General features: G+C 42.1%; 1 protein-coding gene across 2 annotated transcripts; it reads right to left on the bottom strand.

Moving 5' to 3' along the window:
- Positions 1-17,347: 17,347 nt before the first annotated feature.
- Positions 17,348-44,866, bottom strand: SERTM1 (serine rich and transmembrane domain containing 1). Of its 2 annotated transcripts, XM_088842725.1 has the most exons (3): positions 44,744-44,865; positions 42,863-42,928; positions 17,348-20,234 (listed from the first exon to the last, which is right to left on the bottom strand). In XM_088842725.1, exon 3 carries the CDS (start codon positions 20,062-20,064, stop codon positions 19,741-19,743), a length of 324 nt encoding a protein of 107 aa, XP_088698851.1. In that variant the 5' UTR covers positions 20,065-20,234; positions 42,863-42,928; positions 44,744-44,865; the 3' UTR covers positions 17,348-19,740. The 2 variants fall into 2 exon arrangements, with proteins under 2 accessions (XP_088698851.1, XP_088698852.1); XM_088842726.1 differs by lacking the exon at positions 42,863-42,928 and having other exon boundaries at positions 44,744-44,866.
- Between the last annotated feature and the right edge of the window lie 27,223 nt (positions 44,867-72,089).

The raw sequence follows: 72,089 nt of genomic DNA, 5'->3' as shown, positions 1-72,089 counted from the left end.
TGTGTGAAATAAGTACATAATACTGCTCACCCTCGTGCAGGACAACCGAGAGGAGACTGACCGACAGACTCCAGGGTGTGCATTATGGCAAGAGCACAAAGGGCTGAGTAATGGAAAGTAGGCACTCAATAAATATTTGGAAACTGAAGAAGAGAGGCCCAGCTCTTTCTGGGGAAGCTAGAGGAGACTTCACGGAAAGACATTTGAACTGGGTCTTGAAGGAGGCATATACAGTTTCCCGGGTGCACAAGGCTAGCATTTAATAAAGACAGACTGGTAATGACCATGGAGACAATCATGATCAGCTGTGAGATCTTTTTTCTGTTTTGAAATCTCGCTTAGGTCCACAGCCATAGTCAGTTACCTAAATTCAGCCTTCTAATGAGGCAGGAAGGAAATGATTTCATTCTGAAGGCAGAGACATAAATAATCACAGAAAACCAAAAATATAAATGCTATTTATCTCTGGTTCTTCTGTTAATGTATCATTAACATTTAGAATAAAAATCCAGGGGGAAGCTAATTCTAATATTTGAAGTGATTGAAGAAACAGACTGAGGAGAAGCTACAAAAGGCCTGGATCTTCTGTAAGCGTCTGAGGAAGGAAGGTATGTAACGTGAAAGTTAAACCAAGAGTCCGGTGTCCCAGTTCTTTCCACGTCAGTTCTGTCTCTCCTAAATGAGTCCGAAGTGTTAAACAGGCACTAAAAGAAGTCATAGAAACACTTTGAGGCAACGAGGACATGCATTTGGCTCAAGTAGCAGATGACAGAAAGGAGCTGGGGATGACCAAAGCTTAACGTTTCCACAGCCTTAACTCCCCCATCGTTACTCCTCATTAGCTTTTTATCACGTTTAGGAAACTCTACTCTGTATACTGAAATAACCCATATGGAAAAAAGAACCTTACAAAGAATGGATATATCCCCTTTCTGTATACCTGAAACACATTATAATCAACTATACTCCAACATAAAATTTAAAAATTAAATTAAAAAAAAAGAAAAAAAAATAGAGCACAGATTCCACCCCAGCTGCACCAATCTGAGAAAACAGCGATAACTGTCAGAGGCAAACATTAAATTTTAGTTAGCACTGAATGAAGTTATAGAAGTTTATCTGACTCAACCAGTCATAGATCTGCATTTGCTAAAGATGTAATGTGACAGCTGGGTTTGTAATAAAAATGTAGCAACTGGTTCTCCAGCTGCTGACGTTCAAAGCACCATGGCCTCGAACTGAAGGACAGGTGCACACTGTGCAATGAAGAGCTGAGTAAGTGTGTACGTTGACCACCTGCCTTGCTCTTCCCTCAATTATGTAGGAAACGTAGAAAGGAACTTAAGACATATTTCCAAGCAAAGCACAGTTAAGTACCTACCCCCTTCCCAGGATTACCTATTTTGACTTTGTCTGCTCCTGGCAGGAAGACTGCCCATCAGTCTTCCTGGAAGACTGGAAGAGTTGGACAACCCTGCAAGACACAGAGCTTAACTTGGTCCTGAGGGGGATGGAGAAAGAGTTGGGGGGTTGGAGAGGGAAGGATCCTCTGTCATCCCCTCTGTCGTCCCCTCTGTCGTATCAACTGGTACGGTGTCAGGAAGCGTAACAGGAGGCTTCCTGTGTGCTGTTTTGGATCTGTCAGGAATTCTCTGTTCCTTATTAATTCCTGAATATTCAGGAGGAGAGGCAAGCCTCTCCCAAGGAATCCAGGCATTTCCTTCATTAGTTTTTCTATACGGTGATAAGTACCCTCTTCCTTTTTATGAACTATATGGTAGAAGCGACTATTTACAACTCTCTCTCTTTCATATGGATGACCTCATGTTTCCTTGATAACTTGTAAGTTTTGATTTTATCTCTGCTGAAAGTAGCTATCTTGTAAGACAGTATAAATACCTACACAATGTTGAATGAAACGCCTTTGCTCCATCAGAGCTTTGGTCCCGTGTCTTGCTTTCTCTCTCTCTCTGTCTTTTTCAGGCTAATTCCTGGAGCATAGAGGCTCTCTGTGTTCACTTTCCTGCCCGGGCTTCTAAGACCCTCTCCAGAAGGCGCTCTGTGCCTTCACCCCATCGAGAGGGCGCCTGAGGCCTTCGTGAACAGAGCAGGCCCCGTGCAGGGGCTTTATCGGCTTCCTGCGTAAACCAAGGAAGATCAGCTTCTTTCTCTCTCCTTTACTTTCTCATTGGTCGACTCTGGACCACCGGGTTCCAGTCCATTAAAGGACCAACAGTAGGGGAGTGGAGATAGGATAGGCTAGGCTTCCAACAGCAGAGAGGAAAATGGTTCTGTCCTTGAGGAGGGGGCCCTGGGAGGATAGAAGTATAAACAAGTATCAAGCACAAGCTGGAATCAAGATTGCCTGGAGAGGTATCAATAACCTCAGTTATGCAGATGACACCACCCTTATGGCAGAAAGTGAAGAAGAACTAAAGAGCCTCTTGATGAAAGTGAAAGAAGAGAGTGAAAAAATTGGCTTAAAGCTCAACATTCAGAAAACTAAGATCATGGCATCCAGTTCCATCACTTCATGGCAAATAGATGGGGAAACAGTGGAAGCAGTGGCTGACTTTATTTTTCTGGGCTCCAAAATCACTGCAGATTGCAGCCATGAAATTAAAAGACACTTACTCCTTGGAAGGAAAGTTATGATCAACCTGGACAGCATGTTAAAAAGCAGAGACATTGTCAACAAAGGCCTGTCTAGTCAAGGCTATGGTTTTTCCAGTGGTCTTATATGGATGTGAGAGTTGGACTATAAAGAAAGCTGAGCGCTGAAGAATTGATGCTTTTGAACTGTGGTGTTGGAGAAGACTCTTGAGAGTCCCTTGGACTGCAAGGAGATCCAACCAGTCCATCCTACAGGAGATCAGTCCTGGGTGTCCATTGCAAGGACTGATGTTGAAGCTGAAACTCCAATACTTTGGCCACCTGATGCAAAGAACTGACTCATTGGAAAAGACCCTGATGCTGGGAAAGATTGAGGGCAGGAGGAGAAAGGGACGACAAGGATAAGATGGTTGGATGGCATTACCAACTCAATGGACATGGGTTTGGGTAGACTCCGGCAGTTAGTGATGGACAAAGAGGCCTGGCATGCTGCGGTTCGTGGGGTCATAAAGAGTCAGACACAACTGAGAGACTGAACTGGAATTGGAATGGAGCCAACCTCTTAGGGTTTCAAAGGTGCACAAAGGAATTAAGACTTGATACAGAAGGCAGCAGGAGCCCTTGTAGATTCTTGAGCAGGGCTTCAAAGTGATAAATAAAATATATATTTGGGAGATTTATCTGGCAGTGTAACACAGACTGGATCAGACATGGAAGAAAATAGTAGTTTTCTAAGTTATTGCAATTATCAAATTCTGGTTGATCACATAGGAACAACGGGAATGGAAGGACAGGAGATTCTTTTTTCATCTCTTCTTATCCAAGTTGGGCTTCCCCAGTATCTCAGCGGTAACGAATTCTCCTGCAATGCAGAAGACACAGGAGATGCTGGTTCACTCCCTGGGTCAGGAAGATCCCCTGGAGGAGGGCATGGCAACCCACTCCAGTATTGTTACCTGGTGAATCCCACAGACAGAGGAGCGTGGTGGGCTATAGTCCATAAGCTCACAAAGAGTTGGACACTACTGAAGCGACCAAGCACGCACACGCACATTTTCCAAATGTTGGTTGGGATTGGAGTGGGGTGGGAGAAAATGGGTGCTTAACTAGGAAACTGGAAACAGAGCAAAACAAGTTTATTCACTGAATGATCTGGGACCATGTGAAAATTCTCCGGTGTTCTGTAACCTGTGGGAACAGACACATCATTTGAAAATGGCTGGCTTTGCATTCCTGTCAGTGGAATCCGGGCCAAGGAAGAGAAATGCTATTTCATGTAGAATAGCCAGTGTGGAAATGCAGTGTGTGTGGAAATGCAGTGTGTGTGGAAATAGCCAGTGTGTGTGGAAATGCAGACTTCCCAAGTCAGAGAGGAGTAGTAGTGAAAGTCGCCTCAGTCGTGTCCGACTCTTTGTGACCTCATGGACTTGTGACCTCATGGACTTTGTGACCTCCATGGAATTCTCCAGGCCAGACTACTGGAGTGGGTAGCCTTTCCCTTCTCCAGGGGATCTTCCCAACCCAGGAATCGAACCCAGGTCCCCCACATTGCAGGCAAATTCTTTACCAGCTGAACCACAAGGGAAGCCCAAGAACACTGAAATGGGTAGCCCATCCCTTCTCCAGCAGAAGAGAACTCAAATCCAGAGGGAACTGTGAGGGCTGGTGTTTCTGTGACAGAGAGCTGTGTGGTGCAGCATGTGCTCTTATCTGGGGGAGGGACAGCGTTTCCTGGTTGCCTTGGATGGCACTGGGAGGACACAAATGGAAAAGGTAAGTCTTCCAAAGAAATTTCTGAATTCACTACATGTTTATATTCCTTTTGACATAGTTACGGGATTCTAGGCCTGTATGATTATATTTTAAAAAGAATTTCTTAACATTCTCTCTCTTTTCTTCCTGTGGCCTCTATCCTCATCCTTTGGATTAACACCAAGTTAGAAGAGCGGATTTCCACATTTCATTCTTATTTTTAAGCATCTCATCTTTAATGTATCCATAAATGCAGACTATGTTACAGCAGCACGAGAATCTTCTTTATATTTGAAGATAATTTCTACAATGTTCAATCATCCGTTTCCTCTTTCAAGCATAATGTTAAACCATCAACTGAGGAAGGCTTCTTCCATTTTTGGTGAAAAATCAAGAGAAGGTCCTTTTATTAATGGCATGAATATAAAAGTGAAAGTTGCTCAGCCATGTTTGACTCTTTGCAACCCTGTGGACAGTCCATGGAATTCTCCAGGCCAGAATACTGAAATGGGAATACTTTCCCTTCTCCAGGGGATTTTCCCAACCCAGGGATCGAACGCAGGTCTCCCGCATTGCAGGCAGATTCTTTACCAGCTGAGCCACAAGGGAAGCCCAAGAATACTGGAGTGGGTAGCCTATCCCTTCTCCAGTGGATCTTCCTGAACCAGGAATTGAACCAGAGTCTCCTGCCATGCAGGCAGATTGTTTACCAGCTGAGCTATCAGGGAAGCCCCATTAATGGCATGTCTACTACAAAATCATTGTTGATGATCAAAGTTCAATTTAGTTTAGTAGACTTATTTTTAATGGAATTTTCTAACTGTGAAATTAAGGAACTCTGATAAGCTATGTTTTGATAGCACACTTAATATAATTCTTTTCATTTCATCCACAGACGTTTGAGCATCTCTTGATTCCAGCAACATACCCAGTGCTAGGGATTCCAGTTTGAAAGGAAGAGGTGACCCTCCTCTTGACCAGGGTTGATCCCTACCATCTGCACTCTGCATTTCATTTCCTCCCATCTTCTCTAGGATCTTTTAAGTATTAATTATTTAAATCATTCATTCAGCCATTCAACAAACATTTCTGAGACACTTTACACAGCCTGTTGCTGAGTCTGGAGGTGAAGGGATGAAAAGACAAACCATGTTAGATAAACCATATGGCCAATCAGTGTGTGAAGACTGTCCCCTTTCCGGTCCATCTTCTGCCTCTCCACTCCATCTGACTCTTGCTGTCCCTATAACACAGCCAAGCTCTTTCATCCTGAAAGTCAAAGTTGAGGCAGCTCTCTTTGGACACCTGCTTCTTCTCTACAGTTTTCATTCCACAACACCATGTTCCTTGTGTTTCTCACAACTCCAGCTTCATCTTCTTGGTGGATTCATCTCCTTTTATTTGCCTTTTAACCCCAAAGTTCAGTCGTTAGCCTCCTCTCTTCTCAATTTGTACAGCACCCCTAGGGATCTCATTCACACCTTCAGCCTGGTCCCGTCAACTCCAGACCCGTATTTTCAACTGTCTCAAGGATCTCGTCTACAGAGACATCAAAATCGGGATCTTCTAGATTCATTATATCCAACCTTGCAAACCTTCTTCCCACCTTCTGTTTTCTTATCTCACTTGACGATATCATCACCACTCAGATACCTGGGCCCGCCTCCTTCTCTGACTCCTATAGCTCTTATCACCTTGCTCTGCAGCCAGCCACCACCAGGATGGTAATCTTAAGGCACAGATCTCTCTGAGCCTCTCTTTCTTTCTCTGACAGACAGAGCTAGGTGTCGAAACCACATGGAGTTACTGTGACGATGGAGTGAAACTATATATGACATCTAACAGTGCCTGACCCACAGCAGACACTCAGCTTGTGTTTGTTTCTTCTTTATCCTTTTTCCTTCCCCTCATGCCCACCCCCATCAGACTGTGAGCCACCTGAGGACAGGGTCTGCATCTTCTTTACTTTCTATGAGGAAGAATTGTTTAATGAGTCACAGAACCTATGTAACAGGGACCTAAAATATGCAGAACTTCTAAGTCTGTATTTAAAAATCATCAGTGCTACCAATATTTCAGATTTCTGTGTTCCTACTTTGAGGAAGTGCAAAGAGGTCCAACTTTAGTATAAACTCTATACCGTGACTGCAGTAAACAATAAGGGGGTTTACATAGGGTGTGTTTTTTCACACCTATTAGGAACAGACCAACTACAAAACCTATCGCCATGCATTCAGAACATAATCTGAAGCCCACATTTCTAAAATCCACCAAAGTTCTCAGTCTGCATATTGTGTGAACCAGAGGCTTTCATGTCCTTATTTTTAATGGAGTCTTATATTTTCATCAATTTGCATTGTTCCAGATGCCAAGGTATACATTATTTTTGGTAAAATAGTATCTTTATCCTGTGAGAAAGAAATCAGAGCAGCACACTTCCTTTATGAGGAATTCTTTGTTGTAGTTTGGCATTCACTATGACAACATGACCAACTGTAGCTGAATTGCCATCTCACTCTGAAAAAAAAATTTAATTCTAGCTATGTGTGAATTATAAGCAGCTATTTTCTGATTATACAGAGATCTGTTCAGTGTTTTTCTAACTTAATTGTTGTGTGGTAGGTAGTGGTTAATCGTGTTTGCTTTGAGCAAAAAGGACTAGTTGTTTAAGAAGGCAGATTGTAAACTGCTGAGTCACCGAGTTTCCTTTGACAAAGAGAAAGTGGACCCTAAAGAGAATCAGTGAAGCTGGGGGCATACAGGACAAGGCGAGGGCATGGAGTGGAGTGTGTACTACTCCTCCTCTGGCCTCAAAAGAAGCTAGAACGAACAGATCCAAAGCCTTGGGGAGCCTGCAGATTGAGAAATGCAGAAACTGGAAAGAGGTTAACCTGGGCTTTATGCAGTTAAGTGACTGGGAAAACCATTTAGGGTTTTTCCCCCCTGTTTTCACTTATTTTATGAGTTGTGTAGCTCATAAACAAACACTTTAAAATTAGCTTTATTTGGTTTGTTACTTTAAATGAATTCTGTATGAAAATACTGATGACCATGAGGGAAATTGAATTCTATTTTTCTTAGATGACACTTAGTCATTTGTGGACTCTTTACGGAGGGAACCTCATCTGCCGCTGTGGGCCATGAGGATAACTTGCAAACTCAGAGTATCTTGTGTGAGGGAAGACAGATGAATTAATACAGTGATGTGTGCTATGTATTTACTAACAGGGCACAGTATGAAACCCACAAGAGATACCGAACCTGGCCTGGGAGGGTCACAGAAGACCACAGAGGAGCTGACATCTAAGTGAAAAGCTAAAAGATGTATATGATCTTTTACATCAAGGGCTTGACAACCTTCCTATTTTCTCTCTTCCTCCTAACTTGTTAGTACCAGAAAATAAAAGAATGTATTTTAAGGAAAAGTTCAGTTGCTAAGTCGTGTCTGACTCTTCAAGACCCCATGGACTGCAGCATGCCAGGCTTCCCTGTCCTTCACTATGTCCTGGAGTTTGCTCAAACTTATGTCCACTGAGTCGATGATGCCATCCAACCATCTCATCCTCTATTGTCCCCTTTTCCTGCCCTCAATCTTTCCCAGCATCAGGGTCTTTTCCAATGAGTTGGCTCTTCACATCAGGTGGCCAAAGTATTGGAGCTTCAGCTTCAGCATCAGTCCTTCCAATGAATAGGACAGCCTTAAAAAATCCTACTCCTAATACATGATGACATTCCTTGGCTAAATTATTGTGTCAAATTTTATGTACTGATCATGACATTAATGTAGAAGGAAAGAGTGGTATCAAGATTAGAGGTAACTATTTCTACATATATTTCCCAGGTGGCGCTGGTGGTAAAGAACCTGCCTGCCAATGCAGGAGATGTAAGAGACCTGGATTCAATTCCTGGGTCGGGACGATCCCCTGGAGAAGGAAATGGCAACCCACTCCAGTATTCTTGTCTGGAGAATCCCACGAACAGAAGTGCCTGGCGGGCTACAGTCCATGGGGTCACAAAGTGTCAGACATGACTGAAAAGACTTAGCATGCACATATATTTTAGTCATATTTTGGAACAGAAGTAGTTCCAAGAGTAAGAAAAAGCCATTCCACCACCAAAGCAAAGCTGATCATTCTAAATGTTTTTCATATATCAGGTAGTGAGCTCTATCACAAAGGACTGGAACATGCATATTGATGTCATAAATAAATTTTCTCCTTCAATACGTTCTCATGGCAGTATAATTGAAAGTCAGAGCCTAGGGAGAAACTTTCATCGACTAGAGTATGAATGTCTCTTCATACTGTTCATGGGGTTCTCAAAGCAAGAATACTGAAGTGATTTGCCATTTTTTTCTCTAGGACTGAACTGAACTGAACTGATGAATGTCTCTAGGACACTGGCTTTGCTGGGATTATAGTCAGGCAATCTGAAGTAGTCCAGACTGCAGAAGAACAAGCCAGAAGGTGTTGCTGATTCTGAGTACATGGCAGACACATCCCTGAGTGAGAGTCTGCTTGTTCCTGAGAGAAGCTGAAGAAGCCAGTGGAATCGCTGGAGAAGAGGAACCTTTGTGGTTAATGAAGGACAGCATCCAAAGGAAGGGGGAGAAAGGATTCAGTTTAGTTCAGTTCAGTCTCTCAGTCACGTCCGACTCTTTGCGACCCCATGGACTGCAGAACACCAGGCTTCCCTGTCCATCACCAACTCCCAGAGCTTGCTCAGACTCATGTCGATCGAGTCAGTGATGCCATCCAACCAACTCATCCTCTGTCATTCCCTTCTTCTGCCTTCAGTCTTGCCCAGCATCAGGGTCTTTTCCAGTGAGTCAGTTCTTTGCATCAGGTGGCCAAAGTATTGGAGTTTCAGCTTCAGCATCAGTCCTTCCAATGAATATTCAGGACTGATTTCCTTTAGGATTGACTGGTTTGATCTCCTTGCAGTCCAAGGGACTCTCAAGAATGCAGTGGAATACACTATTCTCACAAGTTGGAGGCAACCCAAACCAGGAGGCGGTAAAATCTCTAGAGGGTGAAAAGAATTCAGGCAGAACTGGGGATTTCACTTAGCCTTATAACAGTGTAGGATAAATTGTCTGCAGGATCACTGAAGCAAAGATTACAAATAAGCTTGAAAGACCCTGATATTTATATGGAACAGCTGATTGAAAACTGCCCTAGCACAAGCAGAAGAGAAGTTTAAAGTCTCAAAGATGCCAGATTTACTGAACCGAATAAGATGCTTTTTCCTGTTCAGCAGTTTATTGGGTTCTTTGGCTTATTGCTTCTTTCCTCACATCCTCATGAACATTTTCACGGCATATGGTATGCCCTGCTTTATTAAACTTCTCAATTCAAAAACTCAGTGAGCTGAACTGTGGTTACGTATCTCCCAGTCTGATTTCTTTCTGCTGGCTTTTCTAAGCAAAAAATTATTTGTTAGAGTTTCCAGGATGAAATAGACACACAGAAAGATGCTTAGAGAGTCTCTGATTCAGGTCGTTGCCATTGATTTTTTGGATGGTGCCCATGAAACCATTGTGGTCAGTTCTTCTCATGGGTTTCAGAGTTCTCATTCTGCCCTTCTGGGAGTGCAGGGAATTTATTCCTGCTTGGTTGGTCTGTCTTTCATCCCCTTGTTCATTCTGCAAACATTACTAAGCCATCTATGGCTGGGGGATTAAACAAGACTTTAAGGTTTGCAAAGCAGTTTCATATATGTTATTATTCCAACTTTCAAAAAACTAGGGAAGGGTATGGTCATGTCATTCCCCTGCTTGTGCTTATGAGGGATCTGCGGCAGGCCTCCAGCCACTGGGGTATGACCCAGCCTCCCGTGGCAGATGAGGCCTAATGATGGTTTCCGTCCTGACTGGCAGGGACCATCTCTCACCACTGCCCCATAGAGCCGAAACTAGCGATTTTTTTGTCATGTGGTCCAGAGGGAAGCCCACCCTCAAATCCTCAGAGGTGGAGGTGTACAGGGGAAGGTGACAGGGAAATGGCCTCCTCATGCATGGCCATTTATCCTTGATCTTCTATTTCAGGTTCCCTCTCTCCACCCATGAAGCTCCCCTGGTGGCTCAGACGATGAAGAAACTACCTGCAATGTGGGAGATCTGGGTTCGGATCTCCCCTGGGTCGGGAAGATCCTGAGAAGGAAATGGCAACCCACTCCAGTATTCTTGCCTGGAGAATTCCACAAAGGGTCAGACACGACTGAGCGACTAACATTTTCACACTATCACTTCCTCTCCACCCTGTAGAAGTGCTGCAGAAGGTGTTGAGCTCCAGGTGCTACTCAGTCACAGAACACAAGGAATTAAGATGCTGCACCAGCAGGAAAGTCACTCAGTCTTGTCCGACTCTTTGCAACCCCATGGGCTATACAGTCCATGGGGGAGGACCTAAACACCTTGGAAGCTGGTCCTGTGCCGATCTGCCTTTTCGCGGGTATGGTGTCGGCCAGCAGCAAGGAAGGCTCATATATACTAAACCCTCTTGATTACCGGGCCTTTGATCTTGTTGCTGCTGCAGGAATGCCATCTTCAGTGCCCATCCACATGGCCAAGAGCTGGCTCAGGCGTCCTCAACTTGCAACAGGCTTCTTCCTCTGTGTCTGCTGTACGTTATACTTAATTCCAGTAGAGCTTTGTAAATTCTAAAAGCAATTTGTTCCTGCCCCCAACCATTTAACTGAGGCTGGGTTGGCATGACACCCAGGTGTGCATGACACCAAAGTGTGCATAGACACCAAAGTCTATGAAGTGAAAAAAAAAATCATCAAGCCTTTGGAACTGGAAAGCGAAAGCAAATGGTTAATGTCATTTCTAATGTTCCAACCAGTCATCTTGATTTGTGTATCCTGTGGGTGAATAAGCAGAGCATATAGACCCAATCAATAGATGGAAGACAGAGGAAAACAAGGTCAACTCAATGTGTGAGGGATTATTTTTTTCGGTTTCTTTTCTTTCCCAGGTAAATCTGTGAAAACTCTGTTTTGATTTGTGGTTTTATGTTTGCTGACTCTGAATGACTGAAATGATAGAGATTCAATAACTGCTTTTACACAGTAATTTTCAGATGATCATCCTTTGGGATACAATTTCATTTTAGGGCAAAGAGAGCCCAAAAAGATGCTCTGCTGCTGCTAAGTCACTTCAGTCGTGTCCGACTCTGTGTGACCCCATAGATGGCAGCCCACCAGGCTCCCCCGTCCCTGGGATTCTCCAGGCAAGAACACTGGAGTGGGTTGCCATTTCCTTCTCCAATGTGTGAAAGTGAAAAGTGAACGTGAAATCGCTCAGTCATGTCAGACTTGTAGCGACCCCATGGACTGCAGCCTACCAGGCTCCTCCGTCCATGGGATTTTCCAGGCAAGAGTACTGGAGTGGGTTGCCATTGTCACATCTTACAAAGGTCTCCCTTTCCACCTTTCAATTACTTTCAGTTATACTCAGTTCTTTCTATCTGAGTTTCCTGCTTTATTTTTTCTCCTGTGCACTTAAATTATCTGGCCTACAGTGTATTTTACTAATTTATTATGCTATTGTGTGTCTTCTCTACTAGAATATAAACTCCTTGAAGAGTTTTGGTCTATTTTGATTACTGTTGAGAGTCCCTTGGACTGCAAGGAGATCCAACCAGTCCATTCTAGAGGAGATCAATCCTGGGTGTTGATTGGAAGGACTGATGCTAAAACTGAAATTCCAATACTTTGGCCACCTCATGCAACGAGTTGACTCACTGGAAAAGACTCTGATGCTGGGAGGGATTGAGGGCGGGAGGAGACGGGGACGACAGAGAATGAGATGGCTGGATGGCATCACCGACTCAATGGACATGAGTTTGAGTGAACTCCAGGAGCTGGTGATGGACAGGGAGGCCTGGAGTGCTGTGATTCATGGGGTCGCAAAGAGTCGGCCACGACTGAGCGACTGAACTGAACTGAAACCCTAAGAGCAAAGAACAATCCTGGCATATAGTAGGTAGGCAATAAATATTTACTGAAGGCATGAACACTTCTTCTTTTCATCAGAAATGAGTCTGCCCCATGGAGGGGCTCTGTGTGTGTCGTGTGTGTGTGTTCCCCACTCCCAGCTGCTGTGGAGCTGAGACATCTTTGTGTCCACACTCTGTAGCAGGGCCCTTGCTCAGTGTTCCTGGCTCCAACTCGGGCACATCCATGAGAAAGGAGCCTGTGTGGGACCTATGTTTATAGTTAGATAAGAGAGTAATAGCCTGTGATCTTCTCTCCATTTTCAGCAGGTTCACATTTATACTGGCCTGTGGCATATTGTGAAGTTTAATATTTGGATATATAGTTATTCCTTAGCCACCTTTGTGAGTAAATGTTTTCCCAAATATATCTATTAAAAATGACAATTTCCGAATGAAAGGACGAGAGAAGTAATGAGCAGTAGTTGCAGAACTTAGAGACTGATTTTTGGGGGTTGAAGTCCTGATTCTGCACTCACTAGCTTTGTGACCTCTGTCAGTTTCCTCATCTGTAGAATAGGAATAATAGTCTACTCCAAGACTGTTTGGAGTGAATACATAAGATGCTTTAAAAAGTGACATATATAACAATAGTGACTGTGTTGGCAATTAACGCTATTTGTCATTATTATTATTCCTGCTTGAATAATGGTCTTGAGCTAAATAAATTTACTTTTACTCAGTAGTAAGCATATTTAGATACTCTTAATATTATTACAATGATATTGTAGTAAGCAAATGAATCTGGCATTTTATTAACCAGAACTGCCCTAGACTGGCATTTATACCTACAGAGCAAAAAAAATAATGTTCGTGATGATCATTCTGCTCACTGGGAGATCTTGAATTCGCTTCTGAATTATTGAAGTTACTATAGCTTTGGGGTTGAGTGGATTTTGTTATAAAGAAACTGTAAACTACTTTTTTTGAAATATGATAATTCAGAAATCACAATATGCAAAAACTCTTCAGTAAGTTTATATTCTTGAATGCCAGGGAGAAGTAGTGCAAAGACTCCTCAAAATATAAGGATAGTCTGGGAACCAGTGATACACTGTGCAGCTAAACAGAGCATATTGGGAATCCCAATCCCTGGATGATCTGGGCAAATATGCAGGGGCCTCCAGGTTGAGTGACATTTCCAGGTAACATCTCATCCCACCCTGACATTCCTAGGATGACTGCAAGTTTGATTGTAACCCCAAATTCCTGATCACCAGCAGACTTCATCCTCGACTTGTCTCTCCACCATTATCACTCACATTCTGATACAGGACCCCAGAGCCCGCAGACCTTGAGAAGGGGACAGGCTGGAGTAAGTCAACAGGGCTGTTCAGGGAAACAGCGGCACAAGTTCTCCCCCTCACGTGTCTTCGCTGAGGCCGTGGGAGCTTAGAGAGGGAGTTGGGGAAGCAAGATGACAGCAGCACAGTAAGGGACAAATAAATGAAAAAATAGGAAGTGGAAGTGGAATTAAATTCATGAAGGTAGGGAGAGCAGACAGTAGGCAGCAACAAATGTAAAAATTTGAACTTTAGGAGCCAAAAGTTCTACACAATATTTGCCTGATATTTGCATGTATAGTATTAATCACCACATATTAAGCAATGTGATGTTAAATGGTTTATATACCATTTCTACTTAATTTTTACATCCTGTAAGTGTGATATAAGTGTTAGTTGTTCAGTCATGTCCAACTCTGCAACCCCATGGACTGTTCCCTACCAGGCTCCCCTGTCCATGAAATTTTCCAGGCTGAAATACTGGAGTAGGTTGCCATTCCCTTCTCCAGGGGATCTTCCTGACCCAGGGATTGAACCCAGGTCTCCTGCATTGCAGGCAGATTCTTTACTGTCTGAGCCACCAGTGAAGTTGCTATTCTCTTTGTGTCATTAAGGTCTTGGAGGCTCAGAGAGGTTGCTTTAGGTCACAGAGGTAATATTTAAGGCTCAGGAATTTGAACCACCTCTACCTGAATCTACATGTGCCTGTGTTCCATGACACATAGAGTGATTTAAACAGGGCAGGTAGATAACTGAGGATAAACTATCCAAAAATGTCAACTATTCACCAGAGGCTAGACTCATAAGGAATAAGCCATATAGCAGATAAAGCATGACAACTTTTTCATCAATAGAATTTTAAAAGGAGCAAAATTTTACACACTTCAGCTTTACTATGGTATTAGTTTTATTGGAACATTAGTCACACATGATGTTAAAAATATTGAAGTAAGAGGTACATGGACTGAAAATGATTGAAAGACTTTAGACAAGGGTCAAATGGAGACAAAAGAGGAGAGGATTGGAGGGAAAGGGCGGGGAGGAGGGTAATCTGAGAAAGTGGGGAAGTAGAGGGAGAAGGAGTGGGAAAGGAGGGAGGGAGGGAGGTGAGAGTGTGGAGGAGGAAGGGAGTTGTGTGGTAACACTCATTCTAAGCTAAGACCGTTTCCATGGCTAGAAGATGAACAGATATTTGTAGCATGAAGAACTGCTCTCCACCCACTCCCATACCCTACTCAGGGAGGATCTGAATAGAACTTTTTGTCCATCTTTGGTCTGTTTTCCACAAAGCAGCTAGAGTAATCTTTCTTAAACATAAATTCAATGATTTAACTTTTCAGCTTAAAACCTTCAATGGATTCCCCCTGCTCTCTGAATAAAACCCAAATTTCTACTATAATCTTCTGTGCGTGCTTGCTAAGTCACTTCAGTCGTATCCAAATCTTTGAGACCCCATGGACTGTAGCCTGCCAGACTCCTCTGTCCTTGGGATTCTCCAGGCAAGAATACTGGAGTGGGTTGCTATCTCCTCCAGGGGATCTTCCCGACCCAGGAATCAAACCCATGGCTCTTAGTCTCCTTCACTGAGAGTCCAGTTCTTTACCAGTAGTGCCTCCTGAGAAGCCCCTATAACCTTCTAGGCCTGCATAATCTGCCTCTGCCCATAACTCCAGCTTCATAGGAGCTGAGACTTTTCCTGCCACAGGGCCTTTGCACACACTGCTCCCTTTGAAAAAATACTCTTCCCAGCATGCTTCAGTGCTCATGTGTGATCTCATCACAAAGGCTCTCCCTCACCACTATATCTTAAGTGAGTTTCCCTTCTTGTCTATCATTTCACCATTTCATTCCCTTCATAGTGCTAATAGTAATTGCGATTATACATATTTTTAAAATTTGTTTCTGTATTGTCTTCACTAAATTATAAGCCTCCTGAAGGAAGGAACTGTATCTCTTTGCTATACCTGCTACCAATGGTCTTATTTGTTTATTTAATAAATACCTGATGATAATGATGTCTCCCTACAGTGGTCAGGGTGGCATAGACCATCCCTCAGAATGCATCAGATCTAAGCCCTAGTGGTAAAGAATTTGCCTGCCATTGCAGGAGTCACAGGTTCAATCCCTGAGTCAGAAAGATTCCCTGGAGGAGAAAGTGGCAACCCACTCCGGTATTCTTGCCTGGAAAGTTTCATGGACAGAGGAGCCTGGGGAGGCTACTGTCCATGGGGTCGTGAAGAGTCAGACACAACTGAGCACACACACACAAGATAAAGAAAAGCAGTCAGTACTTGAAGTGGTTTGATGAGGTCCCTGAATAGTCAGATGTGGAGTGAATTCAGGGGTCAGGGAGCTCCGTTGTAATAAAAGGAGTGGTACTAGAAATTGTCTCTTACAAAACAGAGATGTTAAGACACGGCTTTGAAGTCAAAGAACGAATAAGGAAGATCTAGTGTGCGCTGCTAGCCGTTGAGGGCAGGGTTGTAGTGAAGTCAGCGGACTGTGAAAAATGATGTGTAGACTTTGAACACTGAGAATTGTTGTTTGTTCCTGGGAGATGTGTGTGCAAGTGTATGCTACACACACACACACACACACACACACACACAGGGGATTCTAAGAGCGGCCCGCTGGTGACCAGGAAGAAAGAGCACAGTTGTCCTCTCAGGGGACAGCCTGAAGAGAGCCCTGGGAACCCCAGAGCTTTTCCCCTTCAGTCTCCCCCAACCACTCACTGGAACCACTCCCCACCCTCTCCATGCACCCTGTTCTGTCCTGAGTTATTCGGGCCCTGGGAAATGCAGTGCTGAAGTGTGAGTTCTGTGTGCTCTGCCAGGTAGGAGGGATCCTAGAGGGCTTCCTGAAGGACAGGGGACCTGTGTTGGTTTGAAGTGGGAGCCTTGGGTGGGGAACGGCAGACCTTAGGCAGCAAGTCTAGACTCACATTCCTCTTCCCGGGAGCCCAATGTGATGACAGCGGTTTTCCACTGAGGAGGGTGGCCTGGAGTTCAGCCGCTCCCTCATGCGTGGGGCTGTGAGCTGTGTGTGGGGGAAGGGGCCACTTCGCTCAGAGAAACAGCCGTTACTTAGGCAGTAGTCCAGAGGGAAGACCTCCCTGGTCTCCACAAATACGCTCAGGCAATATATGTGACCCTGAGCATCCGTGGTGGCTCAGATGGTAAAGAATTCACCTGCAATGCAGAAGACCCATGTTCAATCCCTGGGTCAGGAAGATCCCCTGGAGAAGAGCATGGCTACACACTCCAGGATTCTTGCCTGGAGAATCCCATGGACAGAGGAGCCTGGCAGGCTATAGTCCATGGGGTCTCAAAGAGTTGGACACGGCTGAGCGACTAACACTTTGACTTTCCTCTGCCACAGTGTGTCTCACTGACCATGAGCATCACCCAGGGTCCTTGTTAAAAAATACCGGTTCTCTGGCTCCCTCCTGAGGTCTGGACTGTGGCCTGGGAATATTTCCTGAATATTTCCCAAGCATCCAGGTGAATCTTCTGATCAGGGACTTTCGGAACTCACTGCCCCAGAGGGAGGGGACCCTTCAGGGGTGGGGGGAGGCTGGCGTTTTGACCACTCTTTATTGATCCTGCTTCAGCGAGGATTTGAAGGAAAAGCCTTCCCAGGTGAGAAGCCTGTGGACTGCCTCACTGAGAACAAACAATAAGAGAAGAGCCAGGCTTCCAGTGATTGATTTCTTTATTTACAAACCAGTCTTCCAACCTTCCTGAACTTCTTAACACGAATTCATCTCAAGTTGTAGAGTCTGTTATCCTTACAAGCTGGGAGTGACAAACCCTATTTTATGTCTTTGAGTGTTGCTCCCAATCACTAACCTTGAGAGCTGGAACCATCGTGGAGGGGGGTTGTGGGGGGGGAAGGGAGGGGTTTGCCTGAAAATTTAAAAAAAAAAAAAAATTAGTTTTAGTCCTAGAAGCCTTTCGATCTCTCCCAGAAGGAAAGAGTGTAAAGTTATACCCCCTTAGAACAGATCATCCTCAGATTATACTGTCATGTGGCAAATTTGCTCCTTTATTTTTTAAAATCAGTTCATCCGAGTCCTTTTTTCCTTGGTAACCAAAATAGCACAAGATTAATCAAAGAGCAAAAGTGATAATATAGATGCCTCTGTAATCCTGTGCAGCTTTCACACAACTCTTAATTGGGAAGCATGTGAATATATACATATATTATATATTCTATGTTGTGTACGGACACACACACACACACACACACACACACACTGAGAATGCTAATAATGGCCTAAAATAGCAGAGTTTCTCCAGTCCAGCATTTATACTACATAATAACATTGTAACACACTGCTGTGCTTTAAATGACAGCAGAGGGGAAATTTTCACTGCATTTTAGGGCTGCAACTCTGTGCAGGTCTTATAGTGTTTGAGGAGATTTTTGATATATAAACCTTCCAATATGGTCAGATTTCAGTGAGGCTTATGGATTAAAAAAAAAAAAAAACCTGATCCTCACTGTAAATTCGCATCTCTCTCAGCATTTTAGAATGACAAAGGTATGCCCTGTAAAAATGGTGCATTCTTTACCCCACTCCAGTTCTGGATGGAGACGCCACGCAACCAAACCAAAGGGTGGCTTGAAGGCCCCACCACTTCAGATTATGATTCTGGATAAGAAGTGTCCAGTTGCCCTGGGCAGATGGGGCCATGCTGATGCAGGGGCTTTGCAGAATGAATACGTTCAGTGTTTACACCATGGACCACTGATTTCAAAAATTATATTAAAATTCTTACTCTTAAGAAGCTTCAAAGTAGCAAAGCTACTCTTTGCTTGCTTTGTTAGTTTTTTGGGGGGCAACTTGAGTCCCTCTGTATTACATGTCTATGCTCTCGCGAGTGCCTCCTTTCATGCACAAAGCCCTCGAGTTCAAGTATGCTTGGCTGACCACAGTATAGCGACCCCCTACCCAATGTGAGTGTTTACAATTTTAAACATAAATCCACATCCTGGAATCCTAATGTAGAGTATTATGCTAACACACAACAATGAATTATCAGACATGTAACATTCACAGAGTATATAACAACATAAATATTTAGCAATGGAGTCTTCTAAGTTTTGCAACCTAATGAGTGAACAGACATCTGACATCTTGGAGTCAATATAATTCTGCACTGAGTTTATGAAGACTGTGAAACTGAATAAAGGAACATACTTTCACAACCACGAGGAGTTATTACTGTGCAAAATACAACTGAATGAGTATTTTCCGTATGCATGATTCCCACTGATGGAAATTATAGATACAAAATAAAAATTTCCAGTGTCTGTTCTGGTGCTTGTTTCAGGATTAGCAACAGCAATTATCACAAAGAATTCCACAAACATAGAGTCATTAAGACTATAACATAAGTAGGAAAAAAAAAACCCAAAGCAGAAATATGTTACAAATGGCATCATAACCCATATTTGTCTTGCTATTAAAAGTTAAAGTCTTCCAGAACTTCTCCATATATGACTTAATTCATCAATAAATGTGATTTTCATTGGTTAAAGTGAAATGAAATAAAACACTTAGCATATTTTTGCCTCTGGCTGTAGAGATGTTATACATGAAATCCAAACTGATTTTTTTTTAAACTTGGTGTTTTCCACTTTATCTTTTAAATATGTAAAATATCTTCTACATAGATCAGATTTCACTTTGCCAGTTTCTGCTGCCTCCATTGGTTTCATGGTTTTGTAAGAGAAACAAAAGTGCAGAGCCCTGATCCAGCTTCCTCTGCAAGGCCGCCTCAGGTGAGTTCAGCCTCAGGTGTCCAACAGGGTGGCCTGCCCCAGCGAGAAGCCAGCTCCAGGTTCATCAAGCGGTTTGGGTGAAATTCCTCACCATGCAAGCATTTCTGTCAGCATCAACTCCTACATTCACAACAAAAAGCATCATAAACAGAAAAAGAAGTCAGGGCTGAAGGAGGAGAAGAACAAGGTCTAATTGGTGAAAAAGAACAAAATGGGTGTTTCTTTCCTGAGGTGCCTGCTTCCTGTGATACTTCCCCTGAGGGAAAACTTCAGTGGCCCGGCACTGAAAGATTCTTCCATTTTCTTCAGGAGGAAAGGTTCGAAAAAGTGGACCTTTGCGAGGAAATACTGCAGACTTCTAAGTTGGTGAAAGAACTCCCAGCGTCGCTTGGATACTCCGGGTAGGAGGAACTGGAGGAGATGATATTTTTGAGCCTCTGGAGGGCGATGATTAAAAGCAGGAGCAGAAAGGCTAACAGGCTGAGGAATATGGACACATAGATGTAGACATTTGACAGGTGGCCCGAGGACGGGTCCACCGACGTGGACAGGGATGTGGGAAACAGCTGAAGGAAAGTTCCGTTCTCCACACTCCCCGAGAACGCAGAGGAAGAGTCAGGTTCAGACATCTTTACGGAAGGTCACAGAATGCACAGTGTATGAAAAGTCAGTTTCACACAGGGGTTAAAAGGGACAGAATCAGCATTCCTTCTGTTGTGATGGCATCAGCAAACACTGCAGCACAACAAAACTTCTCAGTTTCCAAGCAAAGGCGGCAGGGACCAGGTGTCCATTGACACTGCAAAAACAAAGACAAAAAAAACCCCAAACAACTGAGTGCATTATTCAGAAAGAAGTCACATTGACTCTCATTTCCAGTTTTCATTTCAGCAAGGCTTAATTATAAAATCCATCGGGGAGGGAAAAAAATGAAGTCACTTTCCCAGGAACAAGTAATGTTCCTGACTTTATGTTACAAATGATGATATAAAAATGCACTTTTATTTGATCTCATAGTACCCTAGGTGCCAGGTTTCTCCAAAATAAAAGGAAAGTACATTTCTGGTGTGTTCCATCTGCTGAGATTTCAACAGATGCTCCAAGCCTGCTCTGAGAATAGGACCCCAAAACTTAGCTGCAAACCTTCCTCCTCCAGAAAATGAATTCCTGCACTGTCCAGCCCACTAGCACAACTTTTTTTGACCAGTATTTCCTTCTAGCATGCTTTGGAGAATCACTGCACGTGTAAACTTGCTTTTCATAATTTGCTGGCTTGTTTATAAAAACATATCTCTTTGGAATCGGGGGCCATTCCTACATATTTGTTTCCTTTTAGGTCTACCTCTGTACTCTGTTCTGCATATTTTAGGTACTGAATAATAAAAAACCTTTAGACTGATAAAAGTTGGATTTCTTCTTACTAGTAGAAAGAGTACTAGGTTTGCTATCAAGAGCCTTAAGTTTGAGGCCTGAATTCTCCTTTATCTTTGTGAAGCTAGGCAAATTGCTAGCTTCATTTTTCTCATCTGTAAAACAGTATAGTACTGCCCCAACTACACACTGTGTTATGCAGGGATCAAGATAATAGACAGGGAAGCACTCTGTGAATTGTTAAAATTGGGCCAAAATGAGCTCAGTGTGTGTGTGTGTGTGTCGGGAGTTTCATCTGTGTGTGGGGTGTACGTGCACGTGGTGTGTGTGGGGTGTGTGGGGTATGTGTGTGGGGTATATGTGGTGTGTGTGTGGGGGTATGTGTGGTGTGTGTGTGGGTGTGTGTGGTGTGTGTGTGGGGGGTATGTGTGGTATGTGTTGGGGGCATGTGTGGTATGTGTGTGTGGGGTATGTGTGGTGCGTGTGTGTGGGGTATGTGTGGTGTGTAGGGTATGTGTGGTGTGTGGGGTATGTGTGGTGTGTGGGAGGGGTATGTGTGGTGTGTTGGGGGGATATGTGTGGTATGTGTGGGGTATGTGTGGTGTGTGTGTGGGAGGGTATGTGTGGTACGTGTGTGGGGTATATGTGGTGTGTGGGAGGGGTATGTGTGGTGGGTGTGTGGGGGTGTGTGTGGGGGTATGTGTGGTGTGTGTGTATGTGTGTGGTATGTGCGGGAGGTATGCGTGGTGTGTGTAGGGTGTGGGGTGTGGTGTGTGTGTGGGATGTGAGGTATGTATGGGTGTAGTGTGGTGTGTGTGTGTGGTGTGTGAGGGGGAGGTGCGTGTATGTATGTGTGATGTGTGTGTGGTGTGTGTGTGTGGGTATGCATGGTGTGTGTGTGGGGTGTGGTGTGTGTGTGTGGGGTGTGTTGTGGTGTGTTTATGTGTGTGGGGGGTGTGTGAGGGGGGAGGTGTGTGTGATGTGTGTGTGGTGTGGGGGGGTATGCATGGTGTGTGTGGGGGGTGTGAGGTGTGTGTGTGGTGTGTGTGTGGGATGTGAGGTATATATGGGGAATGTGGGTGTAGTGCAGTATGTGTGTGGGGGTATGTGTGGTGTGTGTGTGGGGTGTGGGGTATGAGGTATATATGGGGAGTGTGGGTGTGGTGTGTGTGTGGTGTGTGAGGGGGGAGGTGTGTGTGTATGTGTGGTGTGTGTGTGATGTGTGTGTGGTGTGTGTGGGGGTGTGTGTGGTGTGTGTGTGTGGGGTGTGGTGTGTGTGTGGGATGTGAGGTATGTGTGTGGGGTGTGGTGTGTGTGTGGGATGTGAGGTATGTATGGGGAGTGTGGTGTGTGTGTGTGGTGTGTGAGCGGGGAGGTGTGTGTGTGTGGTGTGTGAGGGGGAGGTGTGTGTGTATGTGTGATGTGTGTGTGGTGTGTGTGGGGGGTGTGGTGTGTGTGTGGGATGTGAGGTATGTATGGGGAGTGTGGTGTGTGTGTGTGGTGTGTGAGCGGGGAGGTGTGTGTGTGTGGTGTGTGAGGGGGAGGTGTGTGTGTATGTGTGATGTGTGTGTGGTGTGTGTGGGGGGTGTGGTGCGTGTGTGGGATGTGAGGTATGTGTGGGGGGTGTGGTGTGTGTGTGTGGTGTGTGAGCGGGGAGGTGTGTGTGTGTGGTGTGTGAGGGGGAGGTGTGTGTGTATGTGTGATGTGTGTGTGGTGTGTGTGGGGGTATGCGTGGTGTGTGTGTGTTGGGTGTGGTGCGTGTGTGGGATGTGAGGTATATATGGGGAGTGTGGTGTGTGTGTATGGTGTGTGAGCGGGGAGGTGTGTGTGTGTGGTGTGTGAGCGGGGAGGTGTGTGTGTATGGTGTTTGAGCGGGGAGGTGTGTGTGTATGGTGTGTGAGGGGGGAGGTGTGTGTGTATGGTGTGTGAGCGGGGAGGTGTGTGTGTATGGTGTGTGAGCGGGGAGGTGTGTGTGTATGGTGTGTGAGCGGGGAGGTGTGTGTGTGTATGTGTGATGTGTGTGAATGGGTGCAGGGAAAGAAATGCTCTTGGCCATGTTCCCCCTCTTTCTGTGGTCCCTGTGAGGAAAGCCAGAAACAAGGTGGACGGAGCCAGGCAGGCACCCTGGGAGGGAAGGTGTGTGATTCTGCAGGCTCCAGGCGTGGGTGTGGGTACCGCGTGTCTCTAGCACCCTTACGTCCATGACTGGAGAACTCCCAGCCAGCTTCTGCCTAGTCCGTGTGGGGGCAAGGGAAGCCGCCTGAGGGAGAATGATCCCTCCGATGGATGACTGTCTTTCCTCAAATCCAGAAAAGATGCTCTTCCTAGCTCTTTATGGCATTGGACCATTTGGTTGTAAATTTCCAGATTTCCTTGCATCAGATGTAGTGAAATACTGATGCAAAAAAGCATCCTCTGTACCCTGGCTTTCCCTTTCCCTAACCTCTGCCCCGCATTTTACCTTGACAACTTGCCTTTCCTTTCATTCCTCAAATCTAATTAAGTGACTGATTCCTTGAGGGGCTGACAGTGGCCGATGTGGCTGTGGCTGAGGGGCACTAATGATCCCCAAGAAGGAGGGCTCCTCTGAGAGGGCTGCCTTGGCGGCAGTCAAGCCAGCTAACAATCTCAGTGACTCCTCAGAGGAGGCCATAGGGCAAGTTCTTAGTATTTCCTAAAATAATGAGACTCCCACTCCTCATTACACTTTGGTGATTTTAATTCCGTTAGGCTGCTATAGGCTCCTAAGGATCCTCTGAAAAAGAGAGATAGAGAATCACAGTGGGACTGCAAACATGTTCCACTGATGTGGTAGTAATACCATGCCTTACACAGCAGATAAGTGTCCCAGCCTTTCATCTGTAGGGAAAATAGCAGCATCTCAGACACAGCATCCTAGAGAGGGGCACAGCTACCTACTCCAGTATTCTGGCCTGGAGAATTCCACGGACTGTATAGTCCATGGGGTCACAGTCAGACATGACTGAGTGACTTTCACTCAGAGACAGCATGGTGCATAGGAAAGAATCGTGTGGACTGAATGGAAAGAAATATTCAAGATGTTCTGATAAGACCTCCTAAGTCTAGCTGAGGAAACTAAGGACAAAGATGCTGATCAACATGACAAAAATAAATGTATCTAATTAGAAGATAAGCCAGGACTTCCACCTTTTATACTATCCGATCTCAATTTTCCTATCCTTTGGTAGTAATGATTTTACATCTTCTTTTTCTGGCATTGGTAAGAAGGTAGGGGCTGTGCATTTTGTATTGTTCTTCACACAAACTAGTTCGTAGGAGAGGCAGAGCAGGAATTATTATTCCCATTTTGCAGATGAGGAAACTGTTCAACAAAGAAATTGTGATTACTCAGGGTTCACAGTTAGTCAGTAACAGAGGACAGAGAGGAACCCATGCCTGAACCGTGTTCTTAGTTTCCTCAACGGTGGTCGGAAGAGAAAATGGTGACACTCAGTTCCTATCTGCCACTTACTTTGGACAAGCTCACAGTTCAGTCTTGATATTTGTTTTCCCACCTGTCCAATGATACCTTTTCTACCTCTCCACAAGCTCCTAAGTTAGGATGTGGCACTGTGTCCAAAATCATGCTTTGAAAATAATAAAAGGCCATCCAAGTAAAAGACAAGTAAATATAGGTCTTTCTCAATCCCTCAGAGAACTAGAGGGACTTCTAGGTCTCTGCTAATCCAGTAATTCTGACACGTACAGGTCATACATTCAGCTGAAATTGGCTGAGTTTTCTAAAACCACCTTTGCTACTCGGCTCTGTATCATTTTCTGGAGGTGAGGTTGGAGGCTCCGAATCTGTCACTGGCAATTCAATGATAGAGCTCACAACTGGTTGCCAGACTAGTTGCTAAATCCAAGGTATCTATTTACAACGTAAATATTCCAAGAGTACTTTTCACCTCCTGAAGATCACCTTCTTTGAGACAAAAGCCCATTGTAAGCCTCAAATGTCTATGGAAGAGCTTATGGCAACTGAGGAGGCTGAGAAGATTTGGGGAACGTGTCTGACCTTCCAACCGGCCTTGGGAGATAATGGTAGAAATGAACAGATGACAACTTGCATCCTTATTCAACATTTCACAATTAAGTATCTTCTCTAAATATCCTTCCCCCAGTATTTTAGATTTACTGTTACCTGCAGAATACTGTCTAATTTAAAACGACAGATCTACAAACTTCATTTCACTCTTCTACTCCCAAACAATAGAGTGTACGCACTGTTAGAATCATTTTAACTTGATGACATCACTTCTCATTTTCTTAAAAATTGATAACTCGTCTCTCTGGTGAATGTTTTGAGCCTGTGTATAATGCTGAGGATGACCCAAAGTGTATGTGTTTAGGCACTGAGCAGTTTGAATGAGACTATTGGTGGTACTGTGGAAACAAAATCAAACAAGTGTGTTTCAGGATGCTGCTTCTTGGGCTGTTTCTCCCAAACAGATTAGGTTCAAAGGAAAAAAGAAAGCGACTTCATCTGAAATGCATAGCCTTGACCCATCCAGGGGCAGCAAGAGCAGATTCTCATATCACATGGCACTTAAAGCCATGTGAGGATTGTGATGCTTTTTTTTCTCTGGCCCATTCTCAGAAAGTTATTATTTTTTTTGAAAAAGGAAGACGAGACAGAGAGATCGCATTATATGAAGATCTGGGGAGATGTTTCAGTTGATGGTCAGCCAGCTATCCCTTTGTCTCTTGGAATAAAAAAACGTGCTGGGAAGAAACCTACAAACGGCAGTCACCTCCTGAAGCGAGGAAGGACGGGTGTGTAATCTCACCGTGAGTCCAGTGGGGTGGGGAGTCAGAGGCACCACACAGATAAGGCAGACCTGGTGGAGGGGGCGGGTCTCTGCTCCATGTCACTCAGTGCCCAGCCTCTGTGACTCCTCTGAAAGAATGGAAGCTTTCCTTCCAATGGGGTGATTATGAGGACTGTGAAGCTTTGGAGGAACAAAGCATACTCTCTGATGTGTGTACCTTCCTGCTTGGTGAAAGGAAGAAGATTTGATAAGCCCTCATCTCTGAGTGCTCTCCCAGAAGCACTGCAAGACCCCTGGGGGGCCAGCTTCTGGGAGGGGCCTCTGCCAGGGTCTTGACTTCTACAATAAAGTGGTGGATTAAACCCAGCCTACAGTCAGCCTTCAATCTGGCACAGCAGTCTCTGAGTTTCTGACCTTTATTTAAATACATTTCTGTGTGAATAACAACTCTTTGAAAGGTTTTTTGTTGTTGTTGTCGTGGAAAACTGGGACAAGCTGCTTTGTTCCCTTGTGGACATTATTTAAAGAGTGCCCTAGCTGTTAGGATGTAGAATCAACAGTTCATCGTTATCACGCCCTGCTTTATCATTCTCCAAAAGGTGGGCCTCCCAAACCATTAGCAACAATTTGATACAGTATTAACATGCATGGTAAAGGCTCTTCCCAGGTCTATAAATGTAAAATTTAATCTTATAAAGTAATGAATAGTTTTAGATGATATATTTGCTCTCTTTCTTTGTAGGACATGTAGAAACTACCATTTCCAGAATCTGGAGGGGAACTTATCATATCTTAGCACAGTTGGTCTTAGTTCTACTTAGAAAAGAACATGTTTTGTATAGGACCTTGAACTTTCCTTTACAATTTCCATGATTTTCTCTTCTCTTAATGCTTTTTCTTCACCTGGTGGCCTTTAAGGTCATACTCCTGCCTGGAGAATCTCAGGGATGGTGGAGCCTGGTGGGCTGCCGTCTATGGGGTCGCACAGAGTCGGACATGACTGAGGCGACTTAGCAGCAGCAGCAGTTAAGAGAAGGTTCAGTTCAGCTCAGTTCAGTTCAGTTGCTCAGCCGTGTCCTACTCTTTGTGACCCCATGAATCACAGCACGCCAGGCCTCCCTGTCCATCACCAACTCCCCAGAGAAGGTAGGTGCTGACAATACATATTTGCCACCCACTGCAAGCGACTTCACTTGCAGTCAATGGCAAACACTTACCCCTGGGCTTGCAATAATGAAAATATAGTTCATTATATTACTACTAACCTTATTCAAAGCTCATTAAGCCCATCCATGCATGCATGCTAAGTCACTTCAGTTGTCTGACTCTGTGACCTCATGGACTGTAGCCCACCAGGTTCCTCTATCCATGGGATTCTCCAGGCAAGAATACTGGAGTGGGTTGCCATATATTTGCTTATCTGAGAACTGCTCCTGCGTAGTCAGTACAGTGCTTTGGGAGAAGAATTTTGTGTGAAAATTAGTGGAATCTTATTATGATTCCCTGTGTCAGCACAATAAAAAATAAAACCAAGTAAAGAAAAAAACTGAGTCTATCTGCTATTCAATGTGGAGTTAGAGAGCCATTTCATGAAAAGAAAGGTGGAGAGATGAAGTTTCTGAATAATGTCCTGGAATTCACGGTCTGGTCTGGATGCGTGTGTGCTAAGTCACTTCAGTCGCGTCCGACTCTTTGCGACCCTAGGGACTGTAGCCCGCCAGGCTCCTCTGTCCATGGAATTCTCTGGCAAGAATACTAGAGTGGGTTGCTATGCCCTCCTCCGGGAGATCTTCCCTACCCAGGGATGGACCCTGCATCTCTTTTGTCTCTTGCATTGGCAGGCGGGTTCTTTACCACTAGCACCACCTGGGAAGCTCCCCTGGACTGGATAATGGCAGCCAAAAAATTAAAACGAACAGTCCTCTTTATCTGTAGTTCAAAAGAATGATGAGAAAATGTAATCAGAACTTTTTCATAGTACTCTGGTGAAAATTAAAGAAATGTTGGAGTAACAGCTTGGTATCTGTGATTTATTTTCAAAACCAGTTTCTAGGGGAGGTCATTAGGTGTCTTTGGATTCAGTCCAATCCCTTATTATCTCTCTTTACCTCGGTGATGGCTTTTATCTCTCTGGATTAGCCTCCGGCTCAGTAAAGTATTTCCTCAGCAAAATAATTAAATTATTTTCAGAATACTTTTATGTTAGGCTAGTTATTTTGTCCTGATTCTTTAAAAATTAGTTATCCACATAAGGTATAATTCACAGAATATTCAGAATATACCTTTCTTGATATGTAAAACAGTGTAGATTGAATGAAATTTAAAAAAATAAAAATAAAAAACACAAGAAACTATTTCAAAAGGAGATAGGAACCTAAGTGTTTTGACCATCTTTCTTGTACAGCCTCAAAAGCAATTACAGATATGAGTTCCTTTGCATCTATAGCACTGTTTTCCTGGGGAAATCAAACTATTATTTGTAATAAAGTTTTGCTACATTTCTTGTGAACATTTTTATGTCAAAATCTCTGCCTTAGTAAGAATAATTATTTTTAAACGATACTCCCTTAGAAAAAAAGAGAGTTTAAGTGGATAATTTTCTGGACAGTGATGGATGATGCATGCGTTCTCAATCGTGTCTGACTCTTTGCGACCCCGTGGACTATAGGCTGCCAGGCTCCTTTGTCAATGGAATTTTCCAGGCAAGACTGCTTGAGTGGGTTGTCATTTCCCCCTCCAGGGGCTCTTCCCAACCCAGGGATGAAACCCAAGTTTCTTTTGTCTCCTGCATTGGCAGGCGTATTGTTTACTACTGTGCCACCTGGGAAGCCCCCATTTTCTGGATTAAAAGGTCAAATATAAAACCAGTTTTAGGCATAGTATTTTCATGATTTTTTAATGATGTTTAGAAAATACCAAGAAGGGGTCTACCCTGCACTTTGGGAAGACTGGACCCATCTACGTTATTAACACAATGAATCAAATCAAAATGAGAAAAGTGGCAACTTAAAGGTTGAAGGAAGCAGGAACTGGTTCAGAAGGAGCAGAACATGAATAATCACTTTCAGGAAGCAGAAAAAAAGATTATTGGCTAAACACTCGATTTAAAGAAAAAGCAAACAGTCAGAGAAATAATGACTTGAAGATCACAGGCAAGGTTGAAATGAATCAGTGTGAAAAAAGATGGTAAGAAGCAAGATTGACCTTTCAAGATGTTACAGAATTTTTAATAAGGACTTTGAGGTGCAACTCCCTTCCTCCACTCAGCTCAGATCATTTCCAATTTTTTAGAAGAATATTAAGAAAAAAAATTTTTTTTAATTCTTGGAGCAACTAGAATACAAGAAAGCTTCCTTATTTTTTAAAATTTTATTTTTGCTGCCCGAGGGCTTTCTGCAGTTGCTGTACAAAGGCCTTCTCTAGTTGTGGTGAGCTGGCTTTAGAGCACAGGCTCAGTAGTTGTGGTGCATGGGCTTAGCTGCTCCATGGCATGTGGAATCCTCCCAGACCAGGGATCAAACCTGCATCCCCTGCATTGCAGGGTGGATTCTTAACCACTGGAGCACCAGGGAAACCTGCTTGCTTATTTTTAATAAGATGAGACATGTTTTAAAAAATTCTTAACCATGATCTGTTTGGAGAATGGCATTTCCTCCTTTCCCATTGCCTTTCATTCTATCTCCACAATTAAAATAATTTGTATTAAGTTTAGTTTTTGTCCAATCGGGAAATGCTCCTAACAGTCTCCTTATGAAATATGATATTTGGAAAGATTTTGTTCTTGTAAACTTAATTTTGCAATTGCTGTAAGTCACTTTTTTAAATCTTTATAGGTAGACCACAAGGTATTCCCGGTTGACTCTCTCAGGCTCCAGGGGCCTTCAAATGCCCCTAAAACTGTTCTAAGAGACAAGGAAGAGCTTGGAAATATGGGATTTCTATAAGCTTTGATAAAGTCCACCCTAAATTTAAGCAGATTCCTCTGAACTATGGGCCACTATGGGCCACTGGGACCATGCAGCATAAGAAGAAAGTAAGTGAACTTGTACAACTCCTGACCAATGCCACTCTTTATTCTCTTGTTTCTATTGTTATTTTCCTTTTTAAATGCACATTCTTCTTTTTTTTTTTAATTTTTATTTATTTATTTATTTATTTTTGCATTACAATAGTTTAATATGAACAATCAGAACTAATTAACAGTATAACAATATTTTACAACTGAAATAATTAAAATAAACTATAAAATTACTACATAAAACAGGTCTGATCTAGCTTATTTACTTTCTATAATCTCTTCAGTGCTGCAAAACCATTTATTTCTTTTTTTTTTTTTCATGTTTTAATAAACACTTCGTCTTTTTGTATTGCTTTCTTTTTCATCACAATAATAGAAATATAACACCATATATCACTGTAAAACACATTTCCACATAAATGCTGATAAGCACAAAATATTTTTCATCATTTACATTTTAACTGTAATAATATATGGCAGGATTAAAGCTGCATCCATCATGTGTCTAACTCACCTTGCTGTAATGAATTTTTAAATGTAATGGTTTCTGTTGCAAAGTAAAATCGTACATAATGTCTAGTGACACAGTACGCTGGTGGATGGGTGGTTTTGGAAAATGGAAATGCAACTTCATTTTTAATTAGATTTATAAACTTCACCACCTCCACCTCCAGCCAGCTTCCCAACCCTCCCTCCCACCACCATTATTTATTTATTTATTTTTAAATGAGGCTTCTAATTAATGTTTGACAGAGCTGATTCAGGTTGAATAGACTAAATTTCTTTAAACAAACTTACTTATACTTCAGAGTCCTTTAAAAACTTAATAGCATTTATACATTGAAGGTATTTGATTTTCTTGTAACTAGCACTTCAAATGCAACAAGTAAATGCACATTCTTCTGTTTGTGACTAACCTGATCCCTCTTTCTCTACATTTCCTTCCATCTCCCATAGGTATCTAGGCTAATGTGTTCAGTGAAAACCTTTCTGATGGCATATGCTTCTGTAAATGTCTATTGTTTTGTGTATACATTATCTTGTAATTTTTAATCTGTCTTGTAAATTTTCAGCTTATAAGAATGGATATACAGTAAATGTTTTATTCACTTCATAAATTAAACCCAAAACTTAATTTTCCATTAAAATATATTGGTAACTGAGGCATATGGAAGACAGAAAGATAAATTATCTAATATATCCACTTCTAAAATTTGCACCTAAGAATATGCCAAAACCTAACAAACCATTCTCTTATCTATAAAAAATTATATGTACAGGTACAATTTGAAAAAAAAGTGATGATATACGTTGTTTGAAAAGAACTTCAGTATTAGCAAATTAATGAAACAGGCCACGATTTATTTATATTTCTCTGTTGACAACTATAGTCATGTATTTGTTTAAACTAAGATGCTTTATAGCCTCTTCTTAGAAGGACTGAAATATGAAAAGTATGTGTATTTTAAGTCCTGCATTTCCCAGCAAGGACTCAGGCTCACAGAGTCTTTCATCTGATGACATTTTCAACCAAGCATTTACTTGAATTAATAAACCATCGTCCCTCATAATACAACCACAAATAGAACTTTAGTTGATTACATAGTCTGTACATTGATCAACCCTCCTGGATATTAGCCCAGTTCTTAGCATAATTCATACATATGGATTCTACTAAATACGTTCTCTCATTCTTCCAGTCCTCCATGGCTGAGAGTCAACGTATGATGATGCTTTCCACAGTGAAACTGGTATTTAAAAATAATAATGCTTGGTAATTGGCAGCTTAGGCAGGCTAAGTTTTGGCTACATCCAGTTTTGGCTGTATTATATTATTTAGTATTCAGCTGAATACTCAGAGAAGAAAAAGTAGGATGCAGATGTCGAGATTTATCCTCTAATGCAATGAAAGATCCTTGGACCCATTAAAAGGAAAAATAGCTTTGTTATAAAGGACATTATTAGGACAACTGGGGAAATTTGGGTATAGACTATACATTGGATAACTGCATTGTAGCAATATTAAATTTCCTAAGTGTAATATAGGAGAACGTTCTGGTTATTAGGAAATATATGTACAAAGTAAAGTGTCACAGTAGCAGCAACTAACCCTCAAATGGTTCAGCCAAAAAAATAAAAAGTACACACACACATGCAGAAACAAAAGATGAAACAAATGTGTTAAAATATTAGCAACTGATTAGTTAAAGGATATATAGGTGTCCATGGTTATTATTCTCATAGTTTTTCAGTAGGATTGGTGATCTTGAATATATAAGTTAGGGAAAGATGGTTTATCCACAAGGGTATTAAGAAAATATATTTGGTATAATATGCAGTAAATCAGTAAAAATGTTAGAAGATTCTAAATAAATACAGTGATTAAGCCTGACTTTTCAGTGGGCTTTGGAGAAGTTCAAATATTTGCTGCACCATAAACTTATGATGCCCAGAGGTACAGGAAATGAAGTCTCAGAGAAAGAGAGAGAGGAGGTTTAACACACGTAGGGAACTGGATCCGAAGTGAAGTCTCAGAGGATGAGAGAGAGGAGGTTTAATACACCCAGGGGACTAGATCCATCGTGGCAGGACAAGCTGCCTGAACACCAGGAAAGGTGACTGGCCAGCCAGCCTTGCTCATGACTTCACTCCGCCACCACCCACTGGTCTGAATCTCCGTCTGGACCTCCAAATGAATGTAAGATGTTCGATGTTCATCTTACGTCATCAGTCATCCTCAGAGGGAGCCCAGGATATCTTTCCTGCACTTTAAATACCCAGTCAAAGGGAGGGGCTTTGTCGGTATCCTGTTCAAGAAAGAGTAGTTTTCTTTCTTTTTTAAAACAATTGAGATATAATTGACATATAGCTTCCTAGGTAGTTCAGTGGTAAAGAATCTGCCTGCCAATGCAGGAGACTCAGGTTTGATCCATGGGAGGGGAAGATCCACTGGAGGAGGAAATGACAATCCCTTCCAGTATTCTTGCCTGGGAAATCCCATGGACAGAAGAGCCTGGCGGGCTATAGTTCATGGGGTCGCAAAGAGTCAGACACGACTGGGCAACTGAGCATGCATCACTCTTTAGTATAGTGGTAGTAACTGACATATAACATGGTATTAGTTTTTGGGTGTACAACCTAATGATTAGATATTTGTATATTGCAAAAGGATCACTACAAGAAGATAATATGTGCCATCACCTACAGTTGTAATTTTTTCTTATGATGAGAACTTTTAAGATATTAGCAACTTTAAATATACAATGCAGTAGTATTAACTACAGTCAACATGACAAATGTTATAGCCCCATGACTTACTTATTTTATAACTGGAAGTCTGAACCTTTTGACCACCTTCGCACATTTCACACACCTCCCGCCAACCAACTTGTTCTATCTATGAACTTGTTTCTGTGTTCTTTAGATTCCACATATAAATGAGATTGTGTGAATTTGTTTTTTGGTCTGACTTGTTTCACTTAGTACAATGCCCTCAAAATCCAAGACAGAGTCATTTTCTATCTAGAGCTAGTGTGTTGGCAGGCTCTGGGGAAGGTCACTGAGAACCCCAAGAGCCAATGAGGTCCAGGTTTCACACAGGGCCCACAGGAAACACAGAAGCAAATAAACTCAGCAAAAGTGGGAGACTTGATTTAGGCATCAAGCATCAGTTTTCAAACTCCAAGTTCAGCAGATCAAAGAACTCATGCTTCCTACAACTCAAATCTAGCAGCCACCTCCCTGATCACCCTGGTTTGGGTGAGTCCTCTATTGTGGCAAGAGTAACAAACCCAAATACATGAACTGTCTTACAGTTCGGGGTCTGCATCTTTTGAAATAGGAGCCAATAAACAATTTTTAAAGAATGACACTGTTGCTGCTGCTGCTGCTAAGTCGCTTCAGTTGTGTCCGACTCTGTGTGAACCCATAGACGGCAGCCCACGAGGCTCCCCCATCCCTGGGATTCTCCAGGCAAGAACACTGGAGTGGGTTGCCATTTCCTTCTCCAATGCATGCAAGTGAAAAGTGAAAGAGAAGTCGCTCAGTCGTATCTGACTCTTAGCAACCCCACGGACTGCAGCCTACCAGGCTCCTCCATCCATGGGATTTTCCAGGCAAGAGTACTGGAGTGGGGTGCCATTGACTTCTCCGAAGAATTAAACTAGTCATTGAAAAATGCAGCTGCAAATTTTTTAAAAAAATATGGAGCATTGATATTAATAGTGCTTTTCTTCAGTCATAAGCAATCATATGACTGAGGCTCTAGGTAGGTACCCTAAATTGATGAGTACCAGATGAGTCAGATTTTAGGCAAAGGTCACATAAAACACCAACTATATAAGGAGACAAAGTGCCCTCTCATGGCTCTGAAATTACTCTTCTACCAGGATTCCCAAGTTCACCAGGGAAGGCAGGAGACAGAAATGAGGACAGTGTGTCCTTCATCAGGAAACCATGTTCCCTCAAGAAACTTCCCATGGTCCTGCTAATGCTTTGTGTAAACAGAGCAGCAGAGCTTGCCTTAATGTTCTCTCATTCATCCTTCCTTTCTCTCTCTCAGGCAGCACAATATACTCAAAAGTCTGGCTAACAAAAAGAATGTCTACATGTTCCTTGTAACATGGAATACCATGAAATGGCAGACTATCAAATGTAGAGAAAATCAAGCCCCCGGCAGCCTGTTATTTGAGATAACAACCCAGGAGCAAAATTTATCAAAGGCAATATGGAAGCAATAAACAAATGTAGGCTCAAATGCTCCCAGAATGTATTTCATTTTTAAAAATGGGAAGAGGTCAAATTGAAAAATAGTTAGTAGAAAAAATAATTATTTGTAGAAAACAGACTACCACACTGATGGCCTATATAAAAGACATATATTCTTTTAAAAGTACAAATAAGTATGGCTTTACTCATGAAAATCACGAGTATCTTTTATACAAGATTTAACAGACTTTGGCTTTGTTCTTTATGAAGGCTGAGCGCTCCACTTTACCCTTTAAGGTTGTGTGCTCTGTGTTTTTTTTATTAAAGTTGTAGGAATACCCTTAATCAGAAGCACACATTCACACATCACTCATTTCTCTTGTATCTAAGTGCTTTTTTATTTCAGTATGTGTGTACTGGATATAGAGGCAACATCGTGCCAGAAGAGTGGTGAGAAGTAGCAGGGGGTGGTGCAAGGATCCCCACGTCATTGTGGAATGAAAGGAGGTCTTCAGAATGTGACAGGCAGAGGAAGCTGGATCTGACATGCTTGTACAGGAGAAAGGATGTCCAGACAAACGAGTTTGGAGAAACAGTAACACAGTGAATGACAGCAGCTGATATGTATTCAACAAAAGCATATACTAGTTGTGTGTATATGTGTGTGTGTATGGTACAGGGGTATTTTCTTTAATCTTCGCAACTCTGTACTGCGGTTATTATTAACCCTTACCTTGCTTTAACCAATGAGAAAATTAAGGGTCAGAGAATTCAAAAGCTTGCCCAGGGTTACCCAGCCACTCAGAGGCTGGACTGGAATTCAAATCTATATCCCTATGTCTCCAAATTTTATGTTCATTCCATTTCTTCTCTCTGGGGAGGTTGAAGATAAAGGAGGAATAAATTTGAGACCTGTGGTCATCAGTGATGCTCATGTGTTTCTGCTGTCCTTCCCTCTGTTCAGGCATGTTGTAAGGCTGCATGTTTCCACCCCCTCTGAAACTAGGGTGGCCACATGACTTGTTTTGATCAGTAAAATTTGCGGAAAATTTTACATGTGTCACTTATGGGTATAAAATGTAAGACTACACATGAGATTTGCCACATGCCTTCCCTCTGCTGCAGTAACTGTGGATTTGGGCCAGCTTCTGCCAGTCTGGGTTCCTGGGTGACCAAAGCCAGTGCATTCACCCCTTGCTGGTTGTGTGATCACTTAGTTTGAACAATAAATAGACTTCTGTTGTTTTAAGCCACTGAGATTACTCGCTTATTTTGTACTGTAGCATCATCTGCCTTCTACTGACTGACTCAGTATGATAGCAGAGGTTATGATGGTATATAAGAAACTGACTTTAAAGCAGTCAAATTCTGAATAATGGAGAGCTGCATGAATTACTATATATTATATTAAAACTCTCTTTTAGCACTGCTAAGAAAGAAGGCTGTAAAGCTTGTTTTTGGTCAGCTTTAATTTCATACAAGAGCACTGATACAGCTACATACATTCCCTGACAAGCTGGAGCATTCAGTTCAGTTCAGTTCAGTCGCCCAGTCATGTCTGACTCTTTGCAACCCCATGGACAGCAGCACACCAGGCTTCCCTGTCCATCACCAACTCCCGGAGCTTACTCAAACTCATGCCCATCGAGTCAGTGATGCCATCCAACCATCTCATCCTCTGTCGTCCCCTTCTGCCATCTTCAGTCTTTCCCAGCATCAGGGTCTTTTCCAATGAGTCAGTTCTTCACATCAGGTGGCCAAAGTATTGGGAGTTTCAGCTTCAGCATCAGTCCTTCCAATGAATATTCAGGACTGATTTTCTTTAGGGTGCATAAAGAGGTGCTACTGTATATGGACAGTCCTGCCCAGCTGTCACTTTAACCTGCACAAATGGTTTCAAGAGGGACTAAAGTGAAAGTGAAAGTCACTCAGTCAGGTCCAACTCTTTGCGACTCCATGGACTATACAGTCTGTGGAATTCTCCAGGCCAGAATACTGGAGTGGTAGCCTTTCCCTTCTCTAGGGAATCTTCCCAACCCAGGGATCGAACCCAGGTCTCCCACACTGCAGGCGGATTCTTTACCAGCTGAGCCACCAGGGAAGCCCAAGAATACTAGAATGGGTAGCCTATCCCTTCTCCAGTGGATCTTCCAGACCCAGGAATTGAACAGAGTCTCCTGCATTGCAGGCAGATTCTTTACCAACTGAGCTATCAGGGAAGCCCTCAAGAGGGACTAGGGGAGAGACAATAAAGACATGAAGACTAACTCAAGGCTGCTAATGGGTAAAACAACTCATTATACAAATAATGGGATAGTGGTAGTGACTTTGGTTAAGAAAACTATTATTTGATACAATCAATGATTCACTCAACAATGTGTTAACCATGTACTATGTAAGGTAAGGTGATAAAATATTACTATATGTGCATGAGTCTAATGCACATGCATATTTTTACAGTGACCATCTTGATTAAAAATTCTAAAAAACCTTTCTTGTATTACCGACCTTATATGTCCCTGTTACACAGCCACATGCTACTGTTCCAGTCTCATTTTTCTCTTGTCCCTGAGAATGATGTTCCATGCATATCAAACTATTATAGATTTCCCATATATTCTAAATTCTTATATTGAATTAATATATTTGTATGTCTTCTCCCCAATTCCACCCCAAATCCAATTTGTTCATTCTTTAAGACTCTGCAAACCTTCCTGCCTCTGCCTCATCTAGTAATTCACTCATAATATAAATCCCTACCTATTTTTCTCTAAGCAAATTTCTGGCTCCTTCTTCTGTATTCTCAGGACACTTTTCATACCTTTCTACAATAGCATTTCTCACATTTTATTATACTTGTTATATTTGTTGACCCACTGGTCTGCTTTGATAGACTATGTACTCTTAGAGGACTAATCTTTCTATCTATGAATCAGCAATCTATATTATAAAGATGCTCAATAAGTATTTGAAGGAATGAAGGAATCAAAGGATAAAAGAAATGAGAAACTTGAAGCTTCTTGGAGAGGTAGTTTCTATCTATTCTACTTTTGGATTCACAATAATATTTATTGAATGAAGGAATAAATGATCTTGTATTAAATTATACTGATTAGGCAAAGGGTAGCTATAAATAAAAAAAAGATGAACATGTCCTAAATTTATAAATATTTTAGTTAGGGCAATAAAATGAATAGTTCCATGCTCCAGAGCAAACTTGGACCACACTTTTATCAAGCAATTGTGTCTCTCAACAATATTCAACAAAGATTTTATTGAGTTTCCTGTCCACCAGGATAATGGAGGAATCTGCTGTCAACAATGAAATATATTATCACGAACGTAGTTGAGTGGTCCAAATGAGTGTATTCTAAAGAGCACAATAAAAATCAAAAGGGAGTTTACCATAGTGAATCAGTGAAGATGTGACTGGATGTGGAAACAGGATGCATTGTTTGTTTTTTTTAAATGTAAACTTAGTCTATGATAATCCCACTCTTTGAAAATTACCAAGTCTCGTACAATCACAGTCCTTGTCTCTCTGCTCATCTGGGGAAGTAAAAAGGGTCAAGGGCAATACGCTGATCACTGTAGGGAAGGGTATCATAACTAGCCGCATACAGGAACACCATGTTTTGTGGTGCTATTAGTCACTCTGTCTCAACGTTAAATACCCTCAAATAAAAAGAACCTAAAAAAAAAAAAACCAATTTCAATAGAAAATGAGCACAGAAAGAAAAAATATTTACATTTTTACAAATTTCTCAGTTTAACTACAAAGCCCACCTTAGAGATCAGTGCTACTATTTGAATAGCCACTTGACTCCCTCAGGAATAGGTGGGTTATGAGTCCTTGTGAGAAGAGGAACTTCAAAGCACTGCTTCCTTCATCAAGGTTTTACTACCAAAAAAATCATCCAAACTAAAAAGTGTGCTTTCATGCCTTATTTGATTTATATTCTGGCTGAAGTTCCGTCTCTCCTGGTGAATAAGTAATTAACAATTCAAGTGCTGGTGCGTGAACTGTCCTCTGAGTAGCACTTCATCTCGATTGCAGCCATGGTAATGTGAGCAGTGATCTCCCCAGCAGTATTGTTAGGAAACTGATCCAGACTTCTGCTTCTTAGAAAGTAATAAAAGGGATGAAAACAGAGAAGCATAAAAGAAGCAAATATTTTCTCTTCTCATTCACTGAACTAACTTTAGACACTTTTCATGCATCTAACTCATTCCTTCTCTCAATATTGACTTTCCTCTATGAAAGGAAAGTTATATGTATTTAATTATACATTAAAGGATAATATTTTTTAATAGAATCAACGAGTTGGAAGTCCTTAAAAATCAAGAAACTGATGTCTCTGAAAGTTAAGTGAATTTTGAAGGTTATTGATTATACTCCTAATGGAAAAAGAAAGCAGAAGACAGAAGCCACAAAATGAGAGCCTAGGACTCCTTTTCCAATTTTAAATCCAACTAACTCAGCTGGGCTGGGTGGCCAATAATAGGAAATCAGATGAAAAACAAGTTAGTCAATTTCTTTTGTTATCTAGAGGTTAATTCATGATATCAATTGAAATATGTGCCAGGCAGGGTCCAATGGATAAATATAAGATCAGACTTGATAGAAATGATAAAGTGATGAGGACAGAATGAAGGATTTTGGAAACTATTCAGTTTAACCAGGCCACCTTTGTTGACAAGGAATCTTTGAAGGTCTGAAAAGCATCAATCAATATTACACTGTCAATCTAAACGGCATGGTACCCATAATCTAGCACTTGAATCGTGAAAACTAAGGTCAACAAGCTCACCAACAACTTTCTTATGAGGAATTGTTAGAATAATCAACTGGTTGCCAAGGCATGTGAGGGGCACCAGGGGATGGTATTGGTAAATATTTTATTTTTTGACCTGGGTTCTATCTGCACGGGTGTGTTCAAATTGAACACAAAAAATCATAAATTATGTACTTATGACTTGTGTACTTTCACTATGGATGTTAAGTAACAATAAAAATTATCTTTTTAGGTGCAAAAAATATGTTGGGCATGTAGAAGATACTCTGGATCACAATGGGGAATATCTACTACTTGTTGGATGAATTACTGAGTCCTTTCTGTTTTACTGAAAAAATGCACAGCATTATAGGTCAATAATATACATCATAAATTCTGAGAATTTACCCTATGGGGAAAAATAAGACAAATTTAAAGGGTGCATGCACAAAGATGTGCTCTATAGCTGAACACTGGAACTACCAATGAGTCAAGGATTGGTTAAACAAATGATGGCAAGATTGTACAAATAGGGGATTCTGGTATAATCAAAAGAATTATGTTTTCTAACATGGAAAGACACTGGACATGTCAGGCAAAGTAAAAAAGTAAACTTTAGAGTTGTGCATAGTATGATTCTATTTTTGTAAAATAATTACCAGTCTGGCTATTGCTGCTATGTGTGTGCGCGCGCATGCGCGCGCACACACACACACACACACACACACACACACACACACACACACACACACACTTTTAGTGACATGCAAAAACCAAACCAAACTAAAGGAGATAAGAGGTTATGTACCAGGTTGCTAACATATGGTTTTGTTAGCCGGTGATATTATGGGTTATGTTCACATTCTATTTTGTGCATGTCTGCATTTGAATATTGGTGCAAGAAAATGAATCTTAATCAGAAAATACAGGTATTTTCATTAAGAAAAAGAAATAAAATTTAATAATAACTTATACAGTAAAATATTACTGATTAAGCCCAGAACTCTTTCTTTCTCCACTTTCTTCTTTTTTGCAACGTATATGCTTAACACAAGCCTTTAAAGTGGTTCATATGTACCTTTTATTTCAAAGTTTAAGACTCTCAGGCTGAGGCCAGTAAGTCAACCTGCCCAAAAGGACGTGGCTGTACTTTCTGTTACAGTTGCATTTTACAGCATGTTCTGAATGTTCTGTTTAAGAAATGAGAAGAGTAAGTCCCTCTGCTATAATCCTGGTCACAGGAAAAGTGAAAGTGAGTAAGAACCAAACCAGCATGATTGGCAATAGTTGGTAAATTACTGGACACATCTGATGAGTACTAGATGAACGTGGCAAAGGAAAGCTGCTGTCTTGGCTACCCCAGGGGGCAAAGCTGTCCTCTAAATGTTCCCTGAATGAATATCTTTAGGGTTTCAACTGTGATTTAAGTCAACTTCTTGTCTTTGTGAGTTTGAAATAGGTTCTTAACAACCACCTATCCTTTTGTTTCCCATCAAAAACTGTATTCAGGTCTGTTATCTTCTTAAGTTACCCTTTTTAACAACTATTATAGGTTTATAATTTCCACGCCTGTTCACTATCAAGCCTGTAATATCGTACAAATAATAAATCTGGACTGACTGAAAAGTGAAAGAAAGTGAAGTTGCTCAGTCGTGTCCGACTCTTAGCGACCCCAAGGACTATAGCCTACCACGCTCTCCGTCCATGGGATTTTCCAGGCAAGAGTACTGAAGTGGGTTGCCATTTCCTGCTCCAGAGGATCTTCCCGACCCAGGGATCGAACCTGGGTTTCCCGCATTGTAGGCAGACGCTTTACCATCTGAGCCACCAGGGAAAAGTCTGATCTCCCATCTTAATACAACTTATGCATGCATGCTAAGTCAGTTCACATCTTAATACAACTTATGCGTGCATGCTAAGTCAGTTCAGTTGTGTCTGACTCTGCAACCCCACGGACTTTAGCCCACCAGGCTCCTCAGGCAAGCATACTGGAGTGAGTTGCCATGCCCATGGGATCTTCCTGACCCAGGGACCGAACCCAAGTCTCTTATATTTTCTGCATTGGCAAGCGAGTTCTTTACCACTAGCGCCACCTCGGAGAAGGCAAGGGCAACCCACTCCAGTGTTCTTGCCTGGAGAATCCCAGGGACGGGGAGTCTTATGGGCTGCTGTCTATGGGGTCGCACAGAGTCAGACATGACTGAAGCAGCAGCAGCAGCAGCGCCACCTGGGAAGCCATTACAACTTCAGTTCAGTTCAGGCACTCGGCCATGTCTACCTGTTTGTGATCCCACGGACTGCAGCACGCCAGGCCTCCCTGTCTATCACCAATTCCTGGAGCTTACTCAAACTCATGTCCATTGAGTCAGTGATGCCATCACAACTTAACAGATGACAATTGAAAAGTTAGGAACTCAGAAAGTATTTATGCTCCTGATGTGAATTCAGAGGGTTGAAATATTGACACTGTTTTGGCTAGGTTGTGCCATTTCATGTTTAGATATACCGTTAAATTGTATATGGCTACTTGACCATTCCGAACCCTCATTTTTTTGTTGCCAAAATTTAGTGTAGACTTAACAATGACTGTGTCTTGGTTCCAAAGGTGAGAGTGGATTCTATTCATAGGGAACTCTTGAAGGAGTCATTCTGTGTCATGAGACTGAGTTGCTCAGAACACTTGATCCCACAGAGATATCTACCACAAGTCAGAATCAGAGGTGCTGAGGCCCTAGAATGTGGCTCAGTAGTCTGCTGCCCTGGACCTGAAAAGGCCAGTGGATGTACAGATGGATTCCCCAGCTCTGCATCAAAGGCTGGTCCAAATGCAGGTATCATGGATTACTGTAGCTAGGCCTCTGGCTTGATTTCTCTCGGTACATCTGTTAGCTCAAAAGAATCCTGCCAACTCAGGCACTTAATTTGAGCTTCCTCTCTGTTGGATTCCCTAATTCCATTAATTAACTTAAAGACTTTATTATTATTTTAGCTGTCATTAGGACAATAATGAAACAGTCCATAAAAGTTAAGTCTGTGATGCTTTGCATTGATGCAGTAATGTAATAGTACAGTATGTTCCATATATATCTATCTGAAGAAAACGGCATTCTTCTGACACACTATTTTTTGGCTTCTAGTTTCTTTTAACAAATATTTACTGAATGGCTCATGGGTGCCACGGTCCAGGCAAGTGGGACCTATATAGTGCCTGATGTCAAGGGCTTTTCATAGTTTTCAGGTTCTTAAATTACTATTTAAAAACCCAAAGGAGCAAAAAAACAAAAATTCAGCCATAGTTTTACTTTTTGCTTTTACCTAATAACTAAATCTTTAAAAATATATTTGAATATATAAAGTCTACAAACTTTTTTTTTTAAAGGAAAAAGAAAGATATTAAAATACAAGTACAGGGAGAAGAGTAAGCCCAGAGAAAGAGTATTATCAAATGGGCTGAGACTTGATTTGGAATAAAGATCAAGTCTGAGAATTCTGTCTGTGATGAGCTAATCCTTCATTCTTAGCATAAATGCATTGGCCAAAGTTTACTTAATGATTAGTATGATTACTCATTCTCACCAATCAACTCTGTCATCCTTCATCTGCCCTTATTAAAAAGGAAACATAAAAAAAATACTCAGGAAGCCTGCGAATAAGCCTTCTGATAGATCTGATAGCACATTATGTATCTCTTTACATCACAGACATCCAGGAAAATCTGTTGAATTGAACTAACCAGCGGCAGGGAGAACAGAATGGATCTTACCTTCGGTGAGGCTTCTTTAAAGAGAACCATAAAGGTGTGTGTGGTGAGCTCTTCAAAGCGCTTTGCCTTTATGTAGAGGAATCAAAGACAATAAATAAATAAGCCAAATAAATAATAAGCCTCCAACCCAAACACAGAAGTGGAACACTCCACCCATTTTCTGGAGCTCACTATTCCTAGACTACTTCTGAGGTTGGCAAACGGTTCCCCATGCCTGATGCCCAGCGTTTATAGGTGACTGGGGCATCCTCTGTGGGGCTGGTGTCGATGCAAGACAGACTCACTAACACTTCAAAAGGCCATTTGTCAATACATTACAGATCAACTGTGTGCCGATTATAAAGGGTGTGCGTGTGTGCGGGGGTGAGGGTGGGGGTAAAATACCTTCATACTTAGCAAAATAGTGCCAATATAGTTAAGCATGCCTCGGAGCCAGAGCACAAATAAGCTAAAACACAGAAGCTAGTTAAATATGCCTTTTTGTGTGTGTGTGTCTTTTTAAGGAGGATGCATTGGGCTTAATGTGTTAGGGGGTAAACCTTTGAAGAAAAGGGTATCACTTATTTTGCCTCTTTTCCTGTTGATAGACAACTGTCTTGACAGTGAATCTGGAAAATCAAAAGTGAAAAGCACCTGAAAAAAAAAAAAAAAGGCCTTTCGGGGCGTGGTCCCTAAGGTGAGCCCGGGAATGCTCAGGACGTAATCGCCGCCTGTTTCCCGCCCTTGGCACCTGAAGTCTGGGCTGAATTAAATGCGAAGGCTGTGAGACGCCCTGCAGCCATCCGATCCCATTCTCGCCCGTAAAGAACCACCCAATTGCTTACTTCAGGACAGAATTTTCCAAAGGAAATTTTATGAGCAGAGGAAATGAAGGACAGTAAGAAACGGACCCCATCCTTGGAGTCTGGCACCAAACCCAGGAACAGCGGGGCCCCAGGCATCTGGCGGTGGAAAGCGAGCGGGTGCAGCCCGCTCACCTGGCCTGGAACTCAAGGAGACGAGTCTGTGAATGGAGGAGTCCGATGCTCCCCGCAGGACTCACCTTTCTCCTTAATTAGAAATCAGACAATCTGCCCACGGTACACGGACCTCGTCAGGAAAACGCGGGATTCCAGCGTCTCATCAGATCAGGGAAAACGGGGAGGAAGCTGGTGCGTTTTCCAACAACAAGGACTCGGGAAACCGCGGCTGGGGAACGGCAGCCTGTTCCGCGCCAGTAGAACTTGCTCGGATTTGGAGCCGCCGGGGACCGGTGAAGACGCACGCGAGGCAAGTAAGGTACAACGCGGGCGGTCAGTGTGCGCGCCGCGAGTCCTCAGGAAGGGAGGGGTGACCCTAGAAATCCAGGTGGGCGCCCAACAGACACGAGCGTGACCGCACTCACCGCAAAGGCAAGAATAACCTTTCTCGCAAAGGCGAGCGTGCACCCAGAGAGACACGCTCCGCAAAGTGTAGAAGTGCCTGCGCTTGAGCAGGGGAATCAACCCATCTCTGCAGCGGCAGACGCGAGGGCAGACCACCCCGGCGCCCCGCGTCCGGGATAGAAGCGGGTCATCCCAGGACCAAGGACACGGCGTCCTACTGTAGCCCCAAGGAGTCACCCGGAGAATAGGCAGAGATGGGCAGCGGAGGCTGCTCGCCTGCACGAAGGGGACACATTCGGGGGTGACCAGAACAAGCAGCTCAACCGCTGGGAGCCGGGGAGAGTTTGCGAGGCGGCTCGGGACGGAGCGTAGCCTCTGGGACCTGAGGCCGCCCCAGGAGAGGAGTCGGGGTGCCGGTGGCACAGGGAGAGCCCTCTCCAGACCTCGGCACCCCGCGCCTCCCGGCTCCCACTCTTCTGCCTGCGCTCGCGGGCGGCGTCGGGAGCCCCTCACTGACCTGCGGATCGGGGCGCGCGGATGTCCCCCGCCGGCTCCCGATCTCGGGGTGGGACGGGGCTGCGTCGAGCTCCTCGCGGGCGCCCCGGGTCTCGCCTATCTGCGCAGGAGAAGCGGTCGGCGGGAATGGTGGAGCGCACCGGTGCTGCGCGCGGCTGGGGCGCTCAGGCGGGCGGCGGGCGCAGCGGGAGGCTTCCCTCCGCCCCGCAGCCGCACAGCCAATGGCGGCGAGCGGGGCCCACTCCCCGCCGCCCCCCAGCCGCTGCTCGGGCGGGCACTCGGTGCTAGGACTGGAGCCAGGCTCCGGCAAGGGAGGAGCTTGCGCCAGCGTCGGAAAATCCTGGAGCGGGAGGAGGCTTTTGCGCAGGGAACCCCATCTGGGGAAGGCAGATGTGGTGGCTTCAACTTTTGTGCGTGTGTGTGTGTGCGCGCACATTGAGGGAGGCGACACGGTTCTCTGGGGACTTAGGGACCTTTCTCTGCAGGCAAAAGCATCTACTTTCTGACAATTCTTCCTCTTTTATGAATCCCACGCAGCCCCCACTCCACACCACGAGTCTCGGTGCATCATAGGAAGCCCAGGTCTGAGCTGCGTGGGGGCATCTCCCGGTCCTGTGACGGGCCTAGCCTCAGACCTCTCTCCTCCAGCGTTTCTCTTCCTCCCCCTTCCGAGACCTTTGCCAGATCATCAGATGAGATGAATAGGATTGCAGTTTTCATCACTGACAGGGAGACAGGCAATGGTAGAAACTCCCTACTGGGCCACTGGCTCAGAGAGTCACACATCTTAAAAGAACTCTGTATGGGGAGACTTTAACTGGTATACCTAACACCGGTTACCACTCAGCCCTGTGACCTTTCCCCAGTGACTCTTGATTCCTGTTTTTTCAACTGGAAAGCGACAGGCTTGGATTATTTGATGTCTGAAGTCTCTTCCGCTTTGACAGGCAACAACCCAGGTGGCCCTCTGGCCTCTATGGCCTGCGAAGGGCTGAGCCCTGGGAGGTGTCCCTGGCGTGGCCTCCCGTCCCTGCTCTGCCTGCTCGAGTGCATTCACCTTGGCATCATCTCCCTGATGAGATGGCCAGGAGCACAAATCAATATAAAAAGACGCTGCTAAAGCCTCAGTGACCATGTAAACTTGCCCAGATACTGCCACCTACCAGCGCCCAGCTCCTGGGATCACGGTAGCTGTGCCTGTGTTCAGTGGTTCTCCAGGAAACTCCGAGGCTCCTTTGGTAAGAGAGCAAAGGCTCTATCTCTCTCATTTCCTTCTCCAGGGAAATTGTCCATATGTTCATCTTTTCTGTGTGACTCTGCGTATAGGATGTAAAAAGCAGGGTGCTGGAAAGAGTTGCACTCTCCAGAGGGCGTATTCTGAGACCTGCTTCTCTCCCAGCACACTTGCCTTTGTATGCTAAACTTTACCGTCCACATGCCACTTTCACAAATTGTCCTACATCCACTTACCACTTGCTCTGTTAGGTTCTTAGATTTCTACTTAGCCTCCTTATAAGCAGTAGTATCCATGAAATCATTGCTTTGTTATAAACCAATTGTATTTCAATACAAAGTAAGTAAGAAATAATCTGTGAGGATTTTCTTGGTGTTTCCTGAACCTGGTTTCCTAGGGCTGCTGTAACAAATTTCCGTAAACTGTTTCAAAATTGACATGTGAGAGGAAAAGCTTCTCTTATATTAATTTTTAAAAATTTTAATGTACAAATGATTTAGAAAATGTTAATTGTCAAATTTGTCTTCAAAAGTAGGTTAGGCACCATTCAAGGTCCTGGGAGTTTGTGGGCACAGTTTAGAGACATGGTACCAGCTTCTAGCAAGCATGATCACCCTATCTTTCCCCCAGCCCTTTTCTGCCTTATTCAGAGAGAGACGAATGGTTTTTTTAGAAAGTGTGGAATTTGGAATCAGATGGAGAGTCATTAAATTCTGGTGCGCTCATTTATTACCTCTGTGATTTAAGCCAATCACTTAACTTCTTTAAACCTCAATATAATCGTGTCCACATTGTTACGTTGTTGTGAGGGTTAAATGTGTGTGTGAGCTTGCACACACACATATACACACACACAGAGTTCCTAGCCATTGCCTTGCATATAATAAATGCTTAAAAATATTAGCTCCGTCTTTTCTTCCGTGCTACTATCAAAGCAGAATTCAGAATTACTTTGTCCATTCTCTAATTTCCTTCTAGGTTATCAGGATCTTATGTTCTGTGTCTAATATTCCCAGATTCTCTGCTTTTTTTCCTTAATTCCTTCATTTCTGCCCCCCTTCTAATGATTCCTTCTCAAACTCTGTCCTCTCTCTCATGCCTCCATCTCTTCTTTCAAGCAGTTCCCCCTTTCCATCTGCCACAATTTCAGAGATCTATGCCCTGTAAAGGAACTAAGATAACTCAGAGAAGACTGTGGGTCATAAAAATTCTTACTTCTTTTGCTCTTCCATGAAGTGTCAATAGTCCTTTTTGTTTATTTGCTTGTTTAAATCATAGTATTCCCCCAAAGTGTGAAGAAATTTATGTTATCTAATGCTGTGGAAAAATTCCTGGACCACAGTCCTATTAAATTTGACAGACATTTTTGAGCATCTGCTATATGCCAAGCAGTGCCCCAGGCACTCGGGAGATAAAAATAAAGCCAAAGTCTTCTAAAATGCTTACAGTTCACCCGGGCAGACAGACATATAAATACCTACTTTGAATATAAGTGTGCCTTGTGAGGCTTCAAACAGTGCATATGAAAGAATCTCCTGTGCTTTTGTGGTCATGAGATTGTCTTGGGCTGGCCAGTCAAAGTACTCAACCTGCCCACAATCCCCGCTGAGTGAGGAGCCCTGTTCTGCTCCCCCTGAGCAGAGCTTATTGGTTTTGTCTTCATATGATGGATGTCCACATTTTTCTTTTTTTCTTAGCCACCCGTCATCTCGCCACTGTTTGAAACTTTGTGAGAGGCAGAGCCCACCTCTCACTGATGAAGCCTGAAAGGCCATATAGTCTTTCCCATCCTCTGGTCACCACCCAACACCAGTGTAGCTGGGGTGAGAGCATGTGACTTAGCCTTGGACAGTCAAGTATACCTCCCTTGGACCTGGGATTGAAACTTGGTCACACAAAAGAACTGAGATGAGGAGACTGCTTTCTGGAGGTGATTGTGACACTGTCCAGGTTCCAGGGTCAGCAGGGGCAGGAAACAAGCAGTGAGACCTGGTTTCCAGTGCCCTTTGTTAGTTACACGTCATGGCTGCTTCTGTTCAGTGATGGCAGGAGTATCCACCTTCAGCTAATTTGGAGGTATGACTTGTTTCTGTTCATTTTCTGAACCTCTCTCTGATCCAATATCCTTTCAATATATATTTTTCTCTTAAATGAGCCAAACTGATTCTTAGCAACTAAGAAGGCTTTGGCTGAGTCCTGATACAAAGTCTCTACCTCACCAAGGAGATTGCTAGCTAACTGATCTGGGCAACTTTTCCTTCTAGGACATTCAAATTGGAAATATGTGAGTGGGTCAATCAGAACCCAGAACAGAAGCTAAAAGCACACACCCAGGGGCTATGAGATAGCAGGGACGGTGTATAGGCTGAAATTGTGAGTAAGTTATGAACAAGCAAAAGTTATGAGCTGGCAGAAATCAAAGCACATGCAGAGGGGAGGAAGAGGTGGTTGGCTGACAGCTGCAAGGGAGCAGAAGTCAGAGGCACTGAGTCCCCATGATGGGGAAGGAATGGATGAACTCCTGCTCTCCAAACTTTAGAGCACCCTTGAATTTAAGCTGTTTTCCATTTTCCAAACTACATTTCCACTTCTATGAAACTGATTAGCCATAGCTATTCATGGGTTCCTTGAAATTCCAGGCACTCTCTCTTCAGTGTATATCCTTATAACAATTCCACTATTATTTGAGGTAACCAGAATAAGACTTTCCATATGATCAAAGGATCCCAAAGATTGCAGTGATTTTATGACCCAGGACCCAGTAAACAACTGTCAAGTGTTACACTTCAGTAGTCACTGACCTGCCTCTCCAAAGAAGTCCTTTGGTTTCCTATTTTCCTGGAAGTTTCCCAGCAGGAGTACCCTTCCTCTGGCCGGAAGATAATAGTTTATAAGAAGCCCCTGTTTAAAATGTGCTCTATTCCTCAGAGGGAAAGAAGGACCAGGGGTATTTCTCTCTGCATTAGCTATTAGCACCCGAGCAAATTAAATGAGTTTGGTCTTAAATTCGAACTCTTAGAGGTCTGATAGTTAGGGGATGAGCTGGTTATAGGGCAGAAAAGTCGGACACAAGGGTGGGGTGGGGGAGGGGATGCTAGAAAATGGCGGTGAGAGGTCCCGGGGACACTTCCCCATGGGGGGAAGTCCTGCTGGGCAGCCAGTGTGGAGAGCACTGGGGGCAGCACGGTCAGAATGGCAGCCGGCGTGCACTTCATAATCTGCCTTCGGCTGGCTCCAGAGCGTGACCTTGCATAGTTTCTGTTACCCTTCAGCTCTCATAGCAAGTGGGGCTGAGCTAACATGGCAGCATGAGATGGCCATCTTGTCTGCCCGCTTTGCAATTCTGCTCAGAAATTACATCAGTTGTGCCTTGGGGTTTCCTGAATTCATTACCACAGCCTTCTTTTTATCTCCCGCAACATAGTGCCCTCTCATGGCTTGTGCGAAAGGAAGTGTCTGTGTCTCACCTAGTCAGTGAATGGTACACATTCTAGACAAAAAAAAAAAAATGATTCTGTTAATGAAACTTGACACAGGAAGGAATGAATTTACACATGCTGCTGTGTTTCCAGGGAGAGAAGATGCATTGAAACTGCTTTAATGAAAGTAGAAGTCTTTATTTATTTTGTCAAAGTCTAAAATGTACCTCAGGGTTTGGTGTTTTTCTTCTTCTCAGACTAGTGGGTAGAACTCTTCTCGGAATAGCAGTGAGTCACATTAGGGTGCAGGTAGGAGAAAAAAAAATGCCGGGGACCCATCTTTTCTTTCTTAGCTACACACTGCATCAGCTGGGGGCTGTGCTTGCCTGTCAGTTCTGTTTGCGTGGCCAAGTGACTTACCGTGAGTTATAAATCAGCGATGAGCAATGTGAAAAGCAGACTGGGAGTTGAATGCATCCTCCACATCTCTGTCTTGTGACTGGCTGGAGTCCATGTGCAATTTTGAAAAGGATGTTTGGAAAGGATATTCATCATTTTAAATTGTTCCATGGGAGCTTTGCTGTTCATAATGTGCCTCTCAGGTACATCTCAGAGACAGCTTTGCCTTGAGGTGGTTTGCAATTTCATAACAGCAAAAGGGCAACTTTGGGGTGTTAGGCTAGAAAAGCTAATTTTGAAAGAATTAGCAAGAAATAAGTTTGGAAGGGAGGGGGAGTGGAGGAAGCTGAAATATTTGGGCTGAATTCTACCCCATAATATCTGGCATTGGAAATTCCCTGTGTGTGCCAATAGCTTTGCTGTCCGTGCCTCAGTCCAACCCTCAAATACTGTTGGGAAAATCTACTTGGGCGTGAGCCTTTAGATGACGAAAATATATTTGCTCTTGTGGAAAAACAGTTAAAAACCTCGACGTATGATAGTTTAACAATGCTTGAGCTGACCATCTGCAAGAAAATCATTACTGAAATGTTTCTGAGCCAAACACATCTGCTGCGCTCTCTGCATTATTTTGTGGCTTTACTCAGAGCAATCCCAGTCAGCAGTGCTGTGTGCTGTGCTGTGAGTGGTGCTGACTGTCAAGTGGAGAGTTGGTGTGTGGGCACTACCGCCCCAGACATCCAGGTGTGAACAAATCAGCAATCAGCAGCCTGGGAAAATAGGCATCTTGAGCGCATGAGCTCTAAGGTCAAAAAGAGAGGAAACCAGGGTTGGATTTCAATTCAACCCAGTAAATGTGAGCAGAGTATTATGTGTACAGAATAGGAAAGCATGAAAGGGTAGTCGCGTGTCCAACTCTTTGGGACCCTATGGACTGTAGCCCACCAGGCTCCTCTGTCCATGGGCTTCTCCAGGCCAGAATACTGGAGTGGGTTGCCATTTCCTTCTCCAGGGGGGTCTTCCCAACCCAGGGATCTAACCCGGATCTCCCGCATCACAGGCAGATGCTTTACCCTCTGAGCCACCAGGGAAGCTAGGGATTCCTGCAAACCCTGAAGGGGGAAAGGAGGGAAGAGCTGCAGATCCAACAGGACTGCTATTGCAGAGAGGGCTCTATTTTTTCATATGCTAAAATGTCATTCAGAAAACCTCCAGAAGAGATTTCTGTACAAAGCACACGTGACATTAATTGGGAAGTGGTGCTTTAAAAACTATAAAGGTAGTAATTGTATTTTCACCTCTTGCCTGGATAGTCAAGGCAGGTAGATAATGTTTTCCCTGAATAGCACCTTGCAGTTTAAACCTTTTAAATATGGTCTGTTAGTCAGCACAACCTGTTTGAGCACCTCCGTTGTGCCAGGGGCTTGTTCACAGTCATGAACGAGATAGAGTTGAGCTGGAGTAGATGATCATCAAGATGTTGAAAAAACAGACCCTTCTGGACATACTGTGGTCCACCCCGCTCCCCGCCCCTGCTCAGTGTGCAAAAACTCCCATCTTGCCTTTCTCTAGTTTTCTTCTTAAAACAAATTTTATTTCCCATTTTCTTGTCCTCTTGGTTTTCCTTTACCTCCTTTATCATGAGCTTCCACTTAATTTCATCCAGCTCTCCCACCCAGTGGCCCTATAGCTTTTCACGATTGATCATTTCCTCTTGTCCTCACTTCTGTCTTTCCGCCTCTGAGATTTCAGGGGTCCTTGCTCCAGTGGGCTTCAAACTCAGTGCCCATAAGGTACAGGAAGACTTTCCAAGAGAGGACTTGTGCAAAAAAAAAAAAAAAATAGTTTTAAGGAAAATTTCAACTTTATATCAAGTCTTTTTCTTAAATTGACCACCTTGAGAATCTACAAGCATTTCTAATACCCTTTCTCATCCTACACATGAGAAAGATGTGTGCCTCACTGATCCCAAATCTTACTATGGGAAATAGGAATACAACCGCTGGCCTATATTTGCTATAACTTAGTCTAGAAAGAAGTAAATTCACTTGTGGATGAAATAATTAGAAAAGAACTTCTTATTTACCTTTAGTGGGCTTCCCAGGTGACACTAGTGGTAAAGAATCCGCATGCCAATGCAGAGGAGATGCAAGAGACACAGGTTCGGTCCCTGGGTCAGGAAGATCCCCTTGAATTCGAAATGGTAACCCTCTCCAGTATTCTTGCCTGGGGAATCCCATGGACAAAGGAGCCTGGCAGTCCATGGGGCTGCAAAGAGTTGGACATGACCGAGTGTCAGAGCATACATATTAACCTTATTAAGATCACTTTCAATAAAATATTAGCTTGTATGTTTAATAGTTATTTATAAAAATTAAAATAAATGTATGTTTTGGTAAAAAGCTTTAATATATGAAAATTATTCATCAGTTATACATTAATAATAATTATAATAGTAATTAATTTAGAAGAACATTTTGAACACTTAGAGCCCTATGCTCACAGAAAATATAAAACTTGCATTAAAACTTCAGTTTGTATACAGTTGACCTTGAACAGTGAAAGATGGGGGCACCACCTCTCCCCACAGACATTTGAGTTTAGCTTACAGTTGGCCCTCCGCACTCAGTTTCTCCACATCTGTGATTCTTCATCCTGGGATTTGGTCAACACCTGAGCCTGTAGTACTGTAGTATCTACTATTGAAAACATTCCCTGTATAAGTAGACCTGGGTGATTTAAACCTATGCTGTTCGGGGGGCAGCTCTACATGTTTGTTGAATGAGGGTGATAAATAAAGAAATTGTGATTTGAAAAATACATTGTGCAATTTAGTTGCGAGGGAAGATATGTGGACCAGAAAAACAGATTCAAATAGAAAGGAAGATGTAAAATTTCAATTTGAGAGTACTTTTATCTATTTTTAAATGGATGATGGTGGGTACCAAATTTATATGGCATTAAAATTCCTTGATTACTGTTATAGACTGAATGTTTGTGTCCCCTCAAAATTTGTAAGTTGAAAACTAATCATCAGTGTAATGGCATTTGGAATATTAACCAATCACCCTCTCACACTGATCAGTCACTTATCTGTGGTATTGATTAGACAAGAATAAGAGGGAGAGAAGAGAAAGGTTCTGATTCCTTGAAAAAGTCATACCTTGAAATTTCAGTGGGAAAATGAGTACCAAGAGGGCAAATTGAAGAACACTGATGTAGTACAAGGGTAAGCAAGCATTCTGTAAGTGACCAAATAAGACCTATTTTAAGCTTTTCAGGTTGCATGCCATGGCATTTTTGTGACAACTTCACCTCTGCTGTTGTAAGCAGCCGAAGAGCATATGTAACAGAGACCTGGCTGTGTTCCAATAAATCTTTATTTGTAAAAGCAGACAGTGAGCTGAATTTAGCCAACTCCCAATATAATACATTATCCATGACCCACAAGAAGCCTGGGCAGTAGTTGAGTCTTCAGGTTACCTAAAGGGAATATTCATCTCACATAGTCAAGATGCAGATATCTGGCTTGGTCTTTTTCCTGTCACTGAAGGCTAAGATTCTCAGATCTTTTGGTGTCCTCACAAGGCAGCAGCTGGCTTCTCCCAGGTTTTCTGAGAGAGAGCAAGGAAGAAACCACAATGTGTTTCTGAACTGTTATAAGTCACACATTGTCATTTTTGTAACATTCTGTTTGCTAGAAATGAATCTTTAAGTCTGACCCTCAGAAAAGAAGAAATACAGAAGGCACATGAAGAGATATTCAGCATCGCTAATTGTTCAGTTCAGTCACTCAGTCGTGTCCGACTCTCCGCAACCCCATGGATTGTTAGAGAAATGCAAATCAAAACTACAGTGAGGTATCACCTCACATCAATCAGTGGCCATCATAAAAAGTCTACAAATAATAAGAGTTTGGGATTAACATGGGCTTCCCTGGTGTCTCAGATGGTAAAGAATCTGCCTGCAATGTAGGAGACCAAGGTTCGGTCCCTGGGTCAGGAAGATCCCCTGGAGGAGGAAATGGCAACCTACTCTGGTATTCTTGCCTGGAGAACTCCATAGACAGAGGAGCCTGGTGGACTACAGGCTGTGGAATCAAGAAGAGTCAGATATGACTAAGCAACACTTTCATTTTCACGTATTTTGGGGATTAACATATGTACACTACTATATGTAAAGCAGATAACCAACGAGGACTTAACTGCATAGCACAGAGAACTATACTCAATATTTTGTAATAACCTATAACGGACATGAATTTGAAAAAGAGTAGCTATACATATATGTATAACTGAATCACTTTGCTGTCTCAGTTCAGCTGTCTACCTGAAACTAAAACAATATTGTAAGTCAACTATACTTCAAAAAAAAAAGTCTGACCCTCAGAATACGCCTTTTGAGAACAGGATTGTCAGAGCGTCTGTGGACATATTTTAAAGACACTACCAAGCTGTGGTGATGTCTTGTTTTGGTTGATATATTTTAAGAAATCTCAATTCAATACTTGGAAAAGGGAGTATTTTAATAACTTTCTTCAACAGTTTGTGGCTATTCTTAGATGCAGCACCAAATACTAGTTTCTTAAAGGTGAATTGCATCTTAGAATCTGAAACCATATCCATGAACTTTTCAAATTCTGTTGCATTAAAATTTATTGGTTTATTTTGTGCTTTGAATCGATATTTTACCCATATATTTTGTAATGATTCATTTCGTAACATGATGCATTGGTCATTTGGAGTACTGATTCTTTGAATTATTCAGTTCTCTCAAATGTTGGCATATTTCATTATACAGTGTAAAATATTTTATCTGTTAATGTTGCTAATCATCAGAAAAGTCTTTGAGCATTGAAAAACTGCCAGGCTTACACTGGTAGATACAATTTTTCTAAAATTCTGATTTTCACTGCCAATCTTGAATCTTATCTTTGGCAACAAAACTGTCGGTTGTTTTCCTTGAAGTGACAGTCTCATTGGTTCATTGTTGAGAAAGTTTCTGCCAAATACTCATGTCTAAATAAATGTGCTTCTTCACTGAATCAAGTAAAAATGGCAGTCTCTGAAAAAAGTTGCTCATTCAGCTCAGAACTCAAACAACTGTCCAAGTCCTTTTTTTGAGAGAGCCATCATACTTTAGTGTGTAGTGGGGGTACTTTTTGAATACTTCCCTTTTCATCAGATTGTAAAAAATCAAGTACATATTAGGAATGATATTTAATAAAGTTAATAATTTGTATTGCTTTGTAACAGGCATTGTAATGTGAAACTGTTCTCTGGCTTTTTTTTCACCTCCTGCCAGTGAGTGGCAGCGAAGTACAATGTGCATTATAGTAGCACCCTGATTTCACATGAAACTAGTACATGATACCAGTACCCTTAGGAGCCATTGCCTCGATTTGTGTTTAGCCACCAACAGCTTTTGTGCCATCTATGCAAAACAGCACAATGAAAAAGGCAAATAATGTCTCAGTATTAGTATTAAAATATTTGTAAGTTTATACTCAAAAGTAATTTCAATGACCTTCAGAGGCCGACAGCCCGTATTTGGGGTACTGCTGTCCTAATGCGTTGGCTAAAGTCTAATTTCTCCTGAGAAAGCCTTGTGTCTTGTGTGAACCTTCTCACAAGCTTTAACCTTGATCTTCTGTCTTCCTGTCTCCAGCCCTCCCCACTGGCCATCTCCCACCACCATTGCCTTTACCCATTAGGCCCAGGAGCTGTACTTGTTTTCTTGGGAGAGACTGTCTTCTGACTTGTTAAGTTTTATGGGGAATATTTTAAAAGGATTTACCTTAAATATTGAAAGTTTATCTCATTCAGATGATGGAAGTTACCTTAAAATGATTTATTTTTAACAACAACCATCTTTACGCCAGTGGAGGACTGTCATATCCTTGCTATTAATGTTGGTGAATTTTCTAAAGTATAGGACATGTTAGTAAGTCATGAAGCTAAAAGTGAGAGAAATATTCTTTTCCTAATTGATTACTGACAATTTGTGTGCTCTTAGCCCACCTCTTGCAGGATAAGTGACAAGATTCAGTGACTCAGAAGTGCATCCACGCTCAAGTTGTGATGCCTTAGCTCAGCAGAATAGAGTCAGCACAATGTATGATGTTCAAAGGGACTAGTGATTCTTTGATACCTTTTTTTTTCTTTTGTCACACTGACTTGAATCTCTGCACCATATTATTTGTCATGGTATGCACTGACCACTGAATTTTTCCAGTTTGTCTGAACTCAGTTTTTGCTGAGAGGTTTCAGGTATGAAAGGAGAATCAAAATGGAGTCAGCGTTGACAAGAGAGCCATCTGAATTAGAGCTGAGAAGCCACTGAAGAAGTGTGACTCAAGCACTGCTCAGCCCAGACGAAATCTGAACTTGGACCACTTCTTAACATAGGTATCCAGAACATCAGCCCAAAAACTCAAGATATGTGTCCGACCCTTGAAAGTGAAAGTGTTAGTTGTTCAGTTGTGTCTGACTCTTGTGACCTCATGGACTGTAACCCACCAGGCTCCTTTGTCCATGGGATTCTCCAAGCAAGAATACTGGAGTGGGTAGCTTTCTCACTGCTTCCCCTCTCCACTGCTTCCGTTCTCCAGGGGATCTTCCTGACTCAGGGATTGAACCTGGCTGGGTCTCCTGCATTGCAGGCAGATTCTTTACCAACTGAGTCACCAGGAAAGCTCTTACTTACTCTAAAATAATTTGTGACAGCCTATCCCTTAAGGACAAATATCTCCTTTCTTGCATCAGGGTCAGTCACAATTTTTGAACAACTTTGTGGCTTTTGCCTTGATAAGCCCCAGACACTTCTATTCTCCGGGACCACTCTAAACAGTTTTACCAGAGTCAGTGTCTCCTGAATTGCAATTCTCAAGACCCCAAATGAAGCTCTTCTTTTCAGCCTCTGTACTGATTATTGTTCGACACAGGATAGATTATGCCTTTGCCCCTAACTTTTACTTGAGGTGTGTCAGAACCTCATGCAATCTCTGTAGGAGTTTCCTACTTGGTAATAAGTTGGGAATTAACATCTGCTTGGTCATTTTGGTTGCACTGATCCACCTATTGTTTTAAAAGTCCATGGTGCTACATCTAAATAAGGGATCTCATTTATCCCTGAGGCTTCGTGTCACATCATTAACTCCCAGTATCCAAATGATGATTTATACAGACCATTTGGCCACATTCACACAGATTACTTTGAGGGCCTAAGTGTAGCTAATCAAACTCAGTTAGAAAATGTCAGTTAAAAAGATTTTTTGCAACAAATTTCATTTGTAATGAAATCCTTGCTGTTGGGCAGGAGCAAATCTAGGTTTTATAGGGCCTGAGATTCACATGACTTTGGGATCCCTCTAAGAAAAAAACAAATACAAAGTTATAAAAGAGATCTTAGTTAAAATTAAAAAAAAGTAAATCACAACAAATTATGGAAGACTTGAAGATTCAGAAATCTCTTTAGGCCAACTTACCAGAAATGAACACACAGAAATGCTTCCTGATTAGCACCTGGCTTGCTGGCCCCTCCTAGGACACTGGGACATTCATAGCTTCTTGCCTTCATAGGCCTGTGCAAGGAAGAGCTCCAAATCGTCAACCTCGTTAACGTCACTGTGTATCCACCTTGGCATTGGAAGGACTGTCTATTCCAGACACTTCCACTTTTCAAATCCCGCTGTCAATCTGGCTGTTTTTCAAGTGACCCTAAATCAGGTGAAGTAGAATCTTGAAATAAGTTGCAGTGACAAAGACACTTAGCTTCTTGCTTTTCATTAAGCATTTAAAATGTCATTCTAAAATGACATTTTAAAGGCCTGCTTATTCTAAAATTGTATTATATTTCACATTAATAGACAAGGAAGCCTCTCAGAGTAAGCCAAATACCATCTTTGTCTATAGGAAACTTATAAATGTTACTGAAAGGAGATTCTACAAATTTCACAAATTCAATTCATGACTCCCATCAATTTTTTAAAGAGGTCTGCCCCTTAGGAAGGCAATTCGAGAGGCAACATTTTAATGATCTCCACTGGAGATCAGGTAGTTCATTATCTCAAATATCATATTTATTATATTAATAGATTGACATGCTAATAAAAGGGCAAATCCCCATGCATGTGTTTTATAGTGAAGGTAAAACCCTTGGAAGCATGAGATTAGAGTGATGTCAGTTAAAACAGCCATAGAAATCTGTAAGAGTGATCTTTTAAAATATGCAGCAAGTTGGTCTCTTGTAAGGGGTTTTCTTCTCTTCATCTGCCATGGTTATTTAGTGATATCCTCTCTTCTCTAGTATACCAGTTACTTTACTAAGTGCATGAGTACAGATAAGAAAATTGAAAAATTAGTCTCCAGAAAAATGTATGAAACCATCATATTGTATAAATACTAGAGGTAATAGATCCATGAAAGGTAAGTACATCTATAATCCTTCATCATTTATAACATCTAGTGTGTGGTTCTCATTAGTTGGATAGAATTGGAACATTCTAATCACGTGATTATTGAATCAGCTGTTCAGTTTATTTTTGTGCCACAGAAAACATTATAAATATCTCATCGACTAATTCATCAGTTTGACTTTGCAGTGGTTTGAGGCAATGTTGGAGATAGCTGAAACCTTGAGATCTAGAGTACATATTGTTTAAGTCAATGTAGATAATGACAGAATCATAAGGCTCAGACTTGAGAAAGGATTGTGGTTCATCTGTCTATCCTTGTACCTTCAGACATTAAATTTTGCAGATAGATAATATATCTGGTTTTAAGAAAGTTTACAGTATAATTAGTATATTACTTAATGGTTACTTAAATATTACTTAATTCATCATTAGAAAAATATATTTTATACTTAACATAAATTACAATGCCCTGGATTGATTAAATGCTATAAGTATTGAGTTTCTATTCTAAGCTCAACCCTAACCACATTAGAAGTTCCATGGAGGTTTACATGACAGGAGGATTAAGAGTTGAAGGATTAGAATAGATTTCTCCAAAGGAGAAACACCCCAGTGAAATATTTAGTCATGATGACAATGCATGTGTAAATCTTTGCGGTCCTAACCATAAGTGCTAAAGGAAACCTGAGAAAATAAGGTTCAGTGTTAATGGACTTATCTGGGGAAGGTTTAGAAAGATGTAGGCCTAGTCTAATGACATTGAAATGAAGTTGTATTTGAATTGTTGTTTAATCGTTGGGTCATGTCTGACTCTTGTGCAGCCCCATGGACTGTAGCCCTCCAGGCTCTTCTGTCCATAGGGTTTCCCAGGCAAGAATACTGCAGTGGGTTGCCATTTTCTTCTCCAGGGAATATTCCAGACCCAGGGACCGAACCTGTGTCTCCTGCATTGCAGGTGGATTCTTTACTGATGCTGAGCCACCAAGGATGCCCAGTATTTGGGTAGGCGGAGAGTAAAGGAAAACGATGTTTAAAACAGAAAGAATAGCATGGGCAACACTGTGAAGAAAACCTTTATTATCTGTCTCATTAGGAGAGATAAAATGATTGTTGGTTTTTATTGTTTGTTTGTTTTTGGCTTTTTCTTTTTTTTTTTGCACTGAGAAATTATTAAATCATTTCTTTGGTCTCTTCCTTTCAAGTTAAATAATCCTATATCCTCTGACCTTTCATTATACTGTTTTTCAGCCCTCAACCTTTTCTGAGGATCTCCAGGCTTTCTGTGTCTCTCATGAGCCATATGACCTAAAGGATGGAGCTTCAATTAGGGATTCGGGATTCTGACTTCTACTTATCATTCTTCCTACTGTGTAGTCTTGACCAGGTGCTTACTGGACCTCTTTCCCTCTGTAATTTAAGGCACTGGACTATGGTCTCTTGACTTCCTTCTATCTCAAAACTCTGAGTCTTAAATTTGTGAAACTAGCATTTGATATGAGGTTCTAGTCATGTGGAATAAGGTTAAAGGGTTAATTCCAATCTCCTTCATCCTTCATGTATACTTCTCTTTGGACATTCCAATATCATAATTACATTTAAAAGCCCAGGGTCCAGAAAAAAAAAGTCTAGTACTTACATAGAAACTGGGTTTCCTTGTCCTTGACTTTATCAACAAAAACATCATTTGCATAAAATGACCTTAAGTACCAACCACCCTAAGTATGGAGTAAATATATTTTCCTCTTATGGATAATGACAGTTGCTTTTTAAACAATAATTTAAGCTACGGATCTGTAAAGGACTTTAAATACGTCTTTGTGGAAGATTGCATTGAACAATACTGAATTCAGGTTGTTCTCTGACCACATCCTTCCTTACTGAATCATTCTTCAAGATGTTGTCTCTATCCTTCACTTCTTTTTCCCCTATTGTGCAGCATTTAGAAGAATGAAATTATGTCTTGCTACAGAGCACAAGACAATTACATGCATAAATTCTGATATTTATTCCATCAGAATAAATTTCACTTGTCTTCCTTAACCTTGGGATACACAGAGTATTGTAACCTATCAAAGTAAGCATTTGTTGAACAAGTAGGGTGTTTGGAAGTAGGGGAGTTCCAAAAACTAAGGCAAACATAAATATTGCTCAAAATGAGATAGATGTACTATGCAGAGGAAACAGGAGTCATAGTTATAAAGATGCTCTTCACCATGGTTAATGTCCTAAGCATGGATGCTGGAGTCAGATGCCTGGACTTGAGTCCCATTTCTACCACTCACTGGCTGCATCACCTTGGTCAGTTAATTATCTTTGTCAAGTTCTAGTTTTCTCCTCTGTAAAATAGTACCTACCTCATTGGGTTGTTGTGAAGGTTGAAGATGCTAACACAAATAAAGTGCCCAGCACACTATCCAACAAAGTCAGAGGTGAATAAATATTAGCTGTTGTTTTTGTTCTTACCTGAGCTTGTAGTTGCTAGCATTGTGTTTGACAGTGAGTGATAAAGACCCACAAGACAGAAGCTTGTTTCAGTTTCACATAGGGATTCCAGAGTAGAAAGTCCAGAGCTGGTTCTTGAAGTCCTCAGGCATCCAAGCTACTCCCAGTTCATTCTCCCACCATCCCTAAGATGTGACCTTTATCTTCATGATCCAAAATGGTGCTAAGAGCTCAACCCATGTTCTCAGCAGTACGATACAGGAAAGGATAAAAGAAAAAAAGGGAAAACTGTGGTGTGTCCTACTAGCTGTTTTTTAAGGAAACATCTCAGGAGATGCCTAAGGTTTTTTGTCCATAATATTAATATACGAAGGACCGACTTTCTTGATCATCCAGCCCCATTTCAAAATTTTAATTTTTAAAGCATCACCAGAGTTATAGTCTGCAGTCTACTGGGGCTCACTATGGCCATGGAATCTTTTTCTGTTATATGTCAACAATACTGATGAAATAAAGCATAAAACAGTTTAACTGAATTGAATATCATTTAGTGTTTTGTACCAGGCTGCCTTTGAAATGTCATTGTCTCAGTGTTTTGGATGTACCTGAATTGTTCAGATTTTAAACTCAGCACTATAAAATACGATTTTCCTTCCCCTTTGCGAGTCAGTGCCAAGTTAAGCCCACATTGTAGACTGATTGTATAACAAATGCTTCCATCAAGAGTGCTCTGGGGCAGAAGTGGCCAGAAAGTTTGTGTGACAGAACAAGGTGATGTGGCAGGAAAATTAGCTCTGCCCTAGGATTCATATGAATAATAGATGCAATGCAGAATAAAACAATGGTTAAAAAAATAAAAAACCACTGAAATGACAGCAACTCAAGGTCACACACCACGCTGGGTTTGTACAAGGGGGATGGATCACTGCCATATTGAAGTCTGAAATGTGGTTTCTGTGCTCCCTTCTCTGTTAAATGACTATTACTTGGCAGCTATTCATTACCATGAGCAGTGGGATCACTGAATAGAAGGCAGTAATTAGAGTATAATATCTCTTGGTCTATAGCATGTTATCTTTTATAACTGATCAAAATGGTACATCCAGGGACATCTTATTCAATATTTCTAATGATAATAAAACCTCTACTGAATCAGGTTTCTAAATCCTAGTGCCGCTGTCTTTGCATAGCAATCAGTAAATCACATAGTCTTGTAGAGATGATGTGGAAGTGAGTATATTTGGGAATTAAATACTAATTCACTAACAGCATAATTAGGCTAGTTTTGAGAAGCAAGTATATTAGTACTAAATATATGCCCTAGTAAGGACTAGGATTCAAGAACACAACATAATTATCCTGAGAAGGATAGCATCATATTCATAAATTGAGATATTACTTTTAAATCAGTTCTCCCATTCTCCCATCTACTGTAAGAAATGGTTTGATGTTAGTTGAAAATGGCTTTCAGATGACAGGCTCACTACCTCTTTGGCTTATTCACTAGAGAAGGAAGAGTAAACAAGGATTTCTTTTTGTTATCTAATGTTTAATGAGTATGAATGGGTTTCTTTTGAGTAGCTAATGTAATAAACCATAAAATATATGAATGATATTTAACTGTGGCAGACACTTTCAGTTGCCTGTTAAATATCTCCTCACTTCCTGCTTGCTGCCAGAAGCCAGATTTTATTAAAGGCAAAGAACACTTGCCTAACTGTGTGCTTACAAAGCCTCTTTTATAATTAGAAGCGCACTGTAGCTGGGCCAGTGAAACAAAGGCAGAATTTGGCTGAGCTTTCTGGGAAAGTGTTTGCTTTCCCGATAAAAATGGATAGATGCAACTGGCATTGCTCTTTTCCTTTCTGCCTTCCTTTTTCCTTGAAGGTATGATGTCTGGAGCGGCAGCAGCTTTCTTGCAACTTTGAGGTGAAACGCATCAATTAAAAGCCCCCCAAATGGCTGACTCTGGCTCCAATGTCCCTGAGAGCTGACAATGCCAGCAGTCAACTACCTCCAAACTTCTTATGGGTGTGTGTGTGTGTTCAGTCACTCAGTTATGTCTGACTCTTTGTGACCCCATGGACTGTAGCTCACCAGTTCCTCTGTTCATGGAATTTTCCAGGCAACTGGTATGGATTGCCATTTCCTAACTCCAGGGTATCTTCCTGACTCAGGGATCAAACCCATGTCTTTTCTGCCTCCTGCACTGGCAGGCAGATTCTTTACCTCTGCACCACTTGGGAAGCTCTTCGTATGTGTGAACCCCACCTTATTAAAGTCATTGTGAAGATAAATAAATAAAGTCACTAGTTTTTTGCTGCTTACAGTCAAATATATACCTGTTCAAAACCTGGGCCTATATAGAACTTGTTGCCAATTGGAATTACCGTAACATTAACGTAGTGTAGGATATTTCAGTGTCTCATGAATAAGTTAAAAGGAAGACACAAACCTTATTTTTAAAGCCAGACTGATAGGATGCCTTAAAAATCCTGAGGGTTATATTTATGTTGGTTACTCTCCACTGACCGTCTCTGAGATCCACTTTTGCCCTTCTCAACCCTCCTCTGACCCCTAGGAGGCTATCTCTATGAACTGCATCTCCTGACTCTTTGGCTTCTATTTTTTCAACCAGTGGTCAGCACCAGTAGGAGACTGGAGGTTGGGAAGCATAACAGATACTCTTTAGCATGGCTCTTTCATGTTCCCCAAATCCAGTGACTAGAACATAGTACTGATGTTTAATATGAGTATAATTGCTTCTCAAGGATAGCCCGATTTTACTATTACCTTGCATTTGTGTTTAGTTCCCCAAATACCTAATTATGCATCAAGTCTGTAAGCCTGTGATCTACTCATTGTCGTGCAAAGGCAGCGGCACTAGGATTTAGTGATCTGAATCAGTAGAGATTTTATAATGAAATAAAAATATTGAAGGAGATGTGAATAAGGTAAGTGGTGGGAGAGGGAGGCTGAGCTGTATCTTCCCTGTTTCATCTCTGCTTTAGGCAGACTTTTCTGGCAGAATTTGGATTCTTCAACTCTTTGGTTTCTTGAAAGGTCTTATCTTCTCTATCTCTTTACATCCACTTCTTCTGTGGCTAATTTCTTGGGGGCATCAACATCTTTTATCAGTTGCTTATCTTGGCCCACATTTTTATGAAAGTTCCTTGAACCACCTGCCAGAACTCTGTTTGAAACAATATTCTTATACCCACATTTCTAAAATTGATGTTAATTTATTTGATGAAGACTATCAAATATCTTTTAAAAACTTGTCTGGATTTGGCACATAACTCAACTGAAATTGTGTTGATTTGTATGACTACTTGAGCAGCATAATCTATCGTTCCAAATTAACTCACTAGGGGCAAAGTGACTTTAACTTTTGCTAATGTATTTGTATTCCATTCTATTTTTATGGCAATGATGAACAGTCTAGAAAATTTCAAACTTTATTTCAACTGTAAAGAATATGTTGCCTGGAGTTAGGTATTCTGATCTAATACAATGTTTGCAAGATGATTTTATAATGATTTCTAAGTCAATCCTAACAACCTTCCTATGAACAGGGTCAATGTTGTTATCAATACTTATTTTAGAAGTCTGACTTCTGAGCAAGGAAGAAGAATGTTCCCCAGCTTATACTGCATGCCAGTTAAGGTCTGTAGCACAAGTTTCCTTATTATTGTTCTGGAGGTACTGCTTTAGCTTCTCTTCAAAAGTTAATTCACTCTCTAACTGCAAGTCAGAGCACATTGCAGATTTTGCCTTATGGACAGCAGCCCGTCGTATTCAGTGTGTGTTATAGATTGTTTCTGATGGCTCTGACAATGCCAAGAAATAATGGATGGTCTTATGATCTTTTTCTTCTTTGCAGTTCTCTCTTTCTTTTTTTTCTCTTTCACACCACTGAACCCACTGCTACAAAGATAGAAGAACAGAGTTTCTGAGGTAGCATTGAAATTTCTGAAACTTCTCTGAGCTTAGCTGTGCTCCCTAAGAGAGAAGCATCCAACGGGTGATGCCTTAAAGGCCAAATGGTGATGGTGGTTTAGTTGCTCAGTCGTGTCCGACTCTGCAAGCGCATAGACTATAGCCCTCCCAGGCTCCTCTGTCCATGGGATTCTCCAGGCAAGAATACTGGAGTGGGTTGCCATTTTCTTTTCCAGGAGATCTTCCCAACCCAGGGATCGAACCTGTGTCTGGTACATTGCAGGCAGATTCTTTACTGACTGAGCGCCAGGGAAGCCCAAAGGTCGGATAGTGCCCGCCTATCTTAGCCATTCAACCCGATCATTTTTAATAAAAACCTCTAGAACTGTTTCAAAAGGCAACAAACTCAGTTAGCCCACATGTACTCACTGATATGTTAAACTATGCTTTCTAAACATGCAGAGGCTGAATTCGCTTGTCACATGTGAGACAATTGCCACAGAAAGAAGGAAAGGTTCATTGGGAGACTCTGTGCTGTGATCTGTACAAGTCTGGTTCATTGCATGATGTAATCAAGAAGATAAATTTTCTTTTTGGTCCTACCCTTCACCTCTGCCAGTTTTATAAAAAAATGGAACTCACAGTCTTCTTCCCAAAGCGTTCTTTCTGGGTCTCTCATGCCCATCTTCAGTTCTGTTGCCCATATATCCAGGACTCACTTTTTACTTTTTTTTCATGTGTGTCTTGTATGGCCAACAGGGGGAGAGGATTCATTCTTCTTTTCCTTTCCTAAGTTGCCTGAACTCAGTGAAACCATAGATTTCTAAGGATTAGCAGAGAGCTGTTTGGGGTAACAAAATCACAGTTTGGATATATGTGAATCGTGCTTTATCTTTTTTGTGACTCCTGTTCCTTCATCTACTCACTGAAGGCCAGTATTCCGAGGATCCAAGTTTGGCCATCCCATTTTCTTCCTCTGTCTTCTCTGGGTGATTTCTCTCAAGTGGATACACTCTGCTGCTACCTGTGCAGTGATTAATTTAGTCCATCCCTCTGCTGAGCTACAAACCCAGGTGCCTGACTACCTATTGGGCACCTCCACGTGCACAGCTCACAGTTGACATGTTTGACTTGTGTTTCCTTCCAGTCTGGTCCTCCCCCTGTATTCCTGTCCTGATGGATGGTGCCCCTGCCTTCTGGTGCACCTACGTCAGAGGTCACCCAGGAGTCTTTGCAGTCTCCTCTCTCTCATTTCAGCCCTCCGTCCTCTCTCCTCCCCACTGCCGACCATTCTCTCCCTTCCTGCCTAATTCTTCTCCGTGCAGGGTTACTGCAGGAGTCTCCTGATTGGTTTCCCCATTCATCCTGCCTCCTCAGGACCCATTTCAACTCACCTTCTCCACTGCTGCTATCCTACTCATGTCGTTCTCTGCTTAGAAGCCATCGTTGAATAGCAATTTTGAGTGGCAAATAACCTGGGAATGTATATTTTTTGAATTTGTCTTTATTCTCTTCCCCTTTCCTGGAACTTCTGTGATTTGAATGGGCTCTTTGTTGTTGTTTTTGTCTTTTTCTTTCCTGTTTTCCTTTTCTTGATTCTGTTCTATTTCTTGGAGCGTTTCATACATTTCATTTTCCATCCACATTAGTTTCCCATTCCTACTTTAAAAAAAAATAGCACTCTCATTTTATTTATTTTTAAAGGTTTTTTTGTTTGTTTGCTTTTAGTTCTCTGAATGTTTCCTCTGTTCTTATTTCATTGGTGCAGTCTCATGTCTCTGAGATATTAATGAAAGGCTTTGTTTTTACAGTATCTTCTCCTCTGAGTATCTTCTTTCCCCTATTTATTTACTTTAATCCTCAAGCATCCAGCGACCCTTCCTTGTCTGGTCCCAACTGAGACTGAGGTCATCCAGTTGTTGATTGGAAGTTCTGTGTGAAAGCTCAAAGTTTGTTCCCCGTCAGGTTTCACTCCCAAGTGATCCAGCTGCCCTGTTCCTTTGGGGACCCCCAGTCCTTCTCCCTTGGGTTGATCAGATTCTACCCCTTGAACTGTCTTCCATTCTCCTGTGTTGGAGCCTGGGCCTGGCTCCCCGTGGTCTGGAAGGCCTGCAGGGGATGTGGGATGTGGGTGGGGGTCACACAAGCCCCTGGACCTTCACCTAATTTCTGTTTTTACTACAGCGATCCCACCCACTGTCAGCTGGGCTGTGTCCCCTGCCCACAGAATACCTCTGATTCAACCTCCCTGGAGAGTAAACCTCTGGTCTTTGGCTGCTTCTGAAATACTGTCTTGACTGGTCTTGCTGTCTTCAGCCTCACTTTTGCCCTTCCTTTTAGAGACCGCCAGAACTGCCAGTTCCTGACGTGCTCTGGGCTCATGTGGGGTAAATCACTTTGCTCCTTAGCTTCCACTTCTGCCAGCATAGTTTCCAGCTGTCTCTGGTCTAAAATGTCAGCTGCTTTTCCTCCATTTGCCTTTCCATTGCCACGTGTTTCTGACTGTTTCTCGGTTCCAGTCCTCTATGTTGCCACGGTTTATGTCTTCAGCTGTCATTTAGTGGGAATTAAAGAGAGAACAGATGTAAATGCCTGTGTTAAATCCTACTTTAGCCAGGATAGCCCTCAGTGTCTTTTTCTCCAGTACTGGTGTTTAGTAAAAACTCTGTAAAAGTTCATTGGATGAATAAGTGAAAAGCCACTTACTTACAGAGAGCAAGTCTCAGGTTATGTACACGTTCCCTGCTTAGTGGTACACTCTGGTTCCCAGCGAAATGGCCAGAGGTGAAAACAAAAGTATATCTCAAGCATATTCAGTATCCATGGACTTTTGGTGACAAATCTTTGTGTCTCAGGCCTGTCCTGAAAAGTCTGGCGATGCTCCAAAAGTGGGTGACACTGCTTGTGTAGAAGTCTGTTCTCTACACAGACTGTGACTCAGTCTTGGAATTGGAATTTACGTGTGTCTTGATGGCTGTAGCCCTTGGCTCTTGAGACTAAGTTAGTCTGTGAAGCACCAGGTTAGTTGGTATGAATTTTACTCTACAATTTGGAGTGAAAACATTTAACATTCTTTACAACCTGTAGGTCAAGATTAATCTTTGTCAAGCCCATAGCCCACTAGGTTACTAGCAAACTCTATCTCAGGCATAATAAAGACCCTCTTGCTTTATATCTGAATGGACAGAGGACTTCTGCCTCTGGGAAAGAGCCTCGTTCACTCCTCCTGTTCTGATATTTAAGGAAAGAGGGAAGGGGTAAAGAACAGATTAGATTAAGAGATACAAACTACTATACAGAAAATAGATGAGCAACAGGGATTTACTATATTGCACAAGGAATTATATATAATATCTTGTAATAATGTATAATGAATTATAGTCAGAAAAATACTCACCGAGTCATAACGTTGTATAGTTGAAACAAATATATGCAATATTATAAATCAACTATAGTTCAAAACAAAACAAAAACCCTGAAAGATGGTTAGAACAAACACTTTGAGCCCAATTAAGAGCGTATGTCTGTTGGAAACCTTCTGAGCTATATTGAAGTCCACTTACTTTTCTTCTTAAAGTGTAATTGATCAATGTCCCTCTTCTCATGCTAGGAGACACATCTTACAGCAATATTTCTGTAATTTTGCTTTTGTTTTTTCTGTATTAAATTCTAGCCAGATGCTGAGGAATAACACAATGACATAAAGAAGTTGTATTCAACACAGGCATTTATCTGGTGAGGGCTGAAAATAATATAATTACCATGAAGTTCTGTTTTATTCTTTATGGAGTGAATTTTTGCATTTTTTTTTTCTTTTTTTGATTAAATTCCTTTCTTGTTTCGTTTTTGCAGTTGTCATGGGAGGGATGAAGAAAAGTAAATATAACTTTTGAGCAGTGGCTCTGGACCTTGGCTGTGCATTGGAATCACCAAGGGAGTTACAAAATACTAATGCCTGGGGAACTAAAACCCTGGGAGCTCGGATTTAATTAGCCCGGGGTGCAGCCTGGGTATTGGATTGCTAAACACTCCTCACTTGACTCAAATGTGCAGGAAAGGTTCAGAACTAGCACCTTAAACCATGAGTGCATGCATGCTCAGTCACTTCAGTCATGCCTGACTCTTTGTGACCCCATGGACTGTAGCCCACCAGGCTCTTCTGGCCATGGGGATTCTCCAGGCAAGAATACTGGAATGAGTTGCCATGACCTTCTTCGGGGATTCTTCCCGACTGAACCCATGTCTCTTAAGTCTCCTGCATTGGCAGACAAGTTCTTTAGTACTCGTGACACCTGGGAAGGCCCCTTTAAACTAAAACTGTAAAAATATTAGCTTGGTGCAAAAGTAATTGTGGTTTTACATTTTTAAGCTTTGTCCTTTGATACTGAAATACATTCTGAAATGAATGTGGTTATGTTATACATCATTTTAATGCACATTTCTTGCTTTATGTTTTTTGCTAATGACTTATTCCATAATACTTATGACTAATTACTTAATAATTATTGGCAATAATTATTGCTAATTACTTTTTATGTTTATTTTATATTTATTTTAGACTATAGAAATTACATTAGACAAAAAGCAAATTCAAGCAGTTTTTTTATTACAGAGTTCAAAAATGGGTCATAAAGCAGCAGAGACAACTCACAAAATCCACAATGCATTTAGCCCAGAAGTACTAATGAACACATAGTGCAGCTGTGGTTCAAGAAGGTTTGCAAAGGAGATGAGTGCCTTGACGATGAGGAGCATGCTGGCCGGCCATCGGGAGTTGACAAAGACCCACTGAGAGCGATCATTAACACTGATCCTCTTAAAACTATGCAAGAAGTTGCTGAAAAACTCAACATCAACCATTCTACTGCCATTTGGTGTTTGAAGCAAATTGGAAAGGTGAAAAAACTCGACAAGTGGGGTGCCTCATGAGCTGACCAAAAAAAAAATTGTCCTTTTGAAGTGTCATCTCTTATTCTACGTAACAACAGTTTCTCAACCGGGTTGTTATGTGCAACAAGAAGTGGATTTTATATGTCAACCAACAGTGGCCAGCTCAATGGTTGGACCGAGAAGAAGCTCCAAAGCACTTACCAAAGCCAAACTTGCACCAAAAAAGATCATGGTGACTGGTGGCCTGCTGCACATCTGATCCACTACAACTTTCTGAATCCCAGCGAAACCATTACATCTTAGAAGTATGCTCAACAAATTGATGAGATGCACTGAAAACTGCGCCTCCTGCAGTCGTCACTGGTCAACAGAATTGGCCCAATTCTCCTCCATGACAACGTCTGGCTGTGCTTGCACAACCAAATCTTCAAAAGTTGAACCAGTTGGGCTTCCAAGTTTTGCCTCATCCGCCATACTCACCCGACCTCTCACCAACTGACTACCACTGCTTCAAGCATCTTGACAACTTTTAGCCAGGAAAAAGGCTTCCACAGCCAGCAAGAGGCAGAAAATCCTTTCCAAGAGTTTGTCGAATCCTGAAGCATGGATTTTTTCATTACAGGACTAAACAAAACTTATTTCTCATTGGCAAAAATGTGTTGATTGTAACGGTTCCTATTTTGATGAATAAAGATGTTTGAGCCTATTTATAATGATTTAAAATTCACGGTCTGAAACCACAATTACTTTTGTACCAACCTAATTGATGACATAGTCTACCTTAAGTAAACTGGCAAGTCACTAAGTTAGTGGCAAAAATTTAGAGGATGAGCACTTAATTCCAATAAAAATTCTGGGCACAGAGGTACATTTTATGGTTTGCTTTGTCTTGTGTATAGACGCAGCCAGCACAACCTGGCATGCCACAAAGGCATTATTACATGGGAAGTGTTTGGAAGCAGTGAGGAAGTAGTTTTCCTGTTATGCTCTAACCCCAGAATTTTCCTCACCCTTGCCAGTTTTCAAGACAATGTTTGGCTTCTCCAACTGTTGATTTCCCCAGGGTTCACATTCAGCTTTCACAGATCATAGACTTCCTGGAGTAGGCTGATGGGGGTGGAGATTTTCTCAGAAGAAACCAAAGCCAAAGGACGTTCCTGGTAGAGAGGGACTGGACTTCAGTACATCTCCTCCAAGTGCTGACAAAACATTTTCTATTGTCTCTCTCTGCTTCCTTAGGCTTCGCCCTGAGCTTTAACACTACTTCTTTTTTTTTTTATTTTTTTTTTAGCACTACTTCTTGCTTGCTAAATTTTTGTTCATCGATTCCCTCCACAGTGTTCCAAGGATGTGTTCAAATTTCTATGCATTCACATTTCTCTGATTCACAACTATAAACACACAGTCTTAATTTGAGTGAACTTGTGCTATATTTGGACTTCCCAGGTGGCACTAGTAGTAAAGAAACTGCTGCCAATGCCAGAGACTTAGGGGAGACAGATTCAATCCCTGGGTCAGGAAGATGCCCTGGAGGAAGCCGTGGCAACCCACTCCGGTATTCTTGCCTAGAGAATCCCCATGAACAGAGGAACCTGGCAGGCTACAGTCCACAGGATTGCAGGGTCGCATAGAGTCAGAAATGACTGAAGCTTCTTAGCATGCACACTCAAACACACCTGAGAACCATTAGACAACAGAACTTAAGTATATGCTCTGAGTTAAGCCGAAGTGTTAGTAGCTGATAATATTATCATACCAGGACCCCAAGATTAATCAGCACTTGTTTCTCACTTCTTGAGTGCTGCCAGACCCCAGGATAATTACTGGGTGTGTGTTGGTGAAGAAAATGTACATTATCCTTGCTTTCATGGAGCTTGAAGTTCTGAAGAGTGAGGAAAATGCATTTCAGACAGGGGAATGGAACCAGTATGTGGAGAAGATGCCTCTTTGATCCTGTAAATATTAAAGGAAGAAGGCCACTGCTGGGGGTCTGTGAGTCTCCTGCCCCTTGTGTCCACCAGGGCCAGTGATGTCACCTTTCCTGGGGCTCTGCTGTCACAGAGGCAGCTGAATTTTTGGTTGAAATGGATGGCTTCCAACCATAGGGTCTTGGAAAAAAACAACACAGCATTATTTAAGCTAAGATTTATTGAGTACTTATCAAGTGCCCAAGTCTGTTCTAATAATTCTAGGTGTGTTAATTTACTTAACCTTCATCAGCCCAGGAGTTATAGTCCACTCCACTATTATCCCATTCTGCAGATGACAAAACAGAGGCATGGGTGGGCTACCTAATTAACCCATAGTCACATGATGTTAAAGGGGGGTGGAGTTCAATGGGGTGAAAGGACCTCGTGCTCAATGACAGTAAACAGTTTCCTGGACACCCTGTCATCTTCTTGGTTACATTCCCTATTCTTTCTTGAGGTAGGTTGTGGGAAACTGTTGAAACTGTCTCTTAGTCACATTGTTTCAGGGAAATAATTGTATTTTTGCTCTTCAAAAACCTGTTGAATCAGTTACATTTACTTAGAATGAGTAAGATGGATATGTCCTATTAAATAAACACAGGTGTGTAACTTTGTGTTGCTGCAGGAACTCTCACAGA

This window comes from Moschus berezovskii, chromosome 13 (assembly GCF_049115385.1).
Source record: "Moschus berezovskii isolate FMDL1 chromosome 13, NW_MosBer_1.0, whole genome shotgun sequence".
NCBI lineage: Eukaryota > Metazoa > Chordata > Mammalia > Artiodactyla > Moschidae > Moschus > Moschus berezovskii.
Note: the sequence above shows the minus strand (reverse complement) of the source record. Positions and strands in the feature narration are given on the sequence as shown.

Bases quoted from the DNA above. Each gene is read 5' to 3' on its own strand.
- SERTM1 (XM_088842726.1), bottom strand. From the start codon at position 20,064: ATGTCTGAACCTGACTCTTCCTCTGCGTTCTCGGGGAGTGTGGAGAAC.